Raw genomic sequence first — 72,089 nt, 5'->3', positions numbered from 1 at the left:
TTTGCTTAAAGCGCAGTATTGGGGTGGGAGTTACCCGATTTTCCAGGTGTTGTGTGTCTCAGTTCCCCTGGCTAGGAAAAGGGATTCCCTTCCCCCTTGCGCTTCCCAGGTGATGCGATGCCTCGCCCTGCTTCAGCTCTCGCTGGTCGGGCTGCAGCAGCTGACCAGCACCGATCCTCCGGCACTCCCCAGTGAGATGAACCCAGTACCTCAGTTGAAAATGCAGAAATCACCGGTCTTCTGTGTCGCTCGGGCTGGGAGTTGGAGACTGGAGCTGTTCCTATTCGGCCATCTTGCTCCGCCCCCAGGATGTGGTATTAAAAGATGAAATGGGCTCAGTGAGAGAGGCAGGGTACAGGGCAATATCTTCTATTGAGTAGTAGGCTATCCTGATTATGAGGTAGAAAAAATAAATGTTGTTTAAACTGTTAACTGCTTTGATGGGGAAGAAATAGCCATACTTTATAAATACTGCATCCTCCAAAAGGGCACACCAGCCTATATTAAGACCTCCTCTAACAGTACCTGGGTGATGTTGGTGATTGGGCCAGTTCTCTGAACTGGCACTCCTCAATACAAATTTTGGAAAATATTGGCAGATTTAACTACTTATGCACTATACTCTTAGGACATGGGGATGCTTAGCAACTTGTATCTTCAGCTTTGTATTTTAGTTATTTCAGGACAACATAGAAATCTCATTTGTCACCTAGTTGCATAATCTTTATCTCCATGTTTATACGTTTATCTATACTTATAGCCATAGCCATACCTATACCTATATGTATATCCATATACATGCTGTCTATATTTATGCACATATATATCCATATTTATGTATATGTCTATGTATAAATATATACATCCAGCTGCATACATAATACAGTTATGCATCACTTAGCAGCAGGTGTACATTCTGATAAATGCATCATTAGGTGATTTTGTCATTGTGCAAACATAGAGTATACTTACACAAACCTAAATAGCAAGGAGGCTAAGAAAGCAAGTATATGACAATTTACAATTTTATATTGGGAAGTGGGCTCTGACCTCTTACCAAGATACATAGGGCAGAAATTCCCTAGGCATAGCAAAAGATTCAGAGAGTTGGCTACCAATAAGGTCTGTTAGAGAGTTGTTATGTGAGCTTCTGACACACCCAGACTTGTTACACAACTAGGCTACATGGTATAGCCTATTGCTCCTGTGCTACAAACCTATACAGCATGTCACTGTACTAAATACAGGTAATTGTAGCACTATGGTGTCTGTATATAAAAACATCTCTAAATATAGAAAAGGTACTGTGTTGTGCTATGACATTATAATGGCTACAACATCTCTAGGTGATAGGAATTTTTCAGCTCCAAAATGATGTTATGGGACCACCATCAGATATGCAGTTCATCATGATCAAAACATTGTTATGAGACACATGACTATCCTGTGTTGTTGTAACATTAGAACTATAATAACTGTTAAATAAAGTTAAATATAAGTAGATGCTCAATTAATATTTGTCAAATAAATAAAAGTTTCCTGCAAAATTTTAAATTCTCAATAAAGGCTAGCCATTATTATTTGCATCTATTGTATCTATCGCAGTATAGATAGTTACAGCACAAAATCCTAACTTAAGCTTGCTTATCAATAGAAAACATATTATCTCATGTAATTTCAAATTCAAAAGCAGAGTACACTCTAGGTACAGTACAATCAAAGGCTCAATGATATTATCTAAATGCTTTATCATTCTTCACTCTGCTGTCGTCATATTGGCTTCATTCGGAAGTGATTTCCTTGCAATTGCAAGATGACTGCCAAAGGCAATCAGGACTCTGTGCTTTTTTTGTTCAGATGCAATTGAAGAGAAGAGGAGAATATTCTCCCCCAAGCACAAGAAATAAGTACTTCCCTTCTCTTAGCCTCTTTCTTGGCTCTTTTCTTCACAAGCTTATGTAACAAGCAGCGAAAAGTGGCTCTGTCCTATTTAAAGAAGATATTAAAGATATTGACTAGCTCATAGAAATTCTAGAAAGCTTGGGGACAATGCAGCCAGAAACAAAGCTTCAAACCAAACCACAAACTAGTCTTGTGAGGATGCTTTTACCACTGAACATTAGACCCTGTACTTCAGACACCAAGTAGGTTCATTTGATTAGCAATGCCTAGGGCATGTATCTATTATACATTAGCTTCAGAGGAGGCTGAGAAAGCAAGTATGTTACAATTTACAATTTTATAGTGGGAAGTGGGTTCTGACCTCTTACCAAAATAGAGAGGGCAAGTATTCCCTAGACACAAAAAAGGATTCAGAGAGTTGGCTGCCAATAAGGTCCATTTGACAGTTGTTACAGAAGCTTCTGCCAATTCAGCCACCCACATAGTATGGTGCTCCCTGAGGAAAAGAGGATTGTGAACAGAACTGAAAGAACTGGCTCACCAAACTCTGTAACACTTTAGGATTCATGTAAAAATTAAAGAAGCTTCTCCATTTCAGTTGACTTGTACTGAGTCTCCAGCTTAGTGGAGGTAGGTAGCATTACCGACAGCTCTCCAGCTTGCATCCGTAGTGTCAGAGTTGAACTCAAGAGACACTGCATGACTAATCTCTGTTAGGGCAAAGGCCAGTGCAGAGCTGTCAAGGCAAGCAGTGACTCAGCCAGCAGCAAAGGCAGTGACAGCAGCTCATCCAGCAACTGTGACAGGGAACAATAACCAGAACAGATTCCCCAGAGCATTGAATATGCCTTTTAGGGATGCCAAGAATACTCAGGAAAAGAAAAATCTACAAGGGCCTGAATTCCTTAACAAGGAAGTCAGGGTTTGAAATGAGAAGGAATTGGGTATTAAATTTAGAAATCTAATGTCTCAGGGACATATGTATGACATATGTGATTAGAGAAACATCTAGCATTTACTTCCTGGAATCAGAGCTCTTACAAGAAGGAAAAGGGAGCACTTTTGATAACAAGTTTCCCTTTTTCTTGTGAGGCAGTTTTTCTGGAAGCTCAGCCACCAGATTTTTGCAAAGTTGTTTTCTTGTAGAAACTAAAATTTCAGCAGTCATGACACACTCTCAGAAAAACTTGATTTGATACCCCAATCTATAATTGCTTCACTTGCCCCACCTAAGCAACTCTTATATTACTCTATTTTATTTTCTGCAAAGAATATGAATCTAAATTCTTAAAACTTAGTTATTATGTTTATGACTGCTCCTGCATAAGCCTTCACCAGAGTCCACCAGAATATGGACCTCATGAGAACAGTGAACTTGCATATCTTGTTACTAGTAAATTCCTGCAGTTTTAGAACAATAACTGGCACATATGGTAGACGCTTGAGAAATATTTGTTAAATGAATATTAAGATCTGGCTCCTCATAGAACTAAGTCCATTATTATAACCATATAAAAATTCCAATTTTATGCTTGCAGGTCTTTATTTCAATTCAAACAATATTGTCTCATTGTTAAGCAACTTCTATATAATATCCTTTACAGATTTCTGCCTGGGACACTCTGCTACCCAACTATATTCCTCATCTCCTCTCCAGAAACATGCTTCCCCTGATCAACATCTTCCAATCTGTCCGGTTAATCCAATCTTTCAACATGGAAAATGAAAGAAGTGAGACATCAGAACTAATACCAGAGAGTAAGTCAGAAAAACAGCAGAAGACTAGAGGACAGAATAGGCACAGGATAACATCAGTTTACCAAGGTGAAATAGCTTTAGGGGCCAAAGCTAGGGTGCATAAATTATGCTAGAACTCACTAATAGTCAAAGTGAAAGAAAAAAACTGAAATCATTTGGGCTAGATACCATGTGTATTAAATGGTGTGCAGAACCCAGGGCTTCCTGGAATTAAGTTCAGAGACTTAGTTTTCAACCAGTGTCTTGCCAAGTGTGGCTTTTTAAAGGTACAGGCTCCACTTCCAAGAGTGAAGGAGAATGTAAGGTGGAGTGGGAATCTGAGCATGGGTTTTGGAGATAGACAGAACTGGTTTTGAGTCCTAACGATGTCAAACAAGATAACTTCTCAGAATAATTTTCCCAAAGTACAAGCTAATCAACCTCTCAGCAACTCAAATCTGTGAAATACAATTATATTAGTAGTACCATCTCACTGGATTATTGCGAGGGTTAAATAAATCAATGCAATGTGTTAATTTATTATGGAACTCATTTCACAACTTATACAAATATTGAATCATCATGGTGTACACCTTAAATTCATATGATTTTATTTGTCCATTGAATCTAAATAAAACCGGAAAAAAACAAATAAATAAAAGTCAGTAGGAAAAAACAGAAATATAGGTCAAAAATTAATGGACAAGGTCAACAGCACAGTTCTCTGCTCTTAATTGCTATTTGTTCATTTAACAAATATCTATATACATTATTACTAATATTGTTTACATCTTTTAAAGTAGCTGAGTTGCCTAGTTGACTCAGGAGGTAATGATAATAGCTATTGGGTTTTTTTGGCAGTCACTTTGCTAAGCATTTAACAAGCAGGATTGTTTTTATTTTTCAAAATAACCTCATAAGAACTATTATTGCCCCATATTTCACATGAAAAACATCAAAAGTAACCCAGACAAAAGACCTGTGGGTAAGCCAGATGTTTAAGTCCTCCCTGAAGAGGTATCAAGCTCCTCTAGAAGATAAGCGGGAATCCTGGTGTTGATGGGTTAGAGACTTGCTTCCTTTTCACGGCTGTTTTCTCCTTGGAAACATTTTTTTTCTTTTTTGGAAGAGTCTCTTATAAACTGGGGTGTTAAAACCCCTAGCACTGGGAACTCAGAGAATGTATATATTATTCTCTACACATATGCCACGAGTTATCTCAAACTTACTTAAGACAAATACTTAAATATACAATAATGTCTGATTCATTGGGCTATTTAATTTCAGAAGTTTAAACTTTTTTAAAATTTTATTTTGGCTCTTCCTAGTGCCTTTTACAGATCTTAGCAATGCTAACTAGGCTGTAATATTTGTTTTGTTATTGACTTCAGATTTCCATTGATAGACATAAACTCAAGAGTTAGATCTGAAGTGGACCTTAGAAAGTATCTATATAGTCCACTGGTTTACAAATTACTCAAATAATTAAAGGTGTTCTTTCTCTTTAACAGGAGCTGTTTCACTTTTGTTTTATGGAATGAGCTTCCATTTATTGTTTCACCAAACATAATTTCACTGAGAATGTGTGTGTATAGATTTATTTATATTAAACCATCACACTGATCTAATAAGAAAACTTTACTCATTTTCATTTATTTAATCATTCAGTTTAGCACCACTAAGTGCCCATATTTCTTTCAGCTAGTGAAGAAAAAAAAAAAAAGACACTCTCTCAGCCTTAAGGCCTTACTGTTCTGGTCAGGAAGGCAGACATACAGAGATAACCGTATTGATGGGAGTAAGGCCATAGCAGAGGCTTACCGAAGAAATAATTTAGGCAGGAGAATAGGGTCTGGAGGCAGGGAATCTAAGGTCAATTCATGCTGACTTCCTAGAACTGAATCAAAAAGAAAACCCCACCTCTCCACGCCCAAGTAACAAAAGGGTCAGAGGCTACTCCTTTGCAACATGCCCCCACTTCCACTGTGCACAGATGAAAAATGGAATGTAACTCTGATTGGTCCTCTCCCACAACCAATCAGACTGGTCATGGGCCAAATCTTCATTTACATAGGGTAAAACCAAGTAATCAACGGGAAACCTCTAGAGGGTATTTAAACCCCAGAAAATTCTATTCTGTAATTAGGGCTCTTGAGTGACTTGCTCAAGCCTGCTTCCACTCTGTGATGTGTACTTTCATTTCAATAAATCTGTGCTTTTGTTGCTTCATTCTTTCATTGCTTTGTTTGTGCATTTTGTCCAATTATTTGTTCAAAATGTCAAGAATCTGGATGACTTGTAGTCAAGACCTTCCACCAGTAACACTATGAGGACATGGTGGAGGGAGATTTGGACAAAGTTTCAGAGAGGATATGACCTAGGGCTGAGCCTAATTAATACGATGAGAGAAGTGCAAGAATTACACACAAAAGCAACAACAAAAGCTAGCAACAGAAAAAAACAGAGAGCTCAGAATGGGAAATAATTGATGTAGCTGTACTTTGAGGTTAATTGCGTATGGTAAGCCCTCAATAAATAGCTGGTTAATTCATTTACCAACTAAATTATTATTCTGGAGGAAATAAGCATGTGAAAGTCAGTTCATGAAGGGGCTTACAGGTGTACCCAAATAATTTGGATTTATTCTCTAATCTAGGACCTGAAAATGCAAACGTCTACAGGGATCTTGAAAAATGTGAATAAGTTGGCCAGGTGTAAAAAAAGAAAGTAATTATGAAGACTACACCTTATTATTGTCAACACATGAATGTCTCATACATACTCCTGGCACTTAGGCTACACACATAAATAAGTACAAACAATATAACATGATGATTTGTCTCCATTTATGTACCAAAAGCAATAAGATCATAGAGAAGGGCTTACTTAATTGATCTCAGGGAAGCAGGAAGATATTACTGATATTTTATTTGGGTGAACTTGAGGAATAAGCAGAAGCTCATCTATCTATTTCTAGCTATACTCCAACATACTCCCTGCATTCCAATCAGGTTTGTCTCCTAACTGTCCTGCAACACCCCACACTCCTATGTCCTCTCTCAAGTCTTTCACTTTGCCTGGTGTGCTCTGCCTTCTTTACTTACTCAATTTTTACCAACCCTTAAAGACCCAGTGCAAACCTTCCTCAACCATAAAATCCTTGAAGACTTCCCAGGTACCAAATGCTAATTGAGAACATACGAGAGGCTGGATATACTGGAAAGCTGAAAGACACATATGACACGGCAGAGTGTAGAAGTGCTCAGGAAAGAGGGTTTTCTTGTGTGTAATGAGAAATTTATGGATTTGGGAGTCAAGGAGTAATTGGCTCTGTGACCTCAGCAGATTATCTAGCCTGTGTTTGCCTCAGTTTTCTTAGATAGAAAAATGGATGCTTAATCCTCATGGTCATTATGCTTCCTTTCAATTCTAAGATTATGACTCTGATTTTGAAGAACAATGTGATCTCTTATGTTTCCAGTAGGATTTCCACACGTTTTCAGAATTTTTCTGTGAAATATGATCAGTATAAAATCACTCATCAATGGTAGCACTATTGAAGAGTATCATTTCTGTGCCATTATAAATATAACTCTTACCCTGGGTTTAAAGAGTTGCATAGGTCACAGGTTCATTGAGAAAATATCAACTGTCATGTTACCCTGTTACTGTTTTGGTTACCTCGCTAACATTAAAAATAGATTGTGGTTCTTTCTCTGGACCTGCAATTTCACGGTAGTAAGAAGATAGAGGCAGGTGGACTACAGATTCTGAATATTAAGATTAAAGAAAGACTGCCTATGAAAAACAACATACATGAATTAAAGAATCTATGGAATTAAACCAAAATAATTAATGAAACTGTTGTGTTATTTTAGTAATTATGGAAGCATTATTTATGTTATAAACAGACAACAGGTTATGAAATACCATACTTTGTTTTAAGATCTTAGATGATAAATTGCTGACAGCTATTTGCAAAAACTAGGAAGGTATTTTCTTAGCATCTACTATTTATTGTCAATTTGCCTCATTCCAGCTGGCTGCATTAGTTGTACTTTTGGTTTTCAGCAAAAGAACCAACTTCAGCTAGATTTAAGCAAAGGCTAATCTATTGAAAGAACATTAGATTATCTCATGGAGTCCAAGGAAAGGTCCAGAAGCGGGAGGAATCAGATCAACTTCAGGGACCTTAGCAGTAGAACTTCATGGACATTCTTGCCACAGATTTTCCTTTAGTTTGACTTTAGTTCCTGTAACTCCCTCCTGTATCTCTCCTCCTGTCCCCAAATTTTAATTTCTAGGAAAGAGCATATGTTGAACACAACTTGGGTCAAATGTCCTGCTCAAGCACAACCAACTATGACAAAAACATACATCAAAAGAGTGATATATTACAAACATGGCCATCAGAGACCGTGCCTTGTAGAAGACACCAATGTTTGAGAAAGGCAGAAATGTTGGTATCCAGCAAACCACCTCAAAAGATGCCTGCCCATTGTACAGGTTTTTTTCTGGTGTGATTTTTACCTCCTTCTTCCCTTCCCCAGTTATCCATATTTATATATAACTGTATAAAACTGTACCTTGTCCTTCTAGAAGTATATATTTTATATAAAATTAAAATAATGAAAGGGGCAGAATAAACAATCTTCTGTTATTCTATAAGTGAAAATATAAACAATTATGTTTGATTGTACCATACAGAGGCATCCAGAAGCTAGACTAAAATATTACAAAGATAGGGACTAATCATCAGATATAGTCTATGAAAATCTAATAACTTTTATAATAATAAATTTGTCTAATAACTTTGACCAATCACAGAATAATCTTTCTTGATTACCAAAGGTGTTTACTTCATTTCTTGAAAGTAAAATCAAAAACATTTATCAATATCAGATATTCAGAAAGATAAAGAAAACATGTAGTATGTATGTTATACTCCCTTCAATAGTTTGTGAAGGACAGTTTCAAAGACCTAGATCTTTATCCTCCTCCTGTTATCTGTACACCCTTACTTCTTGAAAGTATAATTCTCCTTGGCTTCCTAGACATTGGACTATCAGGTTTTCCTCATCACGGGTCTCTTTTGCTACCACATTCATCCCTGTTCACAAACGAAGGGCATATTCCAAGGCTTGTTTTTATCTTCGCTTTTTTTTTTTTTACTCTCTCTCTCTCTCTTATTTTTATTTTTTTAATTTTTTAATTTTTTTGTTGTTTTTTTTTTTTGAGATGGAGTCTCACTCTGTCGCCCAGGCTAGAGTGCAGTGGCGTGATCTCGGCTCACTGCAACCTCCGCCTCCCAGGTTCAAGCAATTCTCCTGCCTTAGCATCCCGAGTAGCTGGGACTACAGGCGCATGCCACCATGCCTGGATAATTTTATTTATTTATTTATTTATTTATTTATTTATTTATTTATTTATTTTGTATTTTTAGTAGAGATGGGGTTTCACCACATTAGCCTGGATGGTCTCCATCTCCTGACCTCTTGATCCGCCAGCCGCAGCCTCCCAAACTGCTGGGATTACAGGTGTGAGCCACAGCGCCTGGTCTCTTTTACTCTTAGTTACTCACAGAACTCAAGGATATAATTGCCACCTCAAGGCCAAGACTGCCAAGTCTATCCTGAAAATTACCTATGTTTTAGTCTACTTGTTACTGCTTGAGGGTAGTTGTCCAGGTTCTTGATGTTTTGAACAAAGAACTGGACAAAATGCACAAAGCAAGGCAGTGAAAGCAGAGAATTTTAATGAAAGTACACTCCACAGGGTGGGTGTGTGCATGGGCAAGTGGCTCAAGCGCATCTGTTACAGAATTTTCTTGGGTTAAATACCTTCTAGAGATTTCCCATTGGCCCACAACCAATCTGATTTGTTGTGGGAGGGGGCACATCAGAATAAAGAATAGACCCATGACCAGTCTGATTCCTTGTGGGAGGGAACAAATCAGAGGTACTTTCATTTTTCCTTTTTTTTTCCTTTATCCATTAATCTATTTTTTAAATTTTATTTTATTATACTTTAAGTTCTAGGGTACATGGGCACAACGTGCAGGTTTGTTACATAGGTATACATGTGCCATGTTGGTGTGCTGCCCCCATCAACTCGTCATTTACAGTACATATTTCTCCTAATGCTATCCCTCCCCCAGGCTCCCAACTCCCAACAGGCCCTGGTGTGTGATGTTCCCTGCACTGTGTCCAAGTGATCTCATTGTTCAATTCCCACCTATGAGTGAGAATATGCAGTGTTTGGTTTTCTGTCATTGTGATAGTTTGCTGAGAATGATGGTTTCCAGCTTCATCCATGTCCCTGCAAAGGACATAAACTAATCGTTTTTCATGGCTGCTTAGTATTCCATGGTGTATATGTGCCACATTTTCTTAATCCAGTCTATCATTGATGGACATTTGGGTTGGTTCCAAGTCTTTGCTATTGTGAATAGTGCTGCAATAAACATACGTGTGCATGTGTTTTTATAGTAGCATGATTTATGATCCTTTGACTATATACCCAGTAATGGTATCGCTGAGTCAAATGATATTTCTAGTTCTAAATCGTTGAGGAATCGCCACACTGTCTTCCACAACGGTTGAACTAATTTACACTCCCAACAGTATAAAATAATTCCTATTTCTCCGCATCCTCTCCAGCATCTGTTGTTTCCTGACTTTTTAATGATCACTTCTGTCATGAGATGGTATCTCATTGTGGTTTTGATTTGCATTTCTCTGACGACCAGTGATGATGAACATTTTTTCATGTGTCTGTTGGCTGCATAACTGTCTTCTTTTGAGAAGTGTCCGTTCATATCTTTTGCCCACTTTTTGATGGGGTTGTTTTTTTCTTGTAAATTTAAGTTTTTTGTAGATTCTGGATATTAGCCCTTTGTCAGATGGGTAGATTGCAAAGATTTTCTTCCATTCTGTAAGTTGCCTGTTCACTCTGATGATAGTTTCTTTTGTTGTGCAGAAGCACTTTAGTTTAATTAGATCTCATTTGTCTATTTTGGCTTTTGTTGCCATTGCTTTTGGTGTTTTAGTCATGAAGTCTTTGCCCATGCCTACGTCCTGAATGGTATTGCCTAAGTTTTCTTCTAGGATTTTTATGGTTTTAGGTCTTACATTTAAATCTTTAATCCATCTTGAGTTAATTTTTGTATATAGTGTAAGGAAGGGATCCAGTTTCAGCTTTCTACATATGGCTAGCCAGTTTTCCCAGAACCATTTATTAAATAGTGAATCCTTTCTCCATTTCTGGTTTTTGTCAGGTTTGTCAAAGATCAGATGGTTGCAGATGTGTGGTGTTATTTCTGAGGCCTCTGTTCTGTTCCATTGGTCTATATCTCTGTTTTGGTATCAGTACCATGCTGTTTTGGTTACTGTAGTCTTGTAGTATAGTTTGAAGTCAGGTAGCATGATGCCTCCAGCTTTGTTCTTTTTGCTTAGGATTGTCTTGCCTATGCAGGCTCTTTTTTGATTCCCTATGAACTTTAAAGAAGTTTTTTCCAATTCTGTGAAGAAAGTCATTGGTAGCTTGATGGAAATAGCATTGAATCTATAAATTACTTTGGGCAGTATGGCCATTTTCACAACATTGATTCTTCCTGTCCATGAGCATGGAATGTTCTTCCATTTGTTTGTGTCCTCTTTTATTTTGTTGAGCCGTGGTTTTTAGTTCTCCTTGAAGAGGTCCTTCACATCCCTTGTGAGTTGGATTCCTAGGTATTTTATTCTCTTTGTAGCAATTGTGAATGGGAGTTCACTCATGATTTGGTTCTGTTTGTCTGTTATTGGTGTATAAGAAAGCTTGTGATTTTTGCACATTGATTTTGTATCCCGAGACTTTGCTGAAGTTGCTTATCAGCTTAAGGAGATTTTGGGTTGAAACGATGGGGTTTTCTAAATATACAATCATGTCACCCGCAAACAGGGACAATTTGACTTCCTCTTTTCCTAATTGAATACACTTTATTTCTTTCTCTTGCCTGATTGCCCTGGCCAGAACTTCCAACACTATGTTGAGAGAGGGCATCCTTCTTGTGCCAGTTTTCAAAGGGAATGCTTCCAGTTTTTGCCCATTCAGTATGGTATTGGCTGTGAGTTTGTCACAAACAGCTCTTATTATTTTGAGATACATTCCATCAATACCTAGTTTATTAAGAGTTTTTAGCATGAAGGGCTGCTGAATTTTGTCGAAGGCCTTTTCTATTAAGATAATCATGTGGTTTTTGTCGTTGGTTCTGTTTATATGATGGATTACATTTATTGATTTGCATATGTTGAATGAGTCTTGCATCCCAGGGAAGCAGCTGACTTGATTGTGGTGGATAAGCTTTTTGATGTGCTGCTGGATTTGGTTTGCCAGTATTTTATTGTGGATTTTCACATCAATGTTCATCAGGGATATTGGTCTCATTTTTCAACTGCCACACAGAAGGAGAGGTCTTAAAGGGAGTAGCCTCTGACACCTAGTCAGCATGAATCAGCCTTAGGTTCCCTGCCTCCAGACCCTATTTTCCCCCTGAGAGATGTGATTCCCATAAATCTTTATGGAAAGCAGAGGGACTGATGGTCTTTCTTCTGTAACTGCTTCAAGTTAACTTGGGGAGCAGTCCCTACCTATTGGAGATCATGGAACTTTTTCCCTGCTCTATCTAGTGGAGGCAGGGTAGTTTATTGATGGCCGGGGGTGCTATCTTCATTTGGAACTACCTGGCAATGTTGTTGCATGATCATATGAAGCTCGATGGTCTCTAGGTGAGAGGAAATGTATTTGGTTAAAAGATCTAATGGGAACTTCAGGGGGTTGATACCTATGCTATCAGGAATGTTTGTTATAGGGAGAAATTCAAACATTCTGCTTAATGCTCCAAAGGAAGTGATTCCAAATATTTGAAAAAAGAAAAACTGCAAAAATATATAAAAAATATGGCTACTATTATCCAGCCTACAGTAACTATGCAACAAAAACACCAAGGAAAGTTGGTAGGCATTTACTTACCTTTTGGCTGTCTTCTAAACAGGTACTTCAGGTCTTCCACTGGTTCACAGGTGTAGTGGCTGATGGAAACTTCGGGTTCCAGGTCCAAGGCTTCAGGTATCACAGACTTGATCCTTGAAAGTTGTATCCAACTATTTAATCCTAATACTTTGACCATGGAAATCATGGCCAGTACCACTGAAAATGATCCCTTTCATTTGGGCTGTAGTTGTTGAGCAGGTGATACCTCCTTCCAAGTTTTAACGAGTACCTTATCTCTTGGCCTGATTTTGGGATGCTGGTTAGCTCCTGGTATGGGGAGTCTTTGAGTTCCAAACTTTTGTTAAAGCCTGCTGAAATTGTCCGTTAACTAGGTAGTTTACTAAACCAGCTGTTTCTGGATCAGTAATTAGATCGTTAGTTGAGAATGGCCTCCCATACAACATTTTATATAGGTTTATATTTATTTTTGCTCCAGGGGTATTGCAGATCCTTAAGAGGGATATAGTCAGTGAAATTTCTGATGTTTCCTAACATAGCTTACCTAATGCTTTTTTTAGAGTTTGGTTAGCCCTTTCTACTTTCCCGAAGGATTAAGGCCTCCACACTGAATGTAAATAGTATTTGATCCTGAAGGTCTTAGCGACCCCTTGAGTTATTGGGGAGTTAAAGGATGGGCCATTATCACTTTGGAGACCCTGAGGTTACCCAAACTAGGGGACTATTTATTGTAAGAGAAACTTTATAACCTCATTAGCCTTCTCTATTCTGGTAGGGTAAGTTTCAACCCAACCAGTAAAGGTATCTATTAGCACTAACAAAAACTTGTATCCTCTATAAGTGGGCATTTGGGTGAAGTCTAATTGACAGTCTTCCCCTGGGTAAGTTCCTCTCCTCAGGACTGATTCTATTAGAGGAAGCATTTTGTTTCCTGGACTGTTAGGTGCACACAGTGAGCAGGCTTGACAGACCTGCTTAACCACTGAATCTAAGTTAGGCCCAATGAAGAGCCTGTTAACCACGGTCAGGGTGGCATCTCCATTGGGCTGTTTGAGGGAGATTTAGTTTGATTCCATATACCACCAGGATTCTTATTTTTGTCCCCCTTGTTCCTTTATTAACTGTTCTTCCTGTAGTGTGTATTCAGGATCCATTGGGGAATCATAGAAAGGAAGCAGTGCTAGGATTTGTTGGGATTGCACCCTGAGGGATGTGGCTTTGGCTTCTCTATCAGCCCTTCTGTTCCCTTGTGCTACAGGGAGTAAGTCCCTTTGACGCCCCTACAATGGATTATAGCTACAGCCTTTGACAGGTGTATTGCTTCCAATAGCTGAGGAATTTCAGGCCCATGCTTTATTGGAGAGTATTTGCTATTTAGTAATCCCCGTTCTTTCCAGATTGTAGCATGCGCATGAAACATAAGGAATTCATATTTAGAATCTGTATGTATGTTAAGCTTTTTCGTTTGTCCCAATATTAATGCTCAGGTAAGAACAATGATTTCAGTATTTTGTGCTGATGTGCCAGGGGGCAGTGACTGCTTCAATAATGGTGTTGTAATTTACTATTGCATATCCAGCTCAGCACTCCCCATTTGACACAAAACTACTGCCATCTGTGAACCAGTTATCCTCAGAATCTGGGAGAGGCTAATCTTTTAAATCAGGCCAGCTAATATATGTGTGTACAATGACCTGCTCACAGGAATGATCAGTTATTGGGCCTGTGGGTAGCAATGAAGATGGATTCAAGGTGTTACAGGTTTTAAGGGTTACATCTGGATTGTCTAGGAGCATGGCCTGGTATATGTTTAACTTTTCCTCCATCATCCACATGTGTCCTTTTATCTCTAAGACTGGCTTTACCTGATGGTGGGTTAGAACGTCCAGTGGTTGACCCAGGGTGATTTTAGTGGCTTCCTCCACAAACACAGCAGTGGCTATTGCCTGCAGGAAACTTGGCCATCTCAAGGCTACTCCATCCAACTTCCTTGAAAAGCAGGCAGTTGGTCTGGGTTCTGGTTCTAATTTCTAGGCTAGCACTCCCACAGCTATGCCCTTCTCAGCTACATACAAGGAGAAGGGCTTAGTTATGTCTGGGATGCCAAGAGCAGGAGCCTGGGTAAGGGCCTGTTTTAGCTTGATGAAGGCTTCTCATTTCTGGGGTTGATTCCATTAGCTCATTTTCAGGCCTCCTTTTTGCTTCACATACGAGCTTTGCTACAAGCCCAAAATTTGGTACCAGTATTCTGCAAAACCCAGCCATTTCCCAGAAAGAACAAAGCTGCTGCTTGGTGGTAGCGGGGGAACCACATATGGCTTACACTCATTCTGGGGATATTTGCCGGGTTCCCGGTGTTAAGACATACCCTAAATATTGGACCCATTGGAAGGTAATCTGAGCCTTCTTTTTGGACACTTCATATCCTCTGTCAGTCAGGAAATTCAAGATTTTTACAGTATTTTGGTCAGAAGCCTCCTGGGTTGGGCTACACACAGTAAGTTCATCCACATACTGGAATATACTCCTGTTCTCCAATTGCAGATCCCTCAGATCCCTCTCCACAGATCAGGCTAAGAAATCAGGGCTAAGCCGAAAGCCCTGAGGGAACACTGTCCAAGTGCATTGTTTTTTTCTGGTATTAAGATTTTCCCATTCAAAGGCAAAAAGGTATTGGGATTCTGGGGCCAGAGGAATAGAGATGAAAGCATCTTTTAGGTCTAGGAGAAACATTTTGCATCCCCTGGCACCTGAGCCAGGAGGGTATATGGATCTACCTCCAATGGGTGGACAGGGATAACAGTCTCACAAACTATTCCGAAATCCTGTACTAGCAGGTATTCCCTCAAGGGCTTTAGAATGGTTAGGATGCGGGTTTTTAAGAGAGAATTGCAGGGTTTTTAGAGCCCATGGATAAGTAATATCTCAACTATGAATGTCAGGCCTTTTCTTGCTTCCAGCTTAATTGGGCATTGTTTTCAATTGGGGAAATAGCTGAGGTCTTTAAATGGGTATTTTGACTGGCACTACTGTTTTAGCTTTCCCTGGTGATATGGTTTGGCTGTGTCTCCACCCAAATCTCATCTTGAGTTCCCACATGTTATAGGAGACACCCAGTGGGAGGTAATTGAATCATAGGGGCAGGTTTTTCCCATGCTGTTTTCATGATCATGAACAAGTCTCACAAGATCTGAAAGTTTTATGAGGGGGAGTTTCCCTTCACAACTTCTCTCTTTGCCTGCTACCATCCACATAGGATGTGACTTGTTCCTTGCCTTCCACCACGATTGGAGGCCTTCCCAGCTATGTGGAACTGCAAGTTCATTAAATGTATTTCTTTTGTAAATTGTCCAGTCTCAGGTTTGTCCTTATCAGCAGTGTGAAAATGGACTAATACACCTGGTTTCCTAGCATACCATGCTAGCAGGTTAACCTGTGGTCTGGGATATTGCCTGTATTTTTGACTATTAGCAATTTTACTGGGTGATGCTTAAATTGTATTAGTATCCCTATTTTAATGATAATATCTCTTCCCAACAGATGGATGGGACAGCTTGGAACTACTAAAGATTTCTGTTGGAAGATTTGTTTCTCAAATTGACAAAGGAGGAGTAAAGAATCTCATTTGTGTCTTTCCTTCTGTTCCCATAACACTCTTGGACTGGGAGGAAAGTTTTCCTGCATAAGCAGTAAGGAAAGAGTAATTCTCCCCTGTATGGGGGAAAAACAATACTGAATTTAGGTGCCCATGACATCTAGTTACCCAGAGCTCTGCAATAGTAATTATGATGTTCCCGGACAGGGGCAGTGAGGAAGACTCTAGGCCCCTTCAGTCTTCATCTAATTCCTCCTTTCACACTGCTAGAGTTTTGCCTAACTGAGCCCCTTGGTGGGAGCGGGAGCAGTCAATCCTCTAGTGCCAGGGACCTCTCTTAGTCCATCAGACATCTCTGACCTTAGATGGGTGCCAGGGACCCATTCCGATCACCACTGATGACCCACTATGAGCTTTCCCTCTTGCCCCTGGATGTAGGTCTCTACTTCTAGAATTAACTTTCAGACAAACCTGTGGATTTTTTTCCTATCCCACTTAGAACAATTCTTTAACCTTCTAAATTTGGACAAGATTAAATTGTACATAGATTCCCTTTCATGAATTCCCTCCATGAGTTACACAGACCACAAATATGCCCAAACCCTGTGACTTATCCTTAGCCAGTCGAGTAGGGGAAGGGAAGAATTTAACGTAAGGAAAGAAGGCTTAAGTCACCTGAAACGTGTGTGAATTTTCCCTGGACAGGCTGCCACTGCCAATTGCATCACTCACAGGCATCAGGGATTGTAACTGGAAAAGACAGAAAAGAGTCCTTCCACCTTCTGGGCAAGGCAGCTATCCCCATTCACTCCTGGGCCTTCAGTTAACACCAGAGAGTGGCCCCGGTTGCCTTCAATTACCAAGGGGCTACTAGGAAACACCCACTGAAAGACAAAAAGAAAAGGACTCAGGTTCCTCATCTAAACCAGGTGGTAGTAGTCAGGTGCTTCCACATAGACCTTTTAGTTTCACCAGAGAGTGGCCCCAGCCAGAAACCTGCAGTTGCCTCCATGCTTAGGCACTGCCCATCAAGGGTCCCAACTTGGAAAGGAAAAGAGAGAGAGAAAGAGGAAAAAGAAAAAAATCCCAAACTTTGGGCTTACCTCCTGGCTGGCTCGCCAAAATATGTTACCAGTTGAGGGTAGTTGTCCAGGTTCTTGGTGTTTTGAACAAAGAATTGGACAGAACACACAAACAAGGCAAGGAAAGCAGAGATTTATTTTAAAGGAAAGTATATTCCACAGAGGGAGAACAGGCTTAAGCAAGTTGTTCAAGAGCATCAACTACAGAATTTTCTGGGGCTTAAATACCCTCTAGAGATGTCCCATTGGCCCATGCCCAATCGGATTGGTTGTGGAAGGAGACCAATCAGAGTGAAAAGTAGGCCCTCAACCAGTCTGATTGGTTGTGGGAGGGGACCTATCAGAGGTACTTTCATTTTTCAACTGCCGCCCGAAGAAAGGAGGGTTGCAACTGCCATGCAGCGACTGCCACGCAGGAAAAGGAGAGGTTGAAAATGGAGTCGCCTCTGATATCCAGTCAGCATGAATCAGGCTTAGGTCCCCTGCCTCCAGACCCTATTCTCCTACCTAACATTGTTTCTATAGAATTCTATTTTTATTTCATTCACACTGAAAGGGCAGAATCTCTCAAACCAAAACCATCGTCATGTCACAAACCAGACTATTTTCCAACCTTCATTTCAAAATGACCACTATCATATTTTCCCACTCTTAGTCGGGCAGTAGAATAGGGTCTGGAGGCAGGGAACCTAAGGCCCATTCATGCTGACTTTCTAAAAGTAAATCAAAAGGAAAACTCCAACTTTCCAAGCTCAAGTAACAAAAGGACCAGAGGCAATTCCCTTTGCAACCCCCTGCCCAACCTTCTAGGCCCTTGGTATCTGGGCCTAGTCTTCATTTGCATAGGAGAATAACTTTGTAACTTTTGCCTCTGATTGGTTGCAGGCTACTCCTTAATTTACAGAGGGTGGGAACCAAGTAACCAACGGGAAATCTCTAGAGGATATTTAAACTCCAGAAAATCCTGTAACCAGGGCTCTTGAGGCACTTACTGGAGGCCACTCCCACTCTGTAGAGTGTATGTACTGTCATTTCAATAAATCTCTGCTTTCCTTGCTTCATTCTTTCCTTGCTTTCTTTGTGCGTTTTGTCCAATTCTTTGTTCAGAACACCAAGAACCTGGACGACTTGTAGTCAAGACCCTCCATGGGTAACACTGGGACTACACCAAAGCCTCAGAAATCATGGAATGATTTTTCAACCACATTATCTGATTCTAATGATGAAATGACCTGTAGACCGGTCTGAATCTTGGAATTTGTCTATCAAAAAGCTCGGCTTTCCCGACTTCATAGGTCTTCAGAAGCGCATGTCTAACAAGGCTAATATTCCATCATCGGGATCAAATTGCTCACCAGGTAGTAAAAAGACACTACAGAATTTCAGGGGTTCTCTGCCAGTGAGGACTTTTGAATTATGTAGAACGAAGCAGCTACTAAGCAGTGTTCTATCTTCCTACTCTTCTAATCGATTGTCATCCCTTAAAGCGCTGCTAATTCTAGAAAACAATCTATAACCTGTTAGAACCAGCGCAAGCTGGTGATAACTACAAGTCCCATGATGCAAAGTATGAGCGCGGACCAATGTTGCTCGTAGTTCCTTCTGGGAATTGTAGTCTTCTAATCTCCTGTTTTGCAAACTAGGTATTGTAGCCTCCATTTCTCAGAAGTTCGGTTGGAAAAGTAAAGATAGTGCAGAGAATGTCGACTTCCTGCCACAGGATTACGTTTATCTTCGCTATCTGAGGGCCCGGCCGGACAACTCCAGTCGCGCCTCTGGTGGGCGGGCACCCTTGGCGTGACATCACTTCCGGCAGAGCTGTCCCAAGTTCGGCCCCTCCTTCCACACGGCAGGGATCTCGGGCCCGGCAGCCGGGCAGAGACAGGCTGAGGCGGGGAGCAGCTGCTTTTGGGGCGGGGGTGTCACGTGAGGCTTCTCGCTGCTGAGGGAGGAGGTGAAAAGCTGCGGTTAAGGAGAGTCCGGTTTAACCGTCACCGGGAAGCGCGCTCGTTCGGGATCGCGGAGTGGGCTGAGGTAAGGACTGGGTCGTTACCTCAGGACAGGCGGTCGCTGTCCCGGGTTCTCGTACGGGTGACACCTGCAACCTCGATGTCTGGCGGGCGGCGAGAGGCTCCGCGGGAGAGTGGAGAGGCGCCGCAGGAAGCCCAGCCACCTTCAGGCCACCGCCGACCCCACTGTGAGTCTGGGAGGCGCTGGGCGCGCACTGGGCAGCGGAGGCGGGAGAGTCTGGGAGCCCGGGGAGCGGCGGGTCTCGCCGCCTGCAGTGTGGAAGACCCGTGGCCGGCGCGGACCCCGGCCTTACCTTCCGAGGGTCGAACTATGCCGGGTATTTGCCTCTTTCCTCCAGCCCACGGGGTTGTTCAGAGTCGGGCCATCTCACCTGAGGTTTTCCAGAGTGAGACTGAACTGGTCGTCCTGGGAGCAACTCCGCACCAGGGCAGAGGTGAAGACGCCCCTAATGAGCACAGCACGTGTTTTGTTTTGTTTTTAACGCTTGGGTAGCGCTCACATCTTCGGACGTCAGTGGTTGTATTGATATGCGACCTCCCGCAGCCAGGCGGCCTCAGGTAGAAGAGTGGCAAAGGCCAGGTGGATCCCTCGGACCTTGAGAAGGTTGAGATTTCAGACTTAACTTATTTTGGGGGAGGCCGTCAGGCGGAACTGAGGAGCGGTGAATCAGCAGCTAAAGTTTCATAAATCTTTGATAATGGGGAAAGGTTACCGAGAGTCACTTGAGTTAAAAATCTTTTTTTTTTTTTTTTTTTTTTTTTTTTTGAGATGGAGTTTCGCTCTTGTAGCCCAGGCTGGAGTGCAATGGCACGATCTCGGCTCACTGCAACCTCTACCTCCAGGGTTCAAGCCATTCTCCTGCCTCAGCCTCCCGAGTAGCTGGGGTTACAGGTGCGCGCCACCACGCCCGGCTAATTTTTGTATTTTTAGTAGAGCCGGGGTTTCACCATGTTGTCCAGGCTAGCCAAGAACTCCTGACCTCAGGTGATCCACCCGCCTCGGCCTCCCAAAGTGCTGGGATTACAGGCGTTGAGCCACTGCGCCCGGCCCAGAGTTAAAAATCTTATTTCAGCATCTTTCCAAGTCCAGGCGACTCATTTCTTACCTTTCCCACTAGCAGAGTTTCGTATGAAAAGTTGGGCAGTTATTGTGTGTAGTCTTGTCATTTTGTTGGTCTGTAGTTATTACAGTTTCTTATGAGTTTATTTAACAACGTAATAGCAAACCATTTCTTCTTTGTGCTATGATAATATTTTGACACAAGATATACTAGTCCTTTTGATAACAGATCCTTGAGTGTAACTTATAAAGATTTAAATACCCTCAGTTTATCGCAGAGCAGAATTAGTGATGACCTGTAAGCTGTGAAGAACGGTTACACTTTTCACTATTTAATTTTGATGCGTATAAGTTTAATGTTTACTGGGTTTTATTTTAGTAACTTGACTAAGTGTATTTTTAATCCTGGGTTCTATAAAATTATACTATGTAGCATGTAAGCATCTGGTTCATTGTTACTACTCTGTGTAAGTTTTTGTAGTTTCACTAATTAAATTGAAAGATAATGTGAATAGATTTCCTCTCTTTCTGATTAAATCCAGAGGTAATGTAAATAGTTTTCCTCCTTCTCTTTTTCTCTCTTGTACTGAAATGTAATACTGTCAGGATGATAAGCGTGGAATAAAGCTTCAGAAGGGTCTTTACCAATCTTTCTCCTACCAATTTTACATAGATGAAATCAGGTTAAAATGAACATTACAGAAATACTTCACAAGGGAATAAAGTAGGGGAAAAGGGATAACATGTAACATGGGGTCAAGGAAAAAGAGTGTGAAGCAGTTTTGCTCTCTCTGCCTTGCAAATAGGAGTCCTTAAAGACAACTGGGATTTAAAAAAGGGGTTTGAGGTATGTTTTCATTCCAAATAAAATAATAGAGTGTCATGAAATTGAAAAGAACATTGTTCTTTTGGATCCTGCTGCAGATTAAAGACTAATCTTTTAATATGTCCTTTTCATTTTTAGATAGTGAATTCCTAAGAAGAAAATAATGGATTGCATATTAGTTGTTCTCTAAGTGGACTCAATAGTGTGCAAGCTTGTTGCAAAAGCCAAGAGAAGATGGCAACTCCTTATGTCCCAGTTCCTATGCCCATAGGAAACTCTGCTTCCAGTTTTACGACCAACAGAAATCAAAGAAGTTCTTCTTTTGGCAGTGTCTCAACAAGCTCAAACTCTTCTAAAGGCCAGTTAGAAGACGCAAATATGGGTAATTTTAAACAGACAAGTGTTCCTGATCAAATGGATAATACTTCACCTGTCTGTAGCAGTCCCCTCATTAGGACTAAATTTACAGGTGCAGCTTCTTCCATTGAGTATTCCACGAGACCAAGAGAAACTGAAGAGCAAAATCCGGAAACAGTGATTTGGGAAGATAGACCATCTACACCTACTATACTGGGTTATGAAGTGATGGAAGAAAGAGCTAAATTTACTGTAAGTATTGACTTCTGCTGTATACCAGTACAAAGTGAAAGATTGGCTAATCTGTGTGTTTAAACCAGTGTTAAATTAATGTAAACCTGTACTTATAATTTCTTGAATATGAAATTCTAATGGTTTTTACACCACTGAATTCTATCATATTGTTGTAAACTTTTGCTTTACCTTAATAAATTTTCACAAACCAGACACACCTATGTAACTATTAATAGCACATAAATCAAGGAAAAGGACGTTACTAGAATCTTAAATGCTCTGGGTTTTCTGCCAGTCAGAACCCATTCACCCAATACTTTTGTATAGCCTAGATTAATTTTGCCTATTTTTGTACTTTATCTAAATGGAGTTACATACTCTTTTTGCATCTAGTCTCTTTTCTTTAGCATTGCCAAATTACATGCCCAGCTTTAAAAGATATTGATGAACAGTGTTTCAGAATGGTTGTACTGATTTATACTCCTAAAAGCAGGATATGAGAGTTTCAGTTGATCCATAGCTTCCTCACATGTGATATTTTAACATTTTTATCATTTCAGCTATTCTCATGGGTATAGAGTAATATGTTGTGGTTTTTGAATTTTCTTAATGACTAATTAAATTGGATTAAAAAAAGTTTTTTGGCTGTTTGGATATTCTCTTGTGAAATATCTGTGCATGATTTTTGTTCATTTTTCTTTTGCGAAGTCTCCCTTTTGATTTGTAGTTTTCTACGCATTTTGGATATGTTTTTTTCAGATAATGTATTACGACTATCCTCCTCACTCTGCTTTGCCTTTTCAATTCCTTGATAATACCTTTGATAAACAAAAGTTCTTAATTTTAATTTGGTTTGATTTGTTAATTTTTTGAATGGCTATCACTTTTTGAAATCTTTGCCTACTCCAAGGTTACAAAGATATTGTCCTTTGTTTTCTTCTAAAATCTTTACTGTTGGGCCTTTCACATTGTAAACCACTGGAATTGATTTTTGTCCATGGTGTGAGATGAGGGTCAAGTATTTTTTTTTTTCCTCAGATGGGATCAATTAATCAGACTTATTTAAAATACCTCTTTCTCCTCTTCATTTTCAGTGTTGTCTGTGTCATAAATCATGTGAACATAAATGCATGGGTCTGCTTCTGTGTTCTGTTTTTCCATCCTTTACTAATTTCACACTGTCTTAATTAGTAAAATCTTGTAATAGGTCGATATCTAGCAGTGTAAGTACTCTAGCTTTTTTCTTCAGGATGGCCTTCGCTATTCTTGGCCCTTTGCATTGAGATTTTGTTAGATCTATAGATTAATCTGGGGAGAACTGACATCTTTACAATACTGAGTCTTTAAATCTATGAACCTCATCCATTGACTTAAGGCTTTAATTTTTTCTAGTAATGTTTTGTTGTTTCTGGTGCAGGATTCTTACATCTTTCGGTTAGATTTGTTTCAGGTTATGGATGTTGTTTGATGTTCTTGTGAGAGACATCTATTTTTGTTTTCTATTTACTGGTATTTTATATATTTTGACCTTTTATGTTTATGTATCCAGCAACCTTGCTTAACTCACTTATTAACTCAAGAGGTTTACTTTTTTGGTAAGAGTTTGTTCTTTTAATAAAGTTTAATGTTTACTTCAGTGTTTCCTGCTGCAAATTTATGACACGATAGGATGACCTCCAAGGAAAAATTGTTGACATAATTTATGAAGAGGCGGTCTTTAAAATTATCATAAGACTGTGATATAGGAAATCTGCAGGGAACTCTCTCTCTCTCTTTTTTAGAAAATTTTTAGAAATTATAATAAACTGATGGCCAATTTCCTGAATTAAGGAATAGGCATTTATTGAGTTGATACTATGGTCTGCATGTGTGTTCCTTCAAAATTCATATGTTGAAACCTAACCTTCAAGGTGATAGTATTAAGAGATGGAGCTTTTGGAAGCCAGTAGGTCATGGGAGCAGAGCCCCCATAAATAGGATTAGGACCCTTAAAAAGACGCCCCAGAGAGCTTTCTTGTCCTTTCCACATGTGAGGACATAGCTATAAGGCACCATGTATAAACCAGAAAGCAGGCCCTCTCCAGATACCAAATCTGTTACTGTCTTGATCTTGGACTTCTCAGACTCTAGAACTTTGAGAAATAAATTTCTGTTGTTTACAGGCTACCAAATTTGTGGTATTTTGTTATAACAGACCTAACAGACTAAGACAGATGATATGTGTGAAGATGCAGGTATGTGGCCAAATACAAGGTGGTGTTATATAAAGCATTTCAAGAGACTGGAGAGGAGGAAGTAATGACAGACAGACATGAAATTAGTCATATTCATTTATTAACTCAACTTTTTTTTTAATTACCTATTATGCCTCAGGCACTGTTCTGGGACGTAGTGGTACAGCAATTTGAATGAAAGCATGATAAGTAAGTAAATAACAAGACGCCTGATATGTCACATGGTGATAAGCACTATTGAGAGAAATAAGATAGAGAAGAAAGAAAGGGAATTTCCTCAAATCTGGGGTTGGGATTTAAATAGCACTGTCAGTCGTGGCCTCACAAAAAAAGATGTTAGTACTAACAGGGAATGAGCCATGAGAATGTGTTTTCAGCACAGATGGGACAACTACAAAGATCCTTGTGGCTGTCAGCAGAGTAAGCTGTGGGAGGTGTAGGGAATGAGATGACAGGCAGGGAAGTGTGGCACACAGATCACATAGGGAAGGAGGCACTGTAAAGTCTTTGGATTTTACTCTGCATGAGATGGGAATCTTTGAAAAGGTTTTTAAAACAAGAGTCATGTGATCTGACTTAACGTTTTAGAAAGTTCCTTCTGGCTACTGAATTGAGACTGGTTTGGTCAAGATGGAGAACAGTCAAAGCAGAAAGCAGTTAGTAGGTTCTTGTAGCAATCCAAGGGAGACGTGATGGTATTGTGAACTGGGATGGTGGAGGAGGTCCTGAGAAGTGATCAGTTTCTAGATCTATTTTAAATGTAGAACCAGCAATATTTCCTAATGATTTGGAAGTGGAGTGTGGAAGAAAGAGAAGTCAAAGATGACTTCAAAAGTTTTGGCCTAAGCAATGGGAAGAATATGGCTGCCATTTAATTAAATGACAGGTTTTGAGGGGATGATCAAGATTTGTTTTTAGATATGCTAAATTTGATATGTCTGTTTGACATTGAAATGGAGATGTTACATGTGTTAACGTGTACACATATATATGTATTGTGTGTGTGTATACACATAAGCTGAGTTTAAGGGAGTGGTATGAGCTGGAGATACAAGCTTGATAATGTTAGGTTTGTAAAATAATTTTTTCTAGATGTAGTCTTTTGAATTGATCTCGTAACTAAAAAAGTATTAGGACTCATTGTTGATCTGATAATATATAAAGTGTCTAGTCTTTAAAAAGGATGTTTAAAGACAAAAATTGACTAGGATGGGTAGTGAGTAGGATTGGGAAGGAAGCATGCTGTAGACCTCTTTGCTAATGTTTTGTTTCTTGCTCACTGATATGGTTTGACTGTGTCCCCACCTAAATCTCATCTTTAATTCCCACGTGTTGTGGGAGGGACCTGGTGGGAGGTAATTAGGAAGTATAGCTAACTTGCTTTTGATTTTACAAGCTGATGGGCAGAAAGGACTTACCTTGTCTCAGATGAGGGGCAAGGGGCAATCATTGGGGCAGGTCTTTCCCATACTGTTCTTGTGATAGTGAATAAGTCTCATGAGATCTGGTGGTTTTAAAAATGGGAGTCTCCCTGCACAAGCTGTCTTCTCTTGTCTGCCACCATGTGAGACTTGCCTTTCACCTTCCATCATGATTATGAGGCCTCCCAGCCATGTGGAACTATAAGTCCAATAAACCTCTTTCTTTTGTAAATTGCCCAGTCTCATGTATGTCTTTATCAGCAGTGTGAAAACGGACTAATACAGTAAGTTGGTACCAGTAGAGTGGGGTGCTGCTAAAAAGATACCCGAAAATATGGAAGCGACTTTGGAACTTGGAAGAGTTTGGAGGGCTCAGAAGAAGATAGGAAAATGTGGGAAAGTTTGGAGCTTCCTAGAGACTTGTTGAATGGCTTTTCCCAAAATGCTGATAGTAATATGAACAATAAAGTCCAGGCTGAGGTAGTCTCAGTTACAGATGAGGAACTTGTTGGGAAATGGAGCAAAGGTAACTCTTGTTATGTTTTAGCAAAGAAACTGGAGACATTTTACCCCTGCCCGAGAGTTTTGTGGAATTTTGAACTTGAGAAGGATGATTTAGGGTATCTGGTGGAAGAAATTTCTAAGCAGCAAAGCATTCAAGAGGTGACTTGGGTGCTACTAAAGGCATTCAGTTTTATAAGGGAAGCAGAGCATAAAAGTTTAGAAAATGTACAGCCTGACAGTGCAATAGAAAGTAAAATCCCATTTTCTGAGGAGGAATTCAAGCTGGCTATAGAAATTTGCATAAGTAATAAGGAGCCCAATGTTAATCCCCAAGACAATGGGAAAAATGTCTCCAGGGTATATGAGAGGTCTTCATTGCAGCCCCTCCCATCACAGGCCCAAAGGCCTAGGAAGAAAACGTGGTTTTGTGGACTGGGCCCAGGGTCCCTGTGCTGTGTGCAGCCTAGAAGGCTTGGTGCCCTGCATCCCAGCTGCTCCAGCCGTGGCTGAAAGGGGCCAAGATAGAGCTCAGGCCATGGCTTCAGAGGGTGCAATCCCCAAGCCTTGGCAGCTGCCACATAGTGTTGAGCCTGCAAGTACACAGAAGTCAAGAATTGAGGTTTGAGAACCTCTGCCTAGATTTCAGACGATGTATGGAAATACCTGGATGCCCAGATAGAAGTTTGCTGTAGGGGTGGGACCCTCATGAAGAACCTCTGCTAGGGCTGTGTGGAAGGAAAATGTGGGGTCAGAGCCCCCATACAGAGTCCATACTGGGGCACTGCCTAGTGGAGCTGTGAGAAGAGGGCCATCGTCCTCCAGATCCTAGAATGGTAGATCCACCAACAGCTTGCACCATGCACCTGGAAAAGCCACAGCTTATAAAAGCAGTCAGGAGGAGGGCTATACCCTGCAAAGCCACAGGGGTGGAACTGCCCAAGGCCATGGGAGCCCACTTCTTGCATCAGCATGACCTGGACATGAATGAGACACGGAGTCAAAGGAGGGTATTTTGGAGCTTTCAGATTGACTGACCCACTGAATTTCAGACTTGCATTGGGCCTGTAGCCCTTTTGTTTTGGCCAGTTTCTCCCACTCAGAATGCCTGTATTTACCCAATGCCTGTATCGCCATTGTATCTAGGAAGTAACTAGCTTGCTTTTGATTTTACGGACTCATAGACAGAAGGGACTTCTTGTCTCGTATGAGACTTTGGACTGTGGACCTTTGAGTTAATGCTGAAATGAGTTAAGAATTTGGGGGACTGTCAGGAAGGCATGATTGGTTTTAAAATGTGAGGACATGAGATTTGAGAGGGGCCAGGGGCAGAATAATATGGTTTGGCTATGTCCCCATCCAAACCACATCTTGAGTTCCCACATGTTGTGGGAGGGACCCAGTGGGAGGTAATTGAACAATGGGGGCAGGTCTTTCCCATGCTGTTCTTGTGACAGTCTCATGAGATCTGATGGTTTTAAAAATGGGAATCTCCCTTCACAAACTCTCTTCTTTCGTCTGATGTGCCTTCTTCTTTCGAAAGAGATGTGCCTTCACTTTCTGCCATGATTATAAGGCCTCCCCAGCCACATGGAACTGCAAGTCCAGTAAACCTCTTTCTTTTGTAAATTGCCCCGTCTCAGGTATGTCTTTATCAGCAACATGAAATGGATTAATACGCTCATGGTACTAGTTACATAGGTGTGTTCATTTTGTGAAAACTTGTCAAGTTGTATGCTTATGAATTGCGTACTTTTTTGTATATATTTTGTAATTCAAAAACAACTACATTAAAATAAAAACAGTAAAAGAATACATAGGAAGCTTCAAGTAAAAAGTAGAAACAACAGTTATTGGAATATAGAGAAGGGAATGATCAGTACTGTTCATAAAGTTTTCATTGAAAGCACTACTCAAACAAGCAGAAAGAGCACTTTCTGGAAGAGATAAAACACAAAAGTCTGTACTTTATCTTGCCTAGAGAAACAGGGGTATTCAGTGGCCACAGTGGAGAGTAACTTATTTAGAAGAGGGAGTTCATTTTCTAAGACAAGTAAATAAAGTCAGTATGTATTATTTGTAGATAAACCTAATTATTATATGAAATGCACTTTTATGCTGTATCATTCATACTGAAAAGTTTTAAAGTCGACTTCTCTCTTCTTTTAATGAGTGACTACTAAAAAGAATTTCTTTTGTATCCCGATTGCAACTTTTTTAGATCAGAACCTTCTGCTGACTTTAAAGAGTATCCAAATAACCTTGTTTCCCACCCTTATATGTTACAAAGATAAATTGCTTATTTTTTTTTACTTCAAAGCTAAATGATTAATCCTTAACTCCTCCTTATTCTCCCCTTAAAAGCTGAAAGAGAAGTTTGTATGGGAGAAAAATCAAAGGATAAGGATAATCTGTAGTCCCTAACTAATGAGTTATCTTTAGGGCAGCACTGTCCAATAGAAGTATAATGTGAGCCATAATTGTGAATCACATCTGTAATTTTAAATTTCTTAGGAGCCACATTAAAAACAAAAGAAATAGGTGAAATTATTTTATTAATATATCTTATTCAACCAAATATGTCCAAAATATTATTTTAACATGTAGTTAGTATTAGACCATTTTAATAAATGCCATTTACATCTTTTTTCACATTAAATCTTTGAAATTCAATGTATATGTTGCACTCTTAGCACATCTTAGTTTTGACTAGTGACACATTGAATGCTGAATTGCCATGTGTGACCAAAAGTGCAGCCCTAGAGCTACACTTGGAAATTATTGGACAGCAAATGTCCAGGAAAGAAGTTACTTTTTAAAGAGATTTTCTTATCCAGCAGATAGTTATTGAATATCTCGTATGTGCCTATATCTAGTTTAGTGCAAAATACCTTATCAAAAACTACTAGATGTTTCTCTGAGATTCTATCATAAGTAACACTTTCTCATAATACGTTCTAAAATTATGCTTTTAAAAAATAGAATTCACTTTTTTCTTAAGCGCTTTTAAAAATATATTGACTTGCTTCAAGTTTTTCTATTCAGTAGCCTACATAATTGTACATAATTACAAAAATGTAAATTTTATTCAATTGGGGTTTTTTGGTATTTCAAGCTTATATTTTGCCCTTTTTTACAATAATTTCAACTTTCATTTTAGATTCAAGGATTACATGCACAGATTTATTACATAGGTATATTGCGTGATGCTGAGGTTTGAAATACTAGTGAACCCATCACCCAAGTAGTGAGCATAGTACCCAACAGTTTTTCAACTCATTCTCCTCTCATCTTCCTGACTAAGAGTCCCCAGTGTCTATTGTTGCTATCTTTATGTCCATGAGTACCCAATATTTACCTCCCACTTATAAGTGAGAACATTATTTATTTGGTTTTCTGTTCCTGCATTAATTCGCTTAGGATAATGGCCTGTACCTCCATACATGTTCCTGCAAAGGATGTGATTTCATTCTTTTTTATGGCTGCATAGTATTCCATGGTGTATATGTACCATATTTTCTTTTTCAAATCCATTAGTATTCCATGGTGTGTATGTACCATATTTTCTTTATCAAATCCATCTTTGATGGACAGCTAGAATGATTCCATGTCTTTGCTATTGTGAGTAGTTCCTGCAGTGAACATGCAAGTGCATGTATCTTTTTGGTAGAACAATTTATTTTCTTTTTGGTATATACCCAGGAATGGGACTGCTTTGTCAAATGGGAGTTCTGTTTTAAGTTCTTTGAGAAATCTCCAAACTGCTTTCCACAGTGGCTGAATTAAGTTACAATTCCACCGGCAGTGTATAAGTGTCTTCTTTTCTCCATAACATCATCAACATCTGTTGTGATAATGACTGATAGCCATTCTGACTTCTGTCAAATGGTATCTCATTGTGGTTTTGATTTACATTTTTCTAATGAGTAGTATTGTTGAACATTTTTTAATGTTTCTTGGCTGTTTGTGTATCTTTTAAGAAGTGTCTGTTCATGTCTTTTGCCTACTTTTAATGAGGTTATTTGTTGAATTTTTTAAGTTATTTTTATTTTTATTGTTTTTTTTTTTTTGACAGAATCTCACTCTGTCACTCACTTGAGTGCAGTAGTGTGATCTTGGCTCACTGCAACCTCTGCCTCCCAGGTTCAAGCAATTCTCCCATCTCAGCCTTCCGAGTAGCTGGGATTACAGGCACCCACCACATCTGACTAATTTTTGTATTTTTAGTAGAGGCGGAGTTTCACCATACCATGTTGGCCAGTCTGGTCTCAAACCCCTGACCTCAAGTGACCCACCTTCCCTGGCCTCCCAAAGAACTGAGATTACAGGTGTGAGCCACTGTGCCCAGCCTTGAATTGTTTATGTTCCTTATGGATTCTGGATATTAGACCTTTCTCAGATACATAGTTTACAAATATTTTCTCCCATTCTGTAGGTTATCTCTTTACTCCATTGATAATTTTTTTGCTGTGTAGAAACTCTTTATTTTAATTAGATCAATTTTTGTTTTTGTTGCAATTGCTTTTGAGAACTTAGTCATAAATTCTTTCCCAAGGCCGATGTCCAGAATGGTGTTTCCTAGGTTTTCTTCTGGGATTCTTACAGTTTGTGACCTTACCTTTAAATCTTTAATCCATACTGAGTTAGTTTTTATATATAGTGAAAGATGGAGCTCTGCTTTCATTTTTCTGCATAGAGCTAGCCAGTTATCCAAGCCCTATTTATTGAACGGGGGATCCTTTCCCTGTTTCTTTCTTTTGTCAACTTTATCAGAGATCAGATGGCTGTAGGTGTGCAGTTTTATTTCTGGGTTCTCTGTTCTCTTCCATTGGTTTAGATGTCTGTATTTGTACCAGTACCATGCTGTTTTGGTTATTGTAGCCTTATAGTATAATTTGAAATCAGGTAATGTGATGCCGCTGGCTTTGTTCTTTTCACTTAGGATTGCTTTGGCTATTTCAGCTCTTTTTTGGTGCCATGTGGATTTTAGAGTAGTTTTTTTCTAATTCTGTGGAGAATGATGTTGGTAGTTTGATAGGAATACTGTTGAATCTGTAGACTGCTCTGGGCAGTGTGGCCATTTTAACAATATTGATTCTTCCAATTCATGAGCATGGGATGTTCTTCTGTTTCTTTGTGTTGTCTGTGATTTCTTTCAGCAATGTTTTGTAGTTCTCCTTGTAGAGATCTTTCCCCTTCATGATTAGATGTATTCCTAGGTGTTTGTGTGTGTGTGTGTGGCTACTGTAAATGGGACTGCATTCTTGATTTGGCTCTCAGCTTGAATGTTATGGGTGTATGGAAATGCTGTTCATTTTTAAACATTGATTTTATAGCCTGAAACTTTACTGAAGTCCTTTATCAGTTCCGGGAGACTTTTGGCAGAGTCTTTAGGATTTTCTAGGCATAGAATCACATAGTTTGACCTCTTTTTTCCCTATTTGGATGCCTTTTATTTATATCTTTTGCCTGATTGCTGTGGCTAGGACTTCCATATTTTATTCTTGACAATAAAAACATTACACTTATTTGAAAACTTTGCTTGAAGTTATTAAGTTTAAACATTGTGTAGAACGAAAGTGGCTATTTTTCATAGCTTCTTCAAGTATAATTCCTTTATCAATTTTAGAATATGTTGACATAAATCATGTTTTGGAAGCTGATGAGTTTATTGTTATTGTGCACAGAAAAAGCATTTTGTCTCAAATCTGTTATATTTATATACTTAAGGAAAAAATCTGGCTTTTGGTGCCTGCATTGATTATTTGTACTTTTGATGATTCAAATGATTTTTGATATTTTTTACATAATAATTGTTATAGACTGGGTTATCAACTAAAAGTTTTTAAAATATTTGGCTTGAATTTTTAAATATCTTTACTTTTATATTTCTCTCTGTCTCTTTTTCTTCCTGTGCATAGGTGTACAAAATACTAGTAAAGAAAACCCCAGAAGAAAGCTGGGTAGTTTTCAGAAGATACACTGACTTCTCTAGGCTTAATGACAAAGTAAGTACTATAATAAATCCAAACTAACATTTCAGTTTTGAATTCTTTTCTATTTCCTATACTTCTATTTCCTATACTTATATTTTTTCTTCTTTATTGAGTCAATCAAATCCTTTCTAGTTCATAAGAAAATTAAATTTTTAAATTAAAAATTTTAAAAATAAAAATTTTTTATAAAAAATTTTTAGTATAAAAATATGAAACTTTAAAATTGCCAACAGAAATATAAATAATTGTGAGTTTGAAAAAGATGTGTATAAGATCTTTTGAATTATTATAAAATTATATATGTCTATAAGATAACAAAAACATATTTAACATATTATATTAGTTTCTTATTACTGCATAATAAATTACCATAAACTTTGTTGCTTAAAATGACACCTGTTGATTATTTAGTTTTTTGGGTGGGTTCAGCTGTGTTTATTGCTTAGCATCAAGCACGGTCAAAATCAAGCTGTTAGCTGTGCTAGGCACTTATATGGAGGCTCTGGGGAAGAATTACCTTCCAAGCTTATTCAGGCTGTTGGCAGAATTTAGTTTCTTGAAGTTGTAGGGCCAAAGTTTCTGTTTCCTGGCTGATTGTCAGCCAAAAATCATTCATAGTTTATCATAGAGAGTGCCCTCCAGTCCTTGCACATAGCCCCTCTGTCTTCAAAGCCAGCAACAGTTAGCCAAGTTCTTCCTGTGCTTTGAAGCTCTCCAGCTTTCTTCTCTGCCACCAACTAGAGAAAACAGTCTAAAGGAGTCATGTGGTAAGATAAAGCTCACCCAGGTAATCTTCCTATCTTAAAGTCAATTGATTAGTAACCTTAATTACAGCTGCAAAATCCCTTTTTCTATGTAACATAATAAAATCACAGAAGTAATACCAGAGGCAAAGGTCATGGAACATTTAGAATTCTGTCTACTGTGCATACGAAACAGAATAAGAAACCTCAGTGTATTAAGAACCCTTAAAACTAAATTAGGAACGTGAACCCCAGAGTAAAAAATGCAACAAACAGTATGAGCAGGATAATTCACAGAAGAAATATAAATGACCAATAAACCTGGAAAACACTTAATATCACAGATACTCCAAGAAAAGGAAATTAAGACACTGTTTTTCACCTGTCAAGCTGACTGATATTTAAATGATAATACCCAATGTTAGAAGTATGAATCTTCCTAGAGGACACCCAAAAGTTTTGCATAATTTAACATTATAATCACATTTCTAGGATTTATCCTATATAAGTAGTCATAAACATGGGAAATATTTAGCTTTAAGGACACTTACCTCATTGTTTTGTATATTGTTTCGTTTATCTATGTTTTACTTTGTTTTTAGTAGTTAAAAGTTGGAAGCAACCTAAATTTCTCAAAGTGAAGAATTAAGTAAATTATTATTAGAATTTAATAGCAAAAGAAGAGCTGCCTTGTCCCCAGAGCTAGAGAAAATTTAGATGGGGCAATAGGCAGAGAGTGTGATATTTTGGAAGCCAAGTGAAAAATCATTTATCTAAAAGAAGCAAGCCATTTATTATGCTTTTGAGAGGCCAAGTAAGATGATCTTAGAACATGCAGAAATTACTCTCCAATTTTGACAGGTGTTTAATAAGAAAGTTTTACTGGTCCTGTTCTCTCCCATTTGCCACTTTTCCTTTCTTCCTTCTTTGGACTCCTTGAAACTTTAAAGTTAGTATATTTTTATAGTGTTTGGTGATGGGAAACCCATGTAACTTTGTAGTTATTTAGCTGCCAAATTTTTCTGCCACTCTAAAAACCTCAGTTTAAATGAAAAGGTAAAATATAGAATGCTAAAATATTTTATCCATTTTAAGTTTTGGTTAAGATGCTTTCTTGTAATATGCCAAAATAAAGTGTTATTTCTAATGCATACCTACAATTATGTATGTATTTTATTTACTGTTCCTGAGCTTCATATATTATACTGATGAATTTAAAATTTATAATTCTGTACTTCTGTTAATTTTTTGAAATGACTAAATAAACAGAAAGATAAAAGCAATTCATGAAGTTACCTGATAGTTAAGTGGAATACTTAGCTTTTAATGAAATTACTACAATTTTTATCATGCAGACTGATTTCAAACAGTTTCATTGTAGACCTATTTAACCCTATATGACATTATTTTTCTTTTCAGACTCCACTGTTATTTAGTGTTTACTTCCTATTATCTCTTTAGTTTTCATCTTTATTGCTGAAATATTTTCTTAGGCAAGCTGAAATTTAGATAAATCTTTTTGAAAAAAAATGATAGCAGTTTAATTTAAATTTAGTAAATATCTCCTTAATCCTCCAAGATGGGCATTTAAAATTAACAAATGGTTATGTCGGTGTTATAGGTCTCAGAAAGAGCTCTACCTGTCACTTGCTTTTAGTGGCAATATTTTTTAAAAGTATGTCAAACACCAAGAGGCACATAGTTTAAATTGTAGTTATTATTAATATAATTGTAAAAAATAAAAGCTTAGGATCTTTCATTTTATAAAATCAATCATGAAGTATTTATGAAATGAGTAGATTGAGTTCAGCATTGTGCTAGGAATTTGGAGTTACTGTTATGTAGAAACTATATAGATATGACTAACTTTAAGGAATTTACATTTCACAGTTATATAGTTATGAAGTAAAAATAGCTAATTGGTGATACAAACATTATTGAACATAACTAAAATAACACTGCTTAGAAAAAGAACATTTATATAGAACATTAATATTTTCTTTTTGTTTTATTTTTATTTCCTGGGTTATGTTCTGACTTCAGCTTCTCTGGGAGTGATAAAAGCCTCTGCTGAGGAAGTCAGAGGACAAAGTCATGAGCAAATTCTAGAATGCACAGGGCTTATCAGAGTTGGGGCAACCAGGCAGGGTTTTAGGTTGGGCTGGGAGATGTATTGATTGTAGAAATATGGCCATAAGAAGTGAGTTTTTCTCTAAATTCTATTTAAAATTTAAGCTCAATATTTCTACTTCCAGGTTACAGCAGTAGGACAAAGCTGAACATTTCTGTGAGGTAAAATTACTGTTCTCAGTTGCTTCCAGGCAGCAGAGCTTAGGGAGGAGAGAGCAGGACCTTACCAACTCATTGTCAAGACATTCCAGGTTCATATAAAAAGTCCATGGCAGATTCAACCAGGCATTCAGTCCTCACATTAAAAACAAGTTCAGTGATATTCTTCCACATGTCTGTCTCTTGAGTCACGCTGCTCTCTCTTAAACTGATCTGCCCACCATATGAGCTTCGTAAGTGGCATCCTGAGATTGCCTTGAAAAAATCACCATCTTTCTGGTGATTTTTTTTTTCATTTCTCTCCTTTGTTGGATCTTATTTTCTCTATCCCTTATCTTCCTCTTCTTGAATTACCCAATTATGGGACAACTTCTTTTCTGCGGATAATTTTTTAAGGGGTGAAAAAAATCTAACCATTTAAATTATAAAGCTTAAAATTAATAAAAAGACTATTTTCATTTCCCTCATGACTTTTGTCATTTTATTTTCTTTCCAGATACATTAAATAACAAAGCTCCAAGGCCATAAATATCTAGTTACATCTTGAAATCAAATTAAGGTTTTTAGTTATCTAAGTTACTCTGTAGTTTTTGCCCTATTTGTTTTATCTTCACATGTGTATAGAAATATAGACAGAATATTATAATTTTTCCATTTTTCCACTATTTTATCCAGTGCATTTTTCCTTTGTAGTTATGATATTCATTTTATATTTAAGTATAGAAATGCAAATGTACACGGATTCATTTCAGTCATTCATTTATTGAACATATATTGTTGACTGCTTGTTATGTCGCAGTCACTATGCTAGACATAAAAGATGCAACTATGACAAAGGCATGCGTAATAATTGTAGTATAGTAAAAGGGTTCTCAATCTTAATTACACTTTGGATTCCCCTGGAAAGCTTTTTAAAATTACAATGCCCAGGCCTCATTTCAACTAATTAAATCCTAATCTATCAGAGATGGGAAACAATCATTAATATCTTTTAAAACTCCTTGGGTGATTCTAATGTGCAGCCAAGTTTAGAATCACTGGTCTAATAAGAGAGCCTAAATTAAATGTGTTGTTTACATTGTGAATGATGTCATTAAAGAAATAAATTTATGATTTGACAATGTGTATCAAATTGTCTTTTCTAAAAGTTACCACAGCAGTATCTTCAGTCCCATATGCTCTTCCTGAATCTTGCCATGGCCCATCAAGAGGTAGAATACATTTCCCCTCCCCTTGAACCTGGATGGTCTTGCGACTACTCAACCCAATAGAGGTCAGTGGAAATAATGCTGTGTGACTTTTAAGCCTGGATTACAAGAAGTACACAGTTTCATTCTGGCTTGCTTTCTTGGAATGCTCCCTTTTGAAGCCAGCCTCCATGCTGCAAGAAAAGTCCAGGATACCTGGAGAGGCCAGTGTTAGGCTTATGGCTGACAACCTTGGCAAAGTTCTCAGCCAGCAGCCAGCATCATCCACTATAGATGTAAGTGAGTGAACTTCAGACAATTCCAGCACCCAGCCTTCAACTCTTTCAGCTGAGGCCTGAATTCATTATATGATAGAGATATATTGTTCTCACTGTACCTCATATGAATTATTGGCCTAAAAAAATCTGTGAGCTTAATATTAATAAGTGGTTATCTTATATCACTGAGATTTCGGGTAATTTGTTACACATTGTGGTAACTTGAGCAGAATGTAGAAGGGAAGACTTAACCTAGTTTACAAGGTTGGGAAAGTCTTCCCTAAGAAAGTAAAATTTAAGCCGAATGTATAAAATAGGTCATAATCAAAATATAAAAGTTAAAACTAAACTTTTAGGAAAGAAACATAGAAGAAAATCTTTACAGCCTTGGAGTAAGCAAAAAATTTTTTATGATTAAAAAAAAGCATAAACCATAAAAGAAACAATGGATGAATTAAATAACATTAAAATTAAAAAAACATCTGCTCTGTTTAGACTTAAATTGAAAAGTCAGGGCAAGTTGGGAGAAAATATTTATAATACATATATCTGACAGAGGACTTGTATCTGAAATATATAAAGAACTCTTCTAACTTAATAAAAAGGCAACCTAATTTTTTAAAAGGTAAGGTGCTACAAAATTTAATACATAATTCACCACTGAAGATATTCAAATGCAAATGAGCAGATGAGAAGATATTCAACAACATTTGTCAGCAAAGAAATGCAAATTACAACCAGAATGAAATGGTTCTACACCCTCAATAAAATGGTTAACATTCAAAAGATGGACAATGCCAAGTTCTGGCAAGGATGTGGAAAGACTGGAACTCTTCTGTGTACACAACTGGTAGAAAACAAGAAATAAGGCATACGAAGCTTAACTGAATTTAATTCTTTTATTTTAAACTTATTTCATGAATAATTCATGTAGTCAACAGGATAGATTTTGTAGAATTGATAGTGCTTGAGTTAAACGTTGTATTTGCTCTTTATTTCTTTTTCAGTTAAAAGAGATGTTTCCTGGTTTTCGACTAGCACTTCCTCCAAAACGCTGGTTTAAAGACAATTACAATGCCGACTTTTTAGAAGATAGACAATTAGGATTACAAGCGTTTCTTCAAAATTTAGTAGCTCACAAGGACATTGCTAACTGGTATGTAACGAATTAAAATAAGAAATTATAAAAGCATCCCAATAACTGGTGTAAATTAAAGAATAAATCTATGATCATAGTTATTTAAGAACAAAATACAGAGTTGGAGTATAATTGTCTTCTTTAACAAAGTACTACAAGGGATTTTCTTGCTTTCTTTCAATAAGGACTTTATTTGACATTTCATTTTTATCATTTGACATTTCATTTTTATCAAAGCTTATTTTAAACAGTCAGTAAAGTGAAAAATCCAGTGTACCATGTACTAAAACCACCCAAAGGTAAACTTTTAGTATTTTGTATTTTAGCAATGACTTAAACAAAACCACTTACATATTAGTAAAATTTTGGTTAATATGATAATATGTAATTGTAAGGGTAATATTCTTTATATTTCTCCAAAGTAGTGCAAAAATATTAAAATTGTGAAGTTGGCTTAATTTACATAGAAGGTAGAGTGAAAATACCAAACAGCATTAAAAAAGGAAAAGAACAGAGCTATATGGATTTTTTGCTTCAGAGTATATTTACAAGAAAATTGCTTGGTGGTTTAGTATTAGCTGAGTATCTAATTTTGGAACTCATGTTAGCAGATAAATTAAAACTATTTTGAAAAAAAAATTAGCATTTATAATGCAGCAATAGCTTATAGATAACTTGGGCCCATAACTGTCTTGAGCAGTTTTTTACATGAGGATGGAAAACAAATTAAGAAAACCATTCTATCTAATTTTTTCTATCTCTTTTTCTCACCCTTTGCATGTATCAAGTTTTTTCCTGCATAACACACACGCGATATATATATACACACACACACACACACACAAACACACATATATATATACAGATATGTATATATATATATACACACACACATCTTGCTTGTCAATGTGTGCCACATAAGCCTGATGGCTTCTCAAGGTCTCTGCCCATCCTCATTTTTCTTTTAATGAAGGAACTGCAAGCCAAACCCATTCTTTCTACTCCAGATTGATATATGCAATTGCCTCCTCGACATCTCCTTCAGATATCTGAAAATTACCTCAAACATAAAATACATTTGAAAGTTTAGTCTGCAGACATTTTTTCCTCCAATTTGCACAAGCAGCATCATCTACCCAGAACCTGTGAGTCATCTTTAACACATCCCTCACTACCCTTAACATTTCCCTTGCAAGTACCACTCAAGTCTGTCTACTTTTCTCCATCCCTGCCATCACTACCCTAGTCCAAGCAGGTATCCCTCACCTTAATTACTGTAGATGCTTTCTCACTGGTTTTCCTCCTCCACTGTTATTACTATAGCCCAGTAAAGCCACAGTGATCTTTGTGCTTCAGTTTCACTTAAAGTATTCTTTCTGGTCCCTGCCTACCTGCCTTCTTTCCAACCTTGGGTTTTGTTATTCCTACCCACCTCCCATTCTCTGTATATTTGCCATATTGGTCTTCTTTTAATTCTCCAAAATCAGCTTGCTCCTTGTCTCTCAGAGCCTTCAAATATGCTATTTCCTGAAAAGGCAACATTTCACACTTCTACCCCACCCAACCCTGACCTCATACCTTACCCATCCTTCAGTTTTCAACACAAACTTCACTTCCTTAGGTAACTGGCCTCCTGACTGACCACTCACCACCACTACCACCACCAAACACTAGGTCAGTTCTTTATCACAGAGTCTGTACCTTCCCTTCTCAACTGGCTCTGATGCTTTAAGACACCATTCATCACCCATAGGTAATGAATTAACTTATTTCCTGTATTCTAAGATGATACTAGCTATGTGCCAGTCTCAATAGAATTGAGACAATAATCACTTAAATCATTATCAGTAGGGGTCAGTTCTCTCTTGGAATCTCAGTTGAGAAAGGCTAATTGGTACTTCACTATCAATGCACTTCAGCTTATAATTTTTTCTGTCAATATTTGTCTTTCTCCCACCAGATTATAAGATGTATAACAACAGGTCGTGTGGCTATTTTATTCACCATCCAATCTCTAATGTTTAGCACAGTGCTAACATAGTTGGTTCTCAATAAGTACTTCTTGAATGAATGATAGAACTATTGATATTCACTGATATACTGTGTATTAGAAAAAAAAAAATTGAAGCCAGTGTGACAGAGTTAGCGATTATGTGGTCTAGGTGGTGAGAACATAGTGCTCCCCACTTTTCTGTACATATATATATATCTTTTTACATCTCAAAAGAAAAAAGAGAAAAGATTAGTGTTAATTCAGACACACAAAGCAGGAATAAAAACCAGTAAACACCAAACTTATAGAAAAAGCCTTGGAAGAAAATATATTTGATAGCATACCATAAAAGAGGATTTTTACTACCACCAAGAAATCGACATATCCTCTCCCCTTTTCTCTTTCCCCTTGTTCAGTAAACCTTTATGTCTCTTTATTTAAGATGTTGTGGTGAATTAAAATCAAATGTATTCTATAAATGAATTCTCTGTTTTTAAAATACTGATAATAGATCTTAGTTGCTAAAGGAGAGATTACTAGGGCCATTTGAGATCCTGTCATTTCTAAAGCTGCATAGCTCAGAACAGTGGTAATGGTCTTGCTCAATTCATAAAATAGGCGTTTTAGGGAAAGAAAGGCTTATTGGCCAAATAAGTTGGGGAAGGGTTTCATTTGATATTCCTAGAGGATTAAAGGTTCTAAAAAATCTTGCATGAGGCCGGGCGCGGTGGCTCAAGCCTGTAATCCCAGCACTTTGGGAGGCCGAGGCGGGTGGATCACAAGGTCAGGAGATCGAGACTATCCTGGCTAACATGGTGAAACCCCGTCTCTACTAAAAATACAAAAAACTAGCCGGGCGCGGTAGCGGGCGCCTGTAGTCCCAGCTACTTGGGAGGCTGAGGCGGGAGAATGGCGTGAACCCGGGGGGCGGAGCTTGCAGTGAGCCGAGATCGCGCCACTGCACTCCAGCCTGGGAGACACAGTGAGACTCCGTCTCAAAAAAAAAAAAAAAAATCTTGCATGAAAGAATCTAATATACCTTGCATTTGTTTGCCTACCTGCCTTTGTCATATATCATCAGATATTTAGGGAATGCAGGAAGATAACTTCAATTCAATTAAAAACAGGGTACTTGTGCCTTGGTACCCACTATCTTTTTTATAGGTGATAGGTAGCATTTTTTATTTCACAACGTTAGAGACTTCTTAATAACATATTGCTTAAAATGTGAGTTGGGGAAGAGGAGGAAGGGTTACTGATACAGAGCAAATCTTATGCATTTGCCCTGTATCATAGGGTATAAAAGAGGGGATATACTCACTGGTTTTAAAAATCACTTAGAAAAATAGACTCCTGTTTGAACAAAATAATGACATTTGGGAATTGCTACTTGGTATGATACAGTTTATAAAAGTAACAAGAACTCAAAGAAGCGGGGAGATCAGTGCTGTTTGCAATGATCAAGCAATACTGGCAGTGGGATTTTGAGAGCCTGGAATGCTTAAGATTATGGGTAGGAAGATGGATATGAGTCAGAAACAAATAATTAGAAAGTGTATAGAAAGTCTGAGGTTGCCAAATATTTATGAATTGATGGTTGATCCATTAAAAAACTAGCACAGTACTTGCCTACATTTTTTGAGATTTTATCTTTTCATCCCTTAGTATTGTTCCTTCTATAAAATACATACCTAATTCTAAATGTATCACAGACTAAATTATTGCAGTGATTCTGTCATCAGTATTACTGTTGTACTGCATAGCCAAGATTTTAACTATCTCTGCAATCTAAATTCAAATAGTAGTTGGAGCGTAAGGTAGTTCATCAGACAAAAGCTCCAACTACTGTTTGTATCCAACAATGTAGGAGAAGAGTGAAAGAAGATTCTCTCATTTTTTACAATTGAAAAGGAAGGGGGGAAATCCCTCCTAAGGAAGAAAAGGAAGAAAGACAAAATCTCAACATTTCTTTATGAAAACATAAAACTGCATGTAAGAATCACTACATAAAAACATCAGTTAGTTGCACTTACCTGCTGGGATGCCTGTTAGCATTTTGGTAGAGTTGGAATGGCAACATAGAAAAAACTCAGTATCTTTAGCTGGCCAAATAATTATTTGATATTGTTTATACATTAATATTAATTGTTTATTAATTGTTCTTTCACTTTTTATATCCTTATCACCTTACAACAAGGTTAATTTTTAACCTTCCTCTTGGCTAAGCACTTACCATTACACAATGGGCAACTCTTAATGTTACATATTCTCCAACTCTTAACAAAGCAGAAATGGAAGAAAATACGAACTGAATGAATATTAAGGACTATTGATTTGAATATTTTAAAAGAATGTTGTTTCCAGATTTATTTAGAAAGTTCAAAGTAAGGATGCAGATAAAAATATTAATATTTACATAATAAACAGATTTAGAGATTTTATCTGTTCAATAAATATTTATTTAGGACTTACTATTTAAAAGATGTTTTTACTATATAAAAATGAGTTAGATACTCATCCTATTAAAAGAAACTGAATAGAAAGAAGACATACCCCCAGAAATCATAATGGATAGAGAATTAGACCTCTTAAAGGTGGAAAAGAGAACTTTTGACTAGGAAAAGTAGAAAAGGCTTCGCAGAGGGTGGTAGTTGAACTGCACTTCAAAGAATTAGTGATAATTGGACGAGCAAGGAAAGATGAAGAAGGACTTTGCAAATGATAGGAAATATCATAATCAAAACTCAGAGGCAAGAAGGTACAGGTCTTGTACCAGTAACAACACACAAGTCAGTTTATCAAGCTGAATATAGCCTTACATTGCACAGTCTTAGTTAAAATATAGCTATTTGTTTTACACCGTCTTGAACTACTTTTAAATTATTACATCAATCAGCACAGCAAATATTTTCCAATTCTCCATTTTTAGAAGTACTTCACATATATCTTATTTGTCATTTTTTTCTTTTTAATTTTTCAAAATTCAAAAGTTAAACTTATGTATTTGTCTTCACATTCTCATTTATCTGTAAGGGGTTCAGTACCAAAATTCAGTATTTTTATTTCTACATTTAAAAAAAAAAAGTTCAGGATCGATCTGGATTAATAGCGGTTCATGACTTTAAAGAAAAGAAAATAGTATCCAAACATTAATATGACAGAACAATTGAGAGAAATGAGAATATCCTTTTAAAAAACTGCTTGGGAGATATGATAGCCATCTTTACGTGTTTGAAAGATTTGAAAGATTGTTTTTGGAAAGAAGGATTGATCATGTATATTTAAGAGTAGTGCTTCTCCAACTGTAGTGTGACTGTGAATCACCTGGGATTTGTTAATGCTGACCCTGATTCAGCAAGCTTGAACTGAAGATTTTACATTTCTAACAGGTTTCTAGCTGATGATGAGACTGACTGGTCTAATAACCTCATTTTGAATAGCAAGGCCAACATATGAAATAAGAATAATGGCAAGAAATTAGAGGAAGGCACTATCAGCTCAGATTTTAAAAAGTTACCGTCATTTCAAGCTGTCCAATATAAAAATGTTCTGCCTTTTGAAAAAGTAGATTTCTCTTTATCTTAACTATTTGAAGAGAGTAAATAACTATCAGTGGTATCAAAGAGGGAATTATTAAATGGAATATGTTTGATTAGATGACAAGTTAGGTCTCTTCTACTTAAAATTCAATAATTGTCTACTTGAACAAGAATACTTAAAGATAATTTTTGTACATTTGCAACCTGAACTATCTTTTCACAGGAAATGTAATCATTAATGTCTCTAAGTTGTTTTTATATTTTTTAATTTAAAAAAAGAAAATTTAAGATATTCAGAGAAGTTAATCTTAGTATTTATATAAAATGAAAGAAGAATTCAGTTATCTATACAGTAGTTCACATAATGCTATCTCATGAGAATCCACACATTACCAAGGTTGGTTGGATGGTTTTTGTACAAAATGTTAGTTTGATAGAAATTAAATTACAGATAGTTATAAAATTTGCAATAAAGTCAAATATGTTGTTCTTAAGAGCATAATTTGAAAATACAGTAAAACTCTTTAAAAAAAAAACTTCAAGAGACTCAAAGAAAGAGGTGAATTTACAATACAGATTTGTTCTGATAATTAAAACAATGCTGAGGGATACCATAGGTGGTTTCCTTATCTACCTTTAGTAAATTTAAGTCAACACCTGATCCCAATTTTAAAATAGTTTTCCCAAACACAGTAAAAATGTATTCCAGGTAATAAAAGGAATAATGGCACACATAGACAGTCAATAAATATTCACTGGATCTAAGTAAAGTTATGTAGTCAGTGATTCTCAAGCAAGGATGAGGGTTTCCTTTCCTAGGGGGAAAAATGTATCAGAATTTCTAAGAAGAAAGGAATTGTTTTCTCAAATACTACCATCTTCCAGAGATTCTTGTGTGTCCTCTCCTTAGATAGAAAATAGAGTTTGAGGGTATTGACTACTTCCTTTTCTGACTGAGTCTTGCTGAAGCAGAGGAAATGTAATGAACCACTGAAAAGGTTTTATGTAAATTAAAGTTGCAAAGCCAGTTTCAAATTGTATTCTGCTACTGATTAAAGAAAGTAAAGCATAGACTATAACCTTGGAACTATATGGATAAAAACTTAGAGAATCCATTGGATTTCGTTTAAGTAGAACTCTAGTGAGCCATACATTGTAAAGATTTTTAGGGAAGGTGAATGAAACAGAATAACCACTCCAAAAACAGATTTCTCCAGCTGGATACATGGTCAACATTCACTGTCGATCTTGGCTAAATTTCTACTGTAAACCAAAGATATAAAAAGGCATATATGTGTACTCCTTTACCCACTTTTTCTTTCCTAGCAGCAGCAGTCCAATAGAGTAATTTGTAAACATAAAAATAACATTAAAGCATGAGGGAATTTGGATATAAAACTGTAAGAAAATAATGTCTCACATTTGTCATATACTGAAAGTATTAAACAGGACCTTTCCATATGTTTCTTAGCAGTTTGCTTTCAGTCTTAAGTGCTATTTCCTCAGGGTTTCATACAAATTTGACCTCTCAATCCCAGATCAATTGATTTCTTAGGAGTCATTTGTATGTAATAGCAGGTGCCCCAGTATAAATAATGGGTGGATAGAAGTATAATATCTACATCAGAAGACCTTGTTCTACTCTGTGCTATCAGACCAACTGCAGTGTTCTACTAGAGGCCATGACTAGAGAGGGATGCAGATAAATCGAATATTTTCAGAGAGAAGTGTCCAGCAAGGAGAATCCAAATGAACCAAAGCATAAAACAAAAGAATTTAAAGGTAGAAAAGGACACATATTCACACTCAGGGAACAGATTGAAGGTACAGCTCTACCACCTGCACTTTTTGACAATAGGCAAATAATTTCACCTCTCTGAAATTTGGTATCATTTGTGAAATGGAGATCCAATACTTATCGAATCTTACATGATTGTTGTGAAAATTAAATGCAGTTGAATACGTGAGCATATTAAATACAATAGGATATGTAAAATTCCATTTATCTCTTCATGGACACCTCCTGACATCATCAAACTGTCTGGCCTAATCTGATCCCAAAAGCCCCATTCCCTTTTCAGGATAAGTTGACATCCCCTGTGTAGTATATCAAGAAATCCTGGCTGGGCACAGTGGCTTGTGTCTATAACCCCAGCCCTTTGGGAAGCGGAGGCGGGCGGATCACCCAAGGTCAGGAGTTGGAGACCAGCCTGGCCAATATGGAGAAACCCTGTCTCTACTAAAAATACAAAAATTAGCTGGGCGTGGTGATGGGAGCCTGTAATCCCAGCTACTTGGAAGGCTGGTTGACACAGGAGAGTCGCTTGAACCCAGGAGGCAGAGGTTGCAGTGAGCCGAGATCCCATCACCGCACTCCAGACTTCAGCCTGGGCAACAGTGCGAGACTTGGTCTAAGAATAAAAAAAAAAAAAAAAAAAAAACCTTTGTGAAAGGAAATTTGTAAAGATTTTATTTTGCAAATCTAAAATAAGGATCCACATTTATATTTTGATATGTACATAGAATTGTGTCTCAGTCCAGAATTGCTTTTTAGAAAGGCAGGGAAGCATTTTTAGTATAAGGAAGTTTGGTTATCTACCTCCTTAACCTGTTTCTCTGATAATAGCAAAGTATAAGCATAACAATATCATTATTTTTTAATAATAATTTTAAAATTTGTGGTCATTTAGAGATAGGATGGTTAGAATTTTTTCTCTCGAACTATCTAGGGAAAATAAGGAAATTAATATAATAAACATGATAGCAAGGTCAGTCTTTAACTTGTTTAAGAATAAATGCTTTTCAGTCACTTTAGAAGCATCTACTGAAACAAAAACAAGTGAGGTATAAATTAGAAATTGCATTTATTCGTAAAAGGATAATGACTGTTAGACTAGTTCAGACTGATATTTCTTTGAAAAATCATAAAGAGGCTATTCACTATGTTGGTCTCTTGAACCATTATTGTGAAGTATGTTTTATGTCCTATAGTTTGTATGTAACAATAAATTTGTGATATTTATGTTCTAAGATCTTAGAAAACACCTTAAGATCTTTGCATCTTCTATAGTTTTATATTTATATTTAGTTACTTGTATGAAAGCACATAACCAACTTGTTTAAAACACTGTATTGCTTCAAAGTAACTTTTGCTTTTTGCTGTCTTTTGCAAACTTACTTGTACTTCAGATAATTTTTTTTTCCTTTGAAAAGCCTTGCAGTGAGAGAATTTCTTTGTTTGGATGATCCACCGGGTCCATTTGATAGCCTAGAAGAAAGCAGGGTAAGTGCTGTATTATATAGCACATGAAAAGAGGAACAAATAATACAGTACAATAACTACATTGTTTCTTGAATGGAATAGCAAACAGCAAAATATTATAATTTCAGGCTATGGTAGTTTTGCACAGAAAGCTTTCAATGTTTGAGTCAAAGGTTTCTTTCATTGAAATACATAGACTTAGTTCAAGGAAAAAGTAAAAATTCATACATGTCATATAGTCAATAAAGCTCTAAAATTAAATCCCCCTTTATTTATTTTTACTGTTTCAAAATAAAATGATTTGGGGAACCTTTTTATATTTAATAATACTATGTGCAAACTGAGTTTTCTTCCATTTGAGTGTCAAAATAAGGAACCTACAGCTAAAATCAAGTTTAAAACTTCAGGGGTAGGAGTGATTGTCTTGTTATCGGTTTAGCTCATGCCTGATGCTTCTCAAATTACATTAATTGACGTGTTAAAGTGTCCTATTTCTTGAAGCAGTAGCCTAGATTCACAAAACAGATTTGGTAATAGTAGATTACCTAGGATTTTGTGCAAGTTTTTTCCCCAAATGTTTAATGGTATTTAAATGGAACAGATTTAATTGGTAGGTTTGTGATGTTTTTCATTCAAGCTGAGTCAGTTCTTTGTGTTAGATTGAATGCTATGGCCTTTTTTAAAACAGCTTTATTGGAGTAAGATTTTCATCTATAGTATTCACTAATTTGTTGTTTGCTATTCTACTGAAAAGGTACAATTTAATACTTTTTAGTAAATTTATAGAGCAGTTAACACCATCATCACTGTAACCCAATTTTAGAATACTTTCATCACCTCAAAAAGAATTCCTATAAGCCATTTTGCAATCAGTCTGCAGTTCCAGCCCAAGGCAACCACTGATCTGCTTTCATTCTCTACATTTGCCCTTTCTGGATATTTCATATAAATAAAATCATACAATGTGTGTTTGTATATGTGTATTAGTTTACCATATACATAACTTTTATATATACAGTCTGCCTTATATATAGTATTATAATGTTTTACACCTGATTTATTTCACTTAGCATGCTTTTTAGGGTATTCCATGTTATCCTCTATAATTACTTCATTACTAAATGATTTTTCATTGTTTGCATATACCAGATTTTGTTTATCCAGTCACCCGTTGAGGGATACTTAGATTGTTTCCAGTTTTGTGATATGAGTAATGCTATGAACAATTTCATATAATGTTCTGTATGAACATATGTTTTTATTTCTCATGGACTGAGAAATTCTACTTCCCTGAGAGTAGAAGTGTTTGATCATGTAACAAGTTTAACTTTTTAAAGAAACCAATAAAGTTTTTGAAAGGTCCTGTTTACATTCTCACTTGTACTGTACGAGAGTTCCAGTTTTTCTATGTCCTCACAAACATTTGATATTATCTGTCTTTTGGATTATAGCCATTCTCTTGGATAGGTATTGATATTTCATTATAGCTTTAATTTTCATGTTTCTAATGATTTTTTGATATTGATCATCATGTCACATGCTTTTTAGCCATTCATGTTTTCTTCAATGAAATGTCTGTTCACGTCTTGCCCATTTTTTTAAAACTTGAACTGTTTATCTTATTCAGTTATAAAATCTTTACTTTAGATATTAATCCTTTATCAGAGATACAATTTGTAGATATTTTCTTCCAGTCTGTAGGTGTCTTTTCATCCTCTTAATGGCATTCTTTGAAGTGCAAAAGTTTTTAATTTTAATGAAGTTTATTTTATCACTTTTTAAAATGGCTTATGCTTTTACTATTGTATTATAAAAACTCTTTGCCTAACCCAACATTACAAATATTTTCTCATATTTTTTTAATTTTATATTTTAGCTCTTACAGTTAGGTTTATGGTCTGTTTTGGGTTAATTTTTTTATAAGGTGTTAAGTAAGGGACTTAAGTTCCTATATGTATCTTAATTTTTTTTTAGTTCCTTTTGTTTAATTATGTTGACACTTCTGTCAGAAATCAAATGACCATGAAAAGAAGGGTTTGTTTCTAGACTCTTAGTTCTCTCTATTGATCTTTTTTCCTATCCCTGTGCCAGTATGATACTGTCTTGTTTACTGCAACTGTATTATCGTTACTGTTTGCATATCTTTTCCCATTCTTTTACTTTCAGTCTGTTTGTATCTTTCAACTCGAGATCCATCCCTTCTACATAGCGTGTAATTGGGTCTTGATCTTTTATTCTTTCTGACATCTGTCTTTTACATCTGCCATTTTGCAATTTGTTTTCTGTTTCTCTGTCTCCATCCTGTTCCTCCTTTTTTCTTGTGTAAAATAATTTTTAGTATGCCATTTTGATTCTTCTATAGAATTTTTTACTTTTTCTTATTTTTCAGTGACTGCTCAAGGTATTATATTTCAGTGAAATATAAACTTGGCTCCAATATATCTCCATTTCCTCCCTCTTTCTTTGTGTTGCTATTGTTATCTAGTTTACGTATATCTTATAAACCTAACAATACAGTGCAATAATTATTTCTTTATACAATCTTTTGTGCTTTAAAGAACTTAAGAAATGGGAAAATATATTTCATAGATTATTTTATTTAATCCACATGTTTACTATTTCTGGCCCTCTTCATTTGTTCCTGTAGGTTGATGTGATCATCTGGTATCACTTCCTTTCAGTCTCATAATCTTCCTTTAGTGTTTTCTTGTAAGACAGGTCTGCTAGCAACAAATTCCCAGTCTTTGTTTATCTGGAAATGATCATTTTTGAAAGATAGTTTTACTGACAGATTTTTTTCTTCCAGCCCTTTGAATGTGTCATTCCACTGCCTTCTGGCCTTTATTATTTCTGAGAAAAAAAAAATCAACCTTTAATTATATTGTTTCCATGTGCATGATGAGCCGTTTTGCCCTTGCTGCTTTCAAGATATTCTGTTTGTTTGACTTTCAGCAGTTTGATTATGATGTATTGGGATGTGGATCTCTTTCTGTTTCTCATACTTTGGCTTCATTGAGCTTTTTGGACTTGGCAGATTAATGTTTTTTTATCAAACTTTGGAATTTGTTAGCCATTATTTCTTCAAATACTTTTTCACTCCCTTTTTCTCTCCCTTCTCCTTCTAGGACTCTCATTACTTGTATATTTGTACACCCTATGTTGTGCAAAATGTCTCTGAAGGGGTGTTCATTTTTCTCCAATTGCTTTTTTCTCTGATCTTCAGATTGGAAAATTTCTATTGATCTTCAGATTCACAGATTTATTTTTTGGTCATATTAAATCTCCTGTTGAGCCCCTCTTGTTAGTTTTTCAGTTACTGTGCTTTTCAACTCCAGAATTCTCAATTGCTTATTTTTTAACTGTTCTTCCTGTTTATTGAGATTTTTCTATTTGTTGAGTCATTATCATTATCTTTATCATTAATTCAATTTTTTCTAGTGTATTTCCTGTATATAATGGTTGCATTAAAAATCACTGCCTGATATGCCTAACATTTGGGACCATTTAGAGATGGCTTCAACTGACTACCTTTTTTCCTGAGTATGCTTAGATTGACCTTGTTTCTTTGAGTGTTTTATACATTTTTTTTGAATACAAGATGTTTTCGGTGATATACTCTAGTAACTCTTGACTCTGATTTCTGCCTCTTATAGTGGTTGTTATTATTTTGTCTGTCCGTTTAGTAACTTGACTAGACTAAATCTGTGAAATTTGTCTCCTCAGCAATGTATGGTCACTGTTGTATTTTCTCAGTGTTTTTTCCCTCATTTTATTTTTAAGCCTGGCTTTCTTGTGTTTCTGCATAGCTTAATGTTCAGTCAACAGTTGGTCATAAATTTTGCTTATACACCTTGAACTAGTAAGATTTTTACACTCTGGTAATGGATCTGTATATAGTCTAAGGAGTGCATTTAAGGTTTAAGGTCATTTTCAGATATGCCATAGATTTTAGTTTCTGCTGAATCCTCTCCCATCTCCTCTTCTATACACGTATATGGGCTCTGTTGTCCTAGGATATGTGGTCCCAGGATCTGTGGAGAGCTTATCAAGGCCCCATAGATATATCATTTTCCAGAACTCCCTGTTAAATCCTGGCTAGATCATTGCTTCTAGGTTTCATTCAGCCTTTTGGCTACCATTTTGTCACTTCAATTCAGAATCTGTTTAGAAAATTGACTTATATTTTAAGTGAACATTGGGCTAACGAAGCTAAGTGTTTATCACTCCTTTCCAGCTCAAGGATTCCAGGATTTTTATTCCTTTAAAGTATAGTATTCTTTCTTCTTGCAAGACAGCCTTTAGTTCATTTTTAATTTTTAAATTAGCCCTTTTACAAAAATAATAATAATTTGAATATCTTTTTAGTGTTCTTAGTTCAAAATATATGCTAGTTAGTAAGTGTCAAGTATCATAATGGGCAGGGGAAGAGTGGAATCCCAACTGATTTGAGTTAGGATTTCTCATCCATGATACTGGCATTTAGAGCTGGATAACTTTTTGGTGGCCATGGCTAGGGCACAGCCTGACCTGTGCATTGAAAATATTTAGCAGCATCCTTGGCCTCTGCATATTAGACACCAATAGCATACCCACTCATGACAAGTAAAAATGTCTCCAGACGTTACCAAGTGTCTTCTGAGTTTAAAATCACTCCTGGTGTAGAACCACTGATTTAAATAAATCATCAAGGCAATATTAAGTTTATATACTCAACAGAGTAATGTGGAATGTATCTTCTAGACTCTTTCTCTAAAATAAATGCATTTCCTACAGGTGTATTTGAAAATATGTGTTTGTTTGAACAGTGAATGAAAAAATTCTGTGCTTGCTCCTCTGCTTCAAAGTAAAATCTATAGTAACCTAATGAGATATATATCTCTTTTGTCTGCAGACTTACTTAAGCAGCCTCTCATTTTAAGAAAAATCCCAAAATGACTTATTAACCCACATTTCTTGGAGTGTAAAATTAAACTTATTCAAAGGATACTCAGTTCAGCAAATCTTTAACCTACTTTTCTCTGTTCTCTATTTAAAGTAGTCATTTCTACCCCTCATATACTTGTACTAAAAGAGGGAATTAAGGTTAGGGATATAAATTAGTCTACCTTTTTTTGGGAAAATTCAAATATATTACTTGTATGGAGATAATATAATTGGAAGAAATGAGGTCTTACTGTATTAGCATTAATGAATAGATTATAATTTTTAAAAATTATAATTTTTAATATTTTATATGAATTATAAGTACAAATAAAGCAGAATTCTTAAGCCATCTATCCTCTACCTAAATTTTGATCTTCAGTTATGCTACAGGTTAAGAACTTAATTTTCTTGTTCCTAAGTGTGAGAAACCCAGAAAAGCAGATTAAAAATGCAGTGAGAATTGTAATATGTAATTAAGTTGTTTTCTTAGAATCACTTGTTAGCAGATTTTCCAGTCCTAATGGAACTGTTTGATCTCTATCCCAGAAGGAAATTTATATCAATATAGCCTTCCAATGATTATTCTAAGGACAGTTTCCATTTCTATATACATCTTTCCTAAGATACCTCCCTCATAGGGATGGATGTTAATCTTGGAAGAAACCCAAGGACTTATATAAGGTACTTTCCTAGGAATACAATTGTTTCATTGTTAGATATTCTCCTCTTCAGCTTCACTGCATATGCTAAAGAGTGCATTGGTTATAGCAGTTTGTACTTTTACCAGCAATATATTTTCCTTTTGCTCTATATCACCACAAATACAATTTGTCAATCTTTTAATTTTTGTCAGTCTGATGGGTATAAAATAGTATCTTATTGTTATTTTAGCCTAATTTTCTTGATTACCAGCCAGCTCTGGCATCTTCCATAGTAGCTGTTTGAGACTTCTGTAAATTTCCTGCTCCACATTCTTTGTCACATTTTCTATGGCTCCTGTTGTTCCCTACACACCAGCACATAAAAATATTTCTCCTAAATTTCCTCCTCATGAGTGTAAACTTTTGCTTTTCACACTTAGGTCTTTTTTTTTTTTTTTAAGGGAATTAAATCATTTATTGATTACACCTAATAATGGATGATACACAAGCTTCATTCCCATCTATAATTTTATCTGGTACCGTTATTCAATTTAGATATATTGCATAGGATGTGCCAACAATCATTTTTATAACCAATAATTCCACGATTTTGCTTGGATAATCCCTTTTAATGGTGAACTTCAGGTCACAACAGTAACCATCAGTTTAACTACAACAAGGTTTCTGAAGACAATGACTTCTCCACCCAAGCAGGTTGTGTATAAATTCCAAATGGAACCTGTCATGACTCTGAAGGAAATCTAACTTCACACTGTTGGGGAAATTTACCAGGGTGGCTTCAGAGTAGACTAACCTTACACAGCACATTAAAAAAAAAAAGACATTTATTCAGCGTTACAGTCAGACTATTACATTTAGCAATCAACAGCCTGGATGCAAAATATATATATATATATATATATATACTTTAAAACCCTTTGTTGGAATGCTTTACACTTTCTACAGAACAGAAACTAAAATAACCTGTTATACAATTAGTAAGAAATACAGTCGTCCAGTTTTTTGCCCATGCACATGAGTATTTGTCTAAAACATGTCTTCTTTGTAGCAGCTAGGCCCTGCCACCACTGTGCTTGGCTGAGTTCACAAATTTGTTGCAACCTGCAGCTTCCCTGTTACTTCTCTGGCTCTCCTCTCCAACTGAGCTTTGTTTCCTAATTAAAATCTTCTGCCACTTTTTTTTTTGAGACAGAGTCTCTCACTGTCACCCAGGCTGGAGTGCAGTGGCACCATCTTGGCTCACTGCAACCTCTGCCTCTCAGATTCCAGTGATTCTCCTGCCTCAGCCTCCTGAGTAGCTGCGATTACAGGCGTGCACCACCACCCCCAGCTAATTTTTGTATTTTTAGTAGAGGGGGAGTTTCTTCATGTTGGCCAGGCTGGCCTTGAACTCCTGACCTCAGGTGATCTGCCTGCCTCAGCCTCCCAAAGTGCTGGGATTACAGGCATGAGCCACCATGCCTGGCCACTCAGTTCATTTTTAGTAGTCTCATCCCTCTGCTAGTACTATATTGTGTTAAGTACTATAATTAAATAATCCTATTAACTGGCAGAACAAGGGTGCCCTTATTCTTCCAAGTTGGTTATTCACTTTTCCATATGAATTTTAGAACAACTTCGTGAGTTCCATGAAAAAACCCTATTGCCATTTTGTTTGGAATTTTAATTCATTTATTTATTAATTTTGAAGAGTATCTTTATAGTATTGGATCCTCTTATTAATAGATCTTTGCATATAGAAGGTTTTTTTTAAGTTCTTCAATAAAAGTTTACTTTTTTTCTTAAACTTCTAGGGAAAGTCATATGATTTCTCATCATTTTTGTTGATGAAATAATTGGTATTTTTATTGCATTGTAAGCCATTGGTTTTATTATTGATTTTTATATATCTATTTTGTATGTCTCATTCTCTCATTAGTTTATAGATCTGTTTGGATTTTCCATATAGGTAATCATATCCCCTGCAATATTAACAATGTATTTTTTCCTAATACTTAATATCTTTCATTTCATTTTTCTGTATTATTTTGCTAGATAGGTTCTTTCAACGTTAATTGAAGCCATTATGGTGGACATCCTTTTCCTCTCATCCTAACTTTAATGAAAATGATCTTGTATTTTGCTGTTGGATATGGTGTTTTCTATTGGCTAGTGGTAGTTGTGAGTTATGTTGATTTGTTTATCATGTTTGTTGTTTTTAGATTAAAGAAGTTCTATTTCTAGTTAAGAGGTTGTAGGGTGTGTGTGTGTGTGTGTGTGTGTGTATGCGTGTGTCTGTGTGAATGCTTTCACTTGCATCTGTATAGATGATCATATGGGTTTTTTTTTTATTGGTGTAGTAAATTACATTCATAGATTTTCAGATGATAAAACATTTATGAGATTAACTCAAATTCAGCATTTTTTAAATTACTGGATTTGAATTGTAATGATTTTATTTAGAATTTTGGCATATATAATATTTGTTTCTGTTACTACCCTTTGTTGGGTCTGGCATCAAAATTATACCAGTTTTATAAAATAAGGAATAGTCCCTCTTTTTCTGTTATCCAGAACTATTTGAATAAATGCGTATTGATTGTTCCCTAAATGTTTGTTAGAATTCACCTGTAAAACAATCTGGATTTGATATTTTCTTTAGTTTGTCTTACAGTAGACTTTTAACAACTGATTCTGTTTCTTTAATGTCTGTAGTGTATTCAGATTATTTGGGGGCGGGAGTTTCAGTTTTGAAAATTTGTATTTTTCTAGAAATTGACCATTTTGTTTAGATTTTAAAATACATTTTTTTTCTTTTTTTTTTTTTCTTTTTTGAGATGGAGTCTCGCTCTGTCGCCAGGCTGGAGTGCAGTGGCGCCATCTCTGCTCACTGCAAGCTCCGCCTCCCGGGTTCACGCCATTCTCCTGCCTCAGCCTCCTGAGGAGCTGGGACTACAGGCGCCAGCCACCATGCCCAGCTAATTTTATTGTATTTTTTAGTAGAGACGGGGTTTCACTGTGTTAGCCGGGATGGTCTTGATCACCTGACCTTGTGATCCGCCCACCTCAGCCTCCCAAAGTGCTGGGGTTACAGGCATGAGCCACCGTGAGACTGTTGTTCTTAGTAGTATCACATGACTTTTTAAAATCTCTTAAGCTATCTTTAGTTATATATCCACTTTCAATCTCACTATTGTTTCCACTGGTCTTTTTTCCCTGGGTTGGGTGTATTTTAATAGTCTTCTCAAAGAACCACTTTTTGCCTTTTTGATTCTCTTGATTAAATTATTTTCCTCTCTCTTAATTCCTTTCTTATACTTGGTTTTAGTATGTTCTTTGACTTCTTGAATTGGATGCTTTCTCAGTTGTTTCTAGTATTATACAGTTCTTTTATATAACAGTCAAATTGCATCTCACAAGTCTCAATATTTTCATTATCATTCATATCTTATATTGTTCCTTCTAATATCTTGTTTGCTCCATAAATTTAGAATTCTCTTTAATTTTTCAAACTTTTTTTTCATACATTATTGACTGTTTTTTAGTCTATTTGCATTTTTTTCAGAGATTATGTTCTCTCTGACACCAGTTCTTGGTTATTGTTGACAGTGTTCTGCAGTCTTTGGGATCTGCATATATGTGATAAATTTTCTAAATTTTCCATGTGTGCCTCAAAAGAATATGTATTTCTTTCTTAATTGTTAGACTCTGAGTTCAATATATATTCATCAGATCAAACTTACTAATTTGTATTGTTAAATTTTTTTAATCTTAACTCTTTTTTTGTTTAATCCATTAATTGCCAAGAGTTATGTCAAATTTACCCCTTATGGTGTGGATTTGTTCAATTTCTTGTAATTATGCATTTAAAATATTCCTGGTGAATTATTACTCTTATTATTAGATAGAGACTCTTTGTGCCTAATAATGTTTATCATCTTGAACTGCATTCTGTCAGATATTAAGAAAACTACAACTTTTGGTAGGGGAGAAAAGGCTAACATTTGTCTGTTGCCTGATAAGTATGTTTCTACTTTTGTATTTTAAATATGTCTGTTTTAAACATCATAGTTTTTTTAATACAATCTGAAAAATCTGTTAAGTTTTGAGTTTATTTTATATATGGTAATTACCAATATATTTGTATTTATTTCTATTGTGCTTTTTATTCTGCTTTATAAAATGCTTTTTTCCTTCTTTCTTTCCTTTCATGTTATTTAATGAGTTTTTCTCTTTGTTCTCTGCTCTTGGTTTTTAAGTTCTGTAGTCATTGTCTTTTATTTAATGGTCATATGTTCTCATATTTTGGAAACAGATTGTTTACAGCCCTCCTCAAAGTTGGCCATCATTATCATTTCACACAGTGTTTCTTTTGATTTACCTGAGTGTTTGCCACTTTCATTCCTCACCATTCCTACTTTCATCTTTCTCTTTCCTTTGGGATTCAGTTAACTTCGTCTTAAAGTATGTAATTTAATAGTTCTTTCAGTGAATGTGTATTGGTAATGTTTAGATCTTTGATGTTCAAATGTCTTTTAATTTTGTTCTCATTCCTGAAGTGTGATTTAACTGAGTGTAGAATTCTACCTTGATAGTTATTTTACTCAGTGCTTTAAAGTGTTTTCCACTGCCTTTGACATAGACTGTTTTATGACATCTATTCTCAGTCCCCTACTGTCCTACAATTTTATAGTAAACTGGTTTGTCTTCCTGGTGTTTTAGAGATCTTCTATTTGATTTTGGTATTTGCAATTTCAGTATCCTGTATTTATGTATGTATTTGTTTTTATTTGTCTTCCTTGGGATACATTATTTTTCCCAAAATCCGTACGAGGCTGTTTAGATTAGATTCTTCAGGAGAGACTTTACCTTGCCCACCTAGAGACCAGATTGAAACAAACAGTCTTTCTTGATGTATTCCTGTGTTGTTGAGTGACTTTTATTAATGGCTTTGCTCTTTAGGTTCTTTGCTTTATTCCTGAATCTACCATTTTTTGTCACTCACTTCCCAAAATGTACCTGACCCCTCATTTCTTGCACCATCCTGTTACTGCATCCCAAGTGTCAATATTACCAAAATGCTGTTACAGTAGTATGTCTACTGAGCTAATACAGATGGAATCAACCACAATTGATTTTTTTAAGTGTAATCATGTATGACTAGGCAAAAGTAGATTAAGGAGAATAAAAACTAAAACAGTAGTTGCTGATTATTTTTTATCCCAGTTCTACACTAAAGGGATATCACATACTCACTTCAGGCACACTAGCTTACTACTATAAATCTTAAGAAAAAGAACTTGTAGTTATGTCCCCCTGCTGGATGGGGCTAAGAAAGTTAACATACCAGTGACCTAAAAAGATGAGAGTAGAGAACAAATCATTTGGAGTTTCATACTTTATTTTGATTATCTGTGTTCTTTGACTCTTCAATAATGCCCTTGAGAAAGATACTGCATTTGTAATGAATTGTATTCTTTTTCTGCATGTGTTTAGTTTTGTTTGTTGTTTTTTTTAAGGCATTCTGTGAAACTTTAGAAGAGACTAACTACCGCTTACAGAAAGAACTACTTGAAAAACAAAAGGAGATGGAATCACTAAGGAAACTGCTCAGTGAGAAGCAACTTCATATAGACACTTTAGAGAACAGAATCAGGTGTGTTGTGATACTTGCATTTCTACTCTAACTAATTCAACCCTTAATACTTTGGGCTAAATGCCCTTTATATTTTAATATGATTTAGGAATTTTCTGATTCTGAAAGTTGTAGGCTTTTGGCATACTTCATTGGGAAAAGTATACTTTATTTAGCATAATTTAATTTTGCTAAATTTTGAACATTGAAGGATGGGAAACATCAGGAAAATAAGCTGCTAACTGTTCAACAAGATAAACATTATTCATTTTAATCGTTGTTAAATCATTATTAAATAATCACTATTAAATGGAATACCATTATTTTATTTAAGTGATATTTTAGTTTCTAGGCATTTATGCCAACTTTTCACATATGAAAGCTCTAGTTTGCCATCTCATCAGCATATCTTGAATTGATGCTAAAGTCATTTTAAATTAATCACAGCTACTAATTTCTCTGTTGACTTCCAGAGTGAGCTGTTTATTAGCTATGTGACTACATTAAGCCTTAGCAGCTAAAGACTGCGATAGCTACATGTATTCACAACATTAAACATATGCCTGTTTTGTTCATAGAAAATAACTTGTTGCTATAACATACTTTTAGAACATTGTCTGTAGAACCTGAAGAATCACTGGATGTGTCAGAAACAGAAGGTGAACAGATCCTAAAGGTGAAGTCCTCTGCACTTGAGGTTGATCAGGATGTCCTGGATGAAGAATCTAGGTACATAATATTTCGTTTATGATAGCTTAATCCTTTGAATAATTGGAGGAAAGTGATTCTGATACTCTATAGAGTATTTTTTTATGAACTCAGTGTTACTGTATCACGAATCTACTAAGCAAGCAGAGAATGATTGGAGATATTTTAGGCTCTTCTAAAAAAGTATCTTTGACATCAGGCTGTAAGTTTTCTCATTACTTACTTTAGAGCTGTGTCTGCATTAACTGGCCTCTGACTCAGGTAATTAATTAATTTTTAAAATATTGACAGATTACCTTAATGTCCCTCAATATCACCCTTTTTCCATTCAAAAAATAGGATACTATAATAGCAAACTACCCTTCCTACCTAATAGGAATGATGAAAAGGTAATGTATTTAAAAGCACATAGAGTTTTTATTGCATACAAATCCAAGGGAATTGTTAATAGTTTAGTGGTAATGGTCGACTGTAATTCTGAGAACAATTTTATGTTGATAAAGGTAATTACCAAGTAGATTTTTATTGGTAAATGGTAGTTTGGAGAGCTGAAAGTGTTTAAAACCTATCTCCAAGGGTCTTACCTGGCAATGACAACTTAAAAATATTAAATTTCTGATTGAATGTTTAAATACTCTTTTACATTAAATACTTTTACACTAAATACGTAAATATTCTTTCTATAAGGTAGAAGATTTTTAAAGGTAATAGTGAAATGAAATAATAGCATGCATCCAATCCTGTCATTGACACGTTGCTTTTTTTTTTTTTTTTTTTTGCAGAGCTGATAATAAACCATGCTTAAGTTTTAGTGAACCTGAAAATGCTGTATCAGAGATAGAAGTAGCAGAAGTGGCATATGATGCTGAAGAAGACTAATATATCACAAGCGGTTCCCTCCATTTAGACTATTCAGCAAATTTAGAAGAGTGGCAAATACTATTTTAAAAGAAAAAAAGAACTGTAAAACATATAGAAAAGAGCAAGAATGCACATGTATGAAGTTTACATAAAGAATTTTTTTAAGTTATTGAGATAGGAAATATATTCACTGCTGCTTTTAATTTTATCCAATTATATTTAATACACTAAAAAAAAACTTGTTGGAATTCTGTTATCAAGGCCCACATTCTTAAATACTGTGCATAAATTATTATGGTGTTTTGCCTATATATTGCTCCAAACTACTGTGTATATATGTATGTGTGTTAAATCACCAATTATATTAATCAAATGGAAATTAATTGCATGTTACTATCTGGGTGATATATTCTTCTTTATATCTCTGACATGACATATTTTCATTAATGGTATAAATCAGTGACCATCATAGTAAAGATAAAATTTAGTTGAGTTTTTAATGTTTACATGTTTACCATCTCTAAATAAAATTTGCTTATTTGAAATGTTAATGCTCTTCAGAAAAAAAAATGACTTTCTAGTACCAAAGGAAAACTACTTGAAAGAGCTGTAATCATATAGCTAACATGATAAGAAAGCCTTGATTTTAAAAGCTGATTCATTAATGTCAAAATACTTTAATAAGTGTCATGGTTATTAATATGTTGCATTTGTTTAGTTTCCACATAATCTTTATCTCTACCTACCTAGATTTCGTGAGTTTGCCTCTTTCAGAATACTACCTCCTTTTGTTAAGGCATATTCTTTTGAAAATATAGATTCTATATAAATAGGGGCTTATACAAAAAAAATAAAAAGCCATATATACTGCAAAGTTCCTAACTGGCTTGATTCCTGACATTACATTTTTATTTCTATATATGTGAAGATGTTATTATACTGTATTATGGCTGATTTTCTTTTTAATATATTTAGCCAAGTGATGCACTTTATGATCATTAAACTCTTTTGTGCCAAGTTTAATTGGTGGATTTCTTTAGTAAGTAGAGTTAGGAGAAAGAATTATGTAGTGCCTTTACTATTTCACTTTCTACAAAAGTCTCCTAGAGTCTATGAGTCAGCTTTATGAAAAAATGTTTGTTTATTTCAGCTTCGTGTACAGTCATTGAAAGTGCCTTGTTTCATTTTTATAGTGTGAAGTTATTTATTTTCTGTTTTCACTGTTTTGCATATTGCTGTTAATATGCATTGTAATCATGCTGGCATTTTGCAATCCCAGTCGGTATGCTTTCTAAAAACTGAGGGAAACTTACTGGAGAAGTAGAATAACAACCTCCATTTTTTTCTTTACTATCTAAAAGTTTATCAGTATCTTGATGTATATATTAAGGTGTGGCTGTTTAAAATTCTACTGACATATATCAACACATCCAATGGCTGTTGTTAACCTTTGGAGTAAAAAGGAGATAACTTTTTACCAAATAACCAAAAATTTTTAGTCTTTATCAAAGTGCACAGGTATGCTCTCAGAACATTTTTCACAACGTATATTAGAAATATGTTTGCTATCCTTAGAGACAGAAATGAATATAACAAGTTGATCTGCTTATTTATTAAAATTATTATTCTGGACTTGCAAAAGGCTTAAAAAGAACAATCATTTAATCAGTACAATTCTGAATCTTATATAACAGATCTTTGCCAAATTCTAGATATTATAGTGTTGCCTGTCTGTTCTAAAGTGAACCACCCACTTTTTCAATCTGGCTTTTTGGAAGATTGTATTTAAAGTTCTGCAAGGGTGAAGAAAAAAATCTGTTAATTAGGTAAACCACTATTATTTATATTTATAATTTACTTTTTTTTACTTTTGTAATGCATTTTACTCCCAGTATTATGTTCATTTAATAAATTATTTTTTCACTACAACAGTAGCAGTGTTGTTCATATGTTGAATACCGTTTTCCCCCTCCATTTTCTATATTCTCCCTATCTTTTACAATTATTGTAAATTGAATTATATTTAAGTGGTGAATTTCACAGATGTGGAATGAGTCTGATTTTCTTTTTAGGTTTACACTTTATGTTGCTGATCATTTTTTGAAAGTCTTTGTGAATAGTTGCAATGCACTTTAACATAACCTGTATTAATAATTTTAAAAATTGAATGCAACTGAAACATAACATTTTTGTGGACAATCTTTTAACTTAACCTTTTAAAAATAAGTTTACATATAGTTAGTACAACCATAAGACAGCATTTTAAAATGTATCTACTACACTGAGATCAGCCATTTACAGCACATTTATTTAGAAAACCATGCTTAGATAAATTATGTAGTCTACTTCAGTCTGTGATATTAAAAGGGAACAGTGGCTTTAGATATAAAAAATAATTTGGTTTTGAAATGGATTTTATTACTTATAGAAACACATGAGTTTGGAGATTATGATAAGACAAGTTTGTATTCCCAACTAGCAGAGAGAGGAATCTAAATTTCATCCTCTAGGAAATCTTCAGAGAGCTACATATGTGATCCCCATTTTGGCTCTTCATAGAATTACTGTTACTGCATTACACTTTGTTTCTATGCTGTTGGCTCCTAATAGCAAACACAGTCATCAAAACATATTTTCAAGACGTGTTTTTAAGGCTAATGGCTACTATTAAATATATCACATAGTGTGCCTTTTATGAAGACCCACAGGAGAAAGTTCTCTTGGGTCTTGATCTCAGCAAAATATGTGCTTCTCCTAAACAGTTGATTTTCAGTGGGGGTAGTGTGGGGTTTTTTTTCTTTGTTTTTTTTGTTTGTTTGGTTGGTTGGTTTTTTTTTTTTTTGAGACGAAGTCACTCTGTCGCCCAGGCTGGAGTGCAGTGGCACAATCTTGGCTCACTGCAGCCTCTGCCTCCCAGGTTCAAACAATTCTCCTGTCTCAGCCTCCCAAGTCACTGGGACTACAGGTACACATCACCATGTCCAACTAATTTTTGTATTTTTAGTAGAGACAGGGTTTCACCATATTGGTCAGGCTAGTCTGAAATTCCTGACCTCAGGTGATCCACCTGCCTCAACCTCCCAAAGTGCTGGGATTACAGGTGTGAGCCACTGCAACCAGCCTAATTTGTTTTTCTCTCTTTTTTCTATTAGCGATTTTTTATTTTATTTTTATTATACTTTAAGTTCTGGAATACACATGCAGAACGTGCAGGTTTATTACATAGGTATACATGTGCCATGGTGGTTTGCTGCACCCCTCAACCCATCATCTACGTTAGGTATTTCTCCTAATGCTATCCCTCCCCTAGCCTCCCACCCCCCAACAGACCCCAGTGTGTGATGTTCCCCTCCCTGTGTCCATGTGTTCTCATTGTTCAACTCCCACTTATGAGTGAGAACATGCAGTTTTTCGTTTTCTGTTCGTGTGTTTGCTGAGAATTCGTTTCCGGCTTCATGTCCCTGCAAAGAACATGAACTCACCCTTTTTTTATGGCTGCATAGTATTCCATGGTGTATATGTGCCACATTTTCTTTATCCAGTCTATCATTGATGGGCATTTGGGATTTGTTTTCATCTTAAAGAGTCTTTTGGTTGCTCTCTTTGTCGTTTGGGCAGCTCTCTTTGTTGCTCCTCTTTCTCTTTTGGGCAGCTCTAGGCCAAATTGTAGTTCACTTGTATGGTTATGCTTTTCTGTTGTAATCATGACTTTATTTTTTATCTTCTTCCATTTTTTCCCCCTATTTTAGTTCTATTAGAACATACATATTTTGGGGGCCAGGTGCAGTGTCTCATGCCTGTAATTCCAACACTTTGGGAGGCCAAGCTGGGTGGATTGCTTGAGCTCAGGAGACCAGCCTGGATAGCATGCATGGAGAAACTCCATCCCTACAAAAAACTAGTCAGATGTGGTGGCCTGTGCCTGTAGTCCCAGCTCCTGAGGTGGAAGAATCACCTGAGCACCAGAGTTGAGGCTGCAGTGAGCTGTGACTGCACCATTGCCCTCCAGCCCAGGCATCAGAGCAAAATACTATTAAAAAAAAAATGAAAACGCCTTGAAAGAAGATCACTGAATAATATGGAATGCACTTAGAAATGCTAGCTAATGGTAAGCTATAGGTGGATTTTTGACTAGAGCACAGTATGAAGTCACGATCATGGTTTTCAGCCTCAAATCAAAATAGACCTCACTTGTCACTTTATGTATATAATTAGAGAAAATTAGATCAGTGTCATCTCAACATAAAATAATAAGCAATGCAACCAATGTATAGTCAATAATGTTTTATTATAGTAGACATGGTGAGAGTAAGTATAGACCTTAAATAATGTTTGCAGCCTAGCTAATTGTAATCAAAGACATTAGCAGTAGTCAAATAGTGATTAAGGTGTGAAATGTAAAGCCCCACATTTGGGTTATTAAGCCTATAACTCTGGAGGACTCTAGAATTAGCTGATCTGCTAGTCCACGCTTCTATAACAGTTCCTTTGAATAGCAGACTGTTCACTGGCTAACACTACAGATACTTATATTCCTCTTCTGCTTTGCCACCTCTTAGATAGGAATGAGAAAAACTAAATACTCGTTTTTGCAGCTGCACTTGCAGTTAGCTTTGAGCCTGTCACAGTTACGACCAATGAGATAAATGGAAGTCTGCTGGTAGCTTCTGGGAAGTCTGTTCCCATAAGGCAAGCATGCTGCTGATACAGCCTTTCCCCCTTCCTCTCATTTTGATCTCAGATGATGCTCAGAGCTCCTATGGCAACCATCTGCAAACATGAGTGTGACAAGTCTGAGGGAAGGGTAAGAGAATCACAAAGATTCTGGCCACTTGCCAAGCAGCTGGAAGTTGTAGGTTTTTTGTTAATTGTACCAAGATAAAGACTATCTTAAAATTGTATTTTTGATTAAAGCTTCAGAAAAAAGAAAGTTTTTCAAAAAAAGTCTATTTTGTCTATGACAAATGTCTATGACATTTTGTTAGCAAAGACAATAGGAGGGAAAAAAATGGTTTTCTTGAAAGCTAAAGAGGAGAGAATATCTATCAGACATTCAAAGTCTCTTACCTCTGAGGTTCCTTTTGGTAAACAAAATATGTATGAAACAGAAAGCAGTCTATTGTATTTTCTCTGTGTGTGTGTGTGTGTGTGTGTATGTGTGTATGTGTATTAGTTTACTCAGATGGCTATAACAAAATGCCACATTCTGGGTGGATTATACAGCAGAAATCTATTTTCTCATAGTTCTAAAGATTGGGAAGTCCAAGATCAAGGTGATGGCAAGGTAAGTTTCATTCTGAACTATCTTCTCCTTCTTGTAGGCCGCCACCATTTTACTGTGCATTCAAATAATCTATTCTTTGTGTGAGTGAAGCGTTGAACAAACATTTTTGTGTTTCTTATAATTAGATGGTTCCTATCAGATCAGGGACCCACCCTTATTACTTCATTTAACCTTAATTATTTATCTCCTTAGTGGCCCTATCTACAATACAGTCACACTGGAGGTTAGTGTTTTAACATAAAATTGGGGAGGAGACATAAACAGTCCGTAACAGTAGAGTATGCATATAGCATCGTTAAATGTTTACAAAGATGTTTCTCAGTTCCAAAGATTAGTTTATTCCTTTATTTGTTCATTCAACAAACATGTTTTGGCACAACTTAATAAAAATTATTAAGAAACACATGATCCCTTCAAGGAGTTCAGATATGGCTCTTTCTACAGGATAATCTGTGTGAAACAAGAAACATCTGTCTGGGAAAATAGTTTACATTTTGTTAGCGAAGGAGAAAAGTTGTTTCTCTTGAAAGCCAAAGGAGAGCAAAATATCTTTTAGACTAATCAAAGGTGCCTTAACTTCTGAGAGTCTTTCCAGCAAACCACATTATGACTGTGCATCACTGTGGTTAATGTGGCACAGATATTCATGGTAAATTCATAGAGGTAAGCTTGGTAAACTATAGAGATGTGAGGGCCAAAAAGGAGGACAAAGATTGTCAAAAAGCAGAATTCTAGCACATTTTAGTTACTTTCTTAAAAGATAGAAGACCATACCCAGCAGAAAGTTTGGCTCCAGTCTACTCAAGTAGTATTGTTCATATACTATTAATAAACTTATTTAAAATTTTTAAAATACAGCTGATATGCATAAATTTGGAAACAAAACAAATTCATGGTAATCACCCATCTCTCTTGGGGGGAATAGAATACCTAGGTGTCCTAAAAAGGATGCTACTAGTCACAAGCATTCAGGGTGCCATGAGTGTGAGCAGCACGTTTTATAGAGAAAGGGAAAACTGTGGCAGGCCTATTATGTGTGTATTTCAGGGTTGGAGAGTGTGGGGATTATTTCCCTTATACCTTAAATCGATCCATTTCTTTTCATCTCCACTGTCACAAAACTATCTCAAATGAACGATTACAATAGTCTTTTCCTTTTTCTTTTTTCTTTTTCTTTTTCTTTTTTTTTTTTTTTTTTTTTTTTTTGAGACAGAGTCTGGCTCTGTCGCCAGGCTGGAGTGCTGTGGCATGATCTCGGCTCACTGCAACCTCCGACTCCCTGGTTCAGGCTATTCTCCTGTCTCAGCCTCTCGAGTAGCTGGGAGTACAGGCACGCGCCACCATGCTCAGTTAATTTTTGTATTTTTAGAAGAGACGGGGTTTCACCATATGTGGAATCTTGAAAAAAAGAGGAGTTGATATCCTAGAAGCAGAGACTGAGGAGGAGAGGAAGCAAGGGAAGACAGAAAACTGTTGGTCAACTGGGAGAAAGTTACAATTAGATAGAAGCAATATTTTGTGGAGTTTTATTGCAAGTGGGGTGACAATAGTTAACAATAGTTAAGAGTAAGTCAATGTATATTATAAAATAACTATAAGAGAGGCTTTTGAATGTTCTCACCACAAAGAAATGATAAATGTATGAGGTAAAAATGAATATGCTAAATACTCTGTTTTGATTATTATATATGTACCAAAACATCAAATTTTACTCCATGAATATGTATAATTGCAATGTATCAATAAAGAAATAAAGCAAACTTTAAAGAGGAAATTTAAAGAATGAAAAAAACTGATCTCACTAGCAATCAAATAAATATAATTGCAACTACAAGAAGACACTACATTGGCAAGAATGTGTTATGAAAACAGTGTTCTCACTAGAGTATGTGGAAATGAACTCTGTGCATTGCTGATGGGAGTGCAAATTTCTTTAAGTATATTTCTGGAGCTGATTTAGTAATATGTAGCAAAACCATTAAAAACATTCATAGCCTTAACATAGCAATTACATTTCTATGAACTTAAACTAATGACATATATGTGATATGTAAAGATTTAATTCAAAGGATGTGCATTACATTTATCACAAATACTTCAACTAAAAAGTTGCAAGAATTTAGAGGATTTGTTAAATACTGTATGGCATATAAAATTGCAAACTCTTTTGTACCCAATAAAATGAAGTCTTACATATAGCCAACAGATGAAAAAAAGCTCAATATCGCTCATCATTAGAGAAATGCAAATTAAAACCACAATGAGATACCATCTCAACCAGTCAGAATGGCTATAATTAAAAAGTCAAAAAACAACAGATGATGGCAAAATTGCAGAGCAAAGAGAATGCTTATACACTGTTGTTGGGAGTGTAAATTAGTTCAGCCACTGTGGAAAGTAGTGTGGAGATTCCTCAAAGAAAAAACAGAAATACCATTCAACCCAGCAATCCCATTACTGGGTGTATACCCAAAGGAATACAAATCATTCTGCCATAAAGACATACCATGTGTATGTTCACTGCAGCACTATTTACAATAGCAAAGACATAGAATCAACCTAAATATTCATCAATGGCAGATTGGATAAAGAAAGTGTGGTCCATTTACACCATGGAATACTATGCAGTCATAAAAAAGAATAAGATCATATCCTTTGCAGGAATACAGATGGAACTGGAGGCCATTATCCTTAGCAAGCTAACACAGGAACAGAAAACCAAATACTGCATGTTCTCAGTTTTAACTGGGAGCTAAACAATGAAAACACATGGACCCAAAGAGAAAAACAACAGACACTGGGTCCTACTTGTGGGTGGAGGGTGAGAAGATGGAGGATTAGAAAAAATAACGATGGGTACTAGGCTTAGTACCTGGATGACAGAATAATCTGTACAACAAACCTCCATGACACAAGTTTACTTATACATGAAACCTGCACATGTACCCCCGAACCTAAAATAAAAGTTTAAAAAATAAAAAATGAGGATTAAAGATATTCACGATACACTACTTCTGTGGTTTCGATGTGTTCCCAAAGAAGCAGTCATTGGACATTTAATCCTCACTGCAATGGTGTTAGGAGGTGGGGCCTAATGGGAGGTGTTTAGGTCAAGAGGGCTTCACCCTCATTGATAGATTGATGCTGATTACAAAAGGACTTGAGGTTGAATTTAATTCCTTGTTCTCTCTTGCCATGTGATGTCTTTTGCCACGTTGTGATGCAGCAAGAAGGTTCTCACTAGATGCCAGTGCCATGCTCTTGGGCTTCCCAGCCTCTAGTACCATGAGCCAAATAAATTTCTTTCCATTATAAGTTACCCAGTCTGTGGTATTCTGTTGTAGCAACAGAAAACAGACTAAGACAACCACTAAATTAAAGAAGCAAGTTACAAAACTATAATTTCAGTTTTACAAGTAAGAAGATATACATGTATATATTTGTATACAGAAAGAATAAATATAATAATACCTGTGGTTATCTCCACTTGATGAAATTATGAAGTTTTATTTTCTTCTTTTCATAAATCTGTATTTTCTCAATTTCTACAATATGCATGTTCGTAATTTGTAAATATTACTTTTAAACTAATAAAAACTAATATGTATATTGCCCCACCATCTGCTGACTTATGGCAAATTCCTCAACATGTCTGTTTCCTATAAAAGGAAGATAATGCCATCCAAGCTATAGCATTGCTGTGGCCTAAATAAAGTGTGAATATGCTAAACCCAGCCTGTCTCATGGTAGGCACTCATGAATGGGTAAAATCTGACATTCAGCCTGTCCTGACTACCATTATCTTTGGCCATTCAGAAGAGTCGTCCATCTGTATGCCTAAACTACATGGCATAAATATTTTATTAAACTGATATTGGTGAACAGATCTAATGTCATTCATTAACTAACCACTTTATTTCAGTTGTTCACCCTAATCTTAAATTTTGAAGGCTTAAACAGGGTCTACCCAGGTTACAAATGACTTTTGTTCTAACTTCATTTCCAAGTTACACATTAGTAAATAGTGCTTTCTCAAACTAAACTTAAAACACCTTTTTAATCTATGAAATACTGGAAATCTGTGTAATGTTTTCAATAGGACACAATGGCTTTGAACTAGCAATTAAACAAGAATAATGAAATAATAGTTACAGATATTTATCTAGATGCATGGGGCTTGGAAAAAGCAGTTTAATTCGAAATAAAAGGTAAGTGGAGACTTGTGTGAAGAATTTAATGGGGGATTTCAAAGTAAGCTACGTCAAACACAAAGAGTTTTTACAGTAAGGCAGAGTTGTCCACCTCAACTTAATAGTTCAGCAAACAAGGCAAAAGATTTAGGCCTTGAGGATACAAGTAAGCAAAGAGATAGCTTCCCAAATCCTTCCTGGTTCCTCATGGAAGCTGACTGCAGGTTAGGTGGTTCCCACAGTGCACAGAAGCAACGCAACCACTGCGTCCTTCCCTGCCTTTTGTGTAATGAGCCTGGGGTGAAGCATATCAACCCTAAAGGGCTGACCTAGTGCCTTGTAAGGGCTTCTTTTATATCATGGTCTGCTGCACAGGGGCTTATGAAAACATCGCACAGGGTTTTAATTTTTTTTTTTTTTTTTTTTGCATAAGTCTATCAATCACTAGCTTTAATTTTATGCTTGTTAATCAAAATGAGGGCTGTGCCTTTACTTAAAATGGAATAAAAATATTCCTGTGGTGGCTGAAGAGGAGTTAGAAGACAGAGGAAGAAGTGAGAGTTTGCCTCCAATTGAATTAATAAAAGTATGCATGGTAAAATAAGACAAAAGTTACAATATCAAGTGTACTCAAGCAGCTGCGAGAAAAGAAAGATGACCAGGAGAATATGGCAGATAAAATTGAGCCAGACAAAAGCAAGAGAGCACTCATTCAGTCCGGAAGGTTTATAATCCGGTATGTGCCAGCCCTCTATCCTTCAACTTGGTGTGTCAGGGATTTATTTAGTAGGATCTTAGAGAAATTGCTTTTGTAGTATGTTAACAACTTTACGTTCTAAATAAGACCTTTATTGTATGTACTAAAAAATATAAATAAAATAAAAGGCAGTTGCCTTTTCTTTTTCAGCTAGATGATAATTACTCATTAAGGGTTGATGTTGCTTACATGGATATATTTACAATACCTTGTTCAACACCTTTTAAAAAAATCTTTTGAGGCCGGGCTTGGTGGCTCACGCCTGTAATCCCAGTACTTTGGGAGGCCGAGGAGGGAAGATCACTTGAGGTTGGGAGTTCGAGACCAGCCTGGCCAACATGGTGAAATTGTGTCTCTACTAAAAATACAAAATATATATATATGTGTGTGTGTATTTATATATATATATATATGTATATATGTTAGTCTGGCATGATGGCGCAGGCCTGTAGTCCCAACTACTCGAGAAGCTGAGGCAGGAGAATCACTTGAACCCGGGAGGTGGAAGTTGCAGTGAGCCGAGATTGCTCCACTGCACTCCAGCCTGGGTGACAGAGCAAGATTCCATCCCCCCCCAAAAAAAAAGAAAAATCTGTTGAGTTTACTTTACTTTTTTAAGCATTTTATGTCTGTAAACTGTTTTTTGATTTTCCCCAGTTCTTACAGCCCACAACCTTCCAAGCTCACCTGCCTCTTAGTCTAGTTCTAGTTCAGAGTATACTTTAAAATTCCACAGACTTCAAGTCTGGACTCTGTTTTCTAACAAGTGGGGCAAATTCCTTTGCATTTCTGAGCCTCCGTCCTTATTTAAAGGGAGGCAATACTAGTGCCCACCAGTCTGGTTTATTGAAAGAAGAACAGGTAAAGAGAATGTAAAGTATTCAACAAAGCACTTGGCATCTGCTGTGGCTCAGGAAACAGCACTGCAGCCGCAGGTCAGTGTGGACGCTGTGCATGTGCTAAGTGAGGCAGTGTGTGTTTTCCATGCCCACATAAAAATGTTTGCCAGTCAGAGATTTATGCCTCATGCAGTGCCCGCTAAGCTGCTATGAAAAGATAATAATTCAGTCACAGTCTGGAAACAAGAAAAAGCTACCTGCAATGCTGAATTATCCACAGTCCTACAGTAGCTTGTAGACGTGCTTGGTGGTGATGGGCTCTGTGTTTGAATAGATTACTTCACAGAAATACATTTTCGTTGCACCCATGTTGACAATACATTGGAGCTCATCATTTCAATCTCATCTCCTGTCATGCTTTTTCTGATTCACTGGCCATACTAGTCTTTTTCAGTTCAATGGGTGTTCCAAACATTTTCCCACCTCAAACCCCTCAAACACAACATTTGCTGTACGTTTTCTTTCTGTAGAAGAAGAAAGCCAAACCTTAGCTAGGGAGATCTCAACCTCCTGGTTCTGAAGGCTTTCCAGTAAATCTTGTTTTATTAAGCGATGCTTAATAATTATTTTATTTAACTGAAAGTTAAAATGAAACTTCCTATGTAAATGCATTAAACAAGTAAGAATGGTATTTAAGGACATAAAGAAATAGTAAAACTAAGGAAGTTGATCTATTTAAGGTCAGGTAACAAATTCCCTCAAGCTTTTTCTTGGAAACACTTTTCTTTTGGCTCAGTCTCACCTTTCAAACATATCAGAAAAATAATATTGATTTTGTGTATTGTCAAGGCATAAAAAGCTGATATGGAAGGCACTTTCTAAATTTTTCAAGATACAAAATGGTCACTGTGACTAAACATATGGTGTGCCTTTCTGCATTAGTTGGTTCCTCACCCAATTACATCAGGAGTTTTAAACTTTAAAATGTTTAAAAGTAAATATTATTTGAGTATACTTGATTCCACTTTTTTGGTCACTAGCTTCTGTTGAAGTGGAAGGGTACACTCTAAGAAAGTTAATTGAATTTAAAGATATTGAAATAAGAATTCCCTTCAATTCAATCAATATACCTGTACATGTTGAGATTACTGTTCATGTGCACGGAGTTTCTAGAAAAATGATGGCAACAAAAACACAATGTCTGCTGACCTTGGGTTCTGTCTACAAAGACCTCAGAAACATTTTAGGCATTGCTTTCAATTACTCAACACTCTATAATCTGTATACATTCAGGCATTCAATCAGCAAACATTACTGACCATCTACTGCATGGTAGGGCATGGGCTTGACATTTGCTATGATGAACAAGGCCCTTTGTTAACCTGCTACTTCTCCAGTCTCCTCTGCCAACCAATCCTCACCCAGCGCCCCAGCTCGGGACATGCTGTATCCCAGTGCTGAATGCTCTGTTCACTCCATAATAACCAGGAAGTTAGCCCTGTAGCACCCGTAACCTCCTCCTGTGGTGGACCACTTACTGCCTTGGGCTGAACTCATTTATCTTGAGTCCATTACCACTGAAGGCTGACTCTGAGGAACCCTTCACTGCTTATTACATCACAGTGCTGGCGGGTACACCACAGAGGCTCAATAGATATTTGTTACACAAGCAGATTGTGACCAGTATCCAATATTTCAAAATAGGGTATATGGAAGTCTTAGATCCCAGTCAATTAATACTTTATAATCTGCTCTCAAGTAACATGGATCTAGGGGCTCTCATAACTAGAAATGTTTTAGAAAGTAGATGTCAACACTGACCCTCAGGGCAAAAATTCCTTTCATAGCAAACCTGCCAT

General features: G+C 36.4%; 1 protein-coding gene across 5 annotated transcripts; it reads left to right on the top strand.

Moving 5' to 3' along the window:
- The first annotated feature begins 19,148 nt into the window (after positions 1 to 19,148).
- Positions 19,149 to 61,091, top strand: SNX16 (sorting nexin 16). Of its 5 annotated transcripts, XM_025394265.1 has the most exons (9): positions 19,225 to 19,338; positions 21,359 to 21,602; positions 21,690 to 21,829; positions 31,889 to 31,975; positions 37,468 to 37,616; positions 46,344 to 46,413; positions 57,476 to 57,612; positions 58,201 to 58,320; positions 59,082 to 61,091. In XM_025394265.1, exons 2-9 carry the CDS (start codon positions 21,455 to 21,457, stop codon positions 59,176 to 59,178), a joined length of 948 nt encoding a protein of 315 aa, XP_025250050.1. In that variant the 5' UTR covers positions 19,225 to 19,338; positions 21,359 to 21,454; the 3' UTR covers positions 59,179 to 61,091. The 5 variants fall into 5 exon arrangements, 4 of the variants coding, with proteins under 4 accessions (XP_025250047.1, XP_025250049.1, XP_025250050.1 ...); XM_025394262.1 differs by having other exon boundaries at positions 19,149 to 19,338; positions 21,359 to 21,829; positions 59,082 to 61,089; XM_025394263.1 differs by lacking the exon at positions 19,225 to 19,338 and adding an exon at positions 20,998 to 21,241 and having other exon boundaries at positions 21,359 to 21,829; positions 59,082 to 59,660.
- The last annotated feature ends 10,998 nt before the right edge of the window (positions 61,092 to 72,089 follow it).

The sequence above is a fragment of the Theropithecus gelada genome, chromosome 8 (genome assembly GCF_003255815.1).
Source record: "Theropithecus gelada isolate Dixy chromosome 8, Tgel_1.0, whole genome shotgun sequence".
Taxonomy (NCBI): Eukaryota; Metazoa; Chordata; class Mammalia; order Primates; family Cercopithecidae; genus Theropithecus; species Theropithecus gelada.
The sequence above is the reverse complement of the archived record's forward strand: the minus strand, read 5'-3'. Positions and strand labels throughout refer to the sequence as shown.

What these genes read in the sequence shown, in the direction of transcription:
- SNX16 (XM_025394262.1), top strand. Translation starts at nt 21,455, where the DNA reads ATGGCAACTCCTTATGTCCCAGTTCCTATGCCCATAGGAAACTCTGCT. An exon ending in TCTCTAGGCTTAATGACAAA is followed by an intron (nt 31,976 to 37,467) that starts GTAAGTACTATA and finishes TTTCTTTTTCAG; the next exon opens with TTAAAAGAGATGTTTCCTGG. An exon ending in CACAAGGACATTGCTAACTG is followed by an intron (nt 37,617 to 46,343) that starts GTATGTAACGAA and finishes TCCTTTGAAAAG; the next exon opens with CCTTGCAGTGAGAGAATTTC.